Source organism: Eptatretus burgeri, chromosome 1, assembly GCF_056783735.1.
Source record: "Eptatretus burgeri isolate ZD-2024b chromosome 1, Ebu_testis_v1, whole genome shotgun sequence".
In the NCBI taxonomy this organism is placed as follows: domain Eukaryota; kingdom Metazoa; phylum Chordata; class Myxini; order Myxiniformes; family Myxinidae; genus Eptatretus; species Eptatretus burgeri.
This window is the reverse complement of record NC_140961.1, coordinates 153,679,619-153,751,707: the sequence shown is the minus strand read 5'-3', so window position 1 is coordinate 153,751,707 and position 72,089 is coordinate 153,679,619. Positions and strand designations below refer to the sequence as shown.

The following is a 72,089-nucleotide window of genomic DNA, read 5'->3' as shown; positions in this document are numbered from 1 at the left end:
ACAATATCACACGATAACAAATTGAATCACGCGATATCACATGATAACAAATTAACTCACATGATATTACACGATAAACTGAATTTTGTGCTATAACACAATAACAAACTAAATCACATGATATCACATGATAAACTAAATCATACAATATCACACGATAACAAACTAAATCACGTGACATCACATGATATACTAAATCAGATGATGTCACACGATAACAAACTAAATCACATGATATCACACGATAAACTGAATCAAATGATGTCGCACGATAACAAACTAAATCACATGATATTACATGATAACAAACTGAATCACGCGATAGAACATGATAACAAACTAAATCACATGATATCTCATGATAACAAACTGAATCACACAATATCAAATGATAACAAACTAAATCACCTGATATCACACGATAACAAACTAAATCACATGATATCACATGATAAACTGAATCACATGATATCACTCGATAACAAACTAAATCACATGATATCACACAATAACAAAATAAATCACATGATATCACACGATAAACTGAATCACGTGATATCACTCGATAACAAACTAAATCACATGATATCACACGATAAACTGAATCACTCGATATCACACGATAACAAACTAAATCACATGATATCACACGAAAAACTGAATCACGTGATATAACACAATAACCAACTAAATCACGTGATATCACACGACAACAAACTGAATCACTCGATATCACACGATAACAAACTAAATCACATGATATCACACGATAAACTTAATCAAATGATGTCACACGATAACAAACTAAATCACATGATATTACACGCTAACAAACTGAATCACGCGATAGAACATGATAACAAACTAAATCACATTATATCTCATGATAAACTGAATCACATGATATCACACGATAACAACCTGAATCACGCGATATCACACGATAACAAACTAAATCATATTATATCACACGATAAAATGAATCAAATGATGTCGCACGATAACAAACTAAATCACATGATATTACACGATAACAAACTAAATCACATGATATTACACGCTAACAAACTGAATCACGCGATAGAACATGATAACAAACTAAATCACATGATATCTCACGATAAACTGAATCACATGATATCACACGACAACAAACTGAATCACGCGATATCACATAATAACAAACTAAATCACATGATATCACACGATAACAAACTGAATCACACGATATCACACGATAACAAAACGAAATCACATGATATCACATGATAAACTGAATCACGTGATATCACACGGTAACAAACTAAATCACATGATATCATGCGATAAACTGAATCACTCGATATCACACGATAACAAACTGAATCACATGATATCACACGATAACAAACTGAATCACGTGATATAACACAATAACAAACTAAATCACGTGATATCACACGACAACTAACTGAATCACTCGATATCACACGACAACAAAGTAAATCACATGATATCACACGATAAACTGAATCAAATGATGTCGCACGATAACAAACTAAAGCACACGATATCACACGATAACAAACTAAATCACATTATATCAAATGATAAACTGAATCACGTGATATAACACAATAACAAACTAAATCGCATGATATTACACGATAACAAACTGAATCACGTGATGTAACACAATAACAATCTAAATCACATGATATCACACGATAACAAACTGAATCACACGATATCACACGATAACAAACTAAATCACATGATATCACACGATAAACTGAATCACGTGATATAACACAATAACAAACTAAATCACATGATATCACACGATAACAAACTGAATCACGTGATATAACACAATAACAAACCAAATCACATGATATCACACGATAACAAACTGAATCATGTGATATAACACAATAACAAACTAAATCACACCGTATACACGATAACAAAACTGAATCACGTGATAGAACACGACAATAAACCAAATCACACGATATCACACGATAACAAACTGAATCACGTGATAGAACACAATAACAAACTAAATCACACCATATCACACGATAACAAACTGAATCACGTGATATCCCATGATAACAAACTAAATCAAATGATATCACACGATAAACTGAATCACGTGATATAACAAAATAACAAGCTAAATCACACAATATCACACGATAACAAATTGAATCACGCGATATCACATGATAACAAATTAACTCACATGATATTACACGATAAACTGAATTTTGTGCTATAAGACAATAACAAACTAAATCACATGATATCACATGATAAACTAAATCATACAATATCACACGATAACAAACTAAATCACATGACATCACATGATATACTAAATCAGATGATGTCACACGATAACAAACTAAATCACACGATATCGCATGACAACAACCTGAATCACGCGATATAACATGATAACAAACTAAATCACGTGACATCACATGAAAAACAAAATCACGCAATATCACACAAAAACAAACTAAATCACATGATATCACACGATAACAAACTGAATCACGTGATATAACACAATAACAAACTAAATCACACCATATACACGATAACAAAACTGAATCACGTGATATAACACAATAACAAACTAAATCACACGATATCACATGATAACAAACTGAATCATGCAATAGAACACGACAACAAACTAAATCACATGGTATTACATGATAAAGTGAATCATGTGATATAACACAATAACAAACTAAATCACACGATATCACATGATAAACAAAATCATACAATATCACACGATAACAAACTGAATCACGTGACATCACATGATGAACGAAATCAAATGATGTCACACGATAACAAAACTAAATCACGCGATATCACAGAACAACAACCTGAATCACACGATATAACATCATAACAAACTAAATCACGTGACATCACAAGATAAACAAAGTCACGCAATATCACACAATAACGAACTAAATCACACCATATCACACGATAACAAACTAAATCACATGATATCACACGATAAACTGAATCACGTGAAAAAACACAATAACAAGCTAAATCACACAATATCACATGATAACAAACTGAATCACGCGATATCACACGATAACAAACTAAATCACATGATATCACACGATAAACTTAATTATGTGATATAACACAATAACAATCTAAATCACACAATATCACAGAATAAACTAAATCATACAATATCACACGATAACAACCTTAATCATGTGTCATCACATGATAAACTAAATCAGATGATGTCACACGATAACAAACTAAAAAACGCGATATCGCACAACAACCTGAATCACTCGATATAACATGATAACAAACTGAATCACGTGACATCACATGATAAACATAATCACGCAATATCACACAAAAACAAACTAAATCACATGATATCACATGATAACAAACTGAATCACGTGATATAACACAATAACAAACTAAATCACACCATATACACGATAACAAAACTGAATCACGTGATATAACACAATAACTAACTAAATCACACCATATACACGATAACAAAACTGAATCACGTGATATAACACAATAACTAACTAAATCACACGATATCACATGATAACAAACTGAATCACGCAATATAACACGACAACAAACTAAATCACATGGTATTACACGATAAACTGAATCATGTGATATAACACAATAACAAACTAAATCACACGATATCACATGATAAACTAAATCATACAATATCACACGATAACAAACTAAATCACGTGACATCACATGATAAACTAAATCAAATAATGTCACATGATAACAAAACTAAATCACATGATATCACAGAACAACAACCTGAATCGCGCGATATATCATGATAACAAACTAAATCACGTGACATCACATGATAAACAAAGTCACGCAATATCACACAACAACAAAATGAATCACACGATATGACATGATAACAAACTAAACACGTGACATCACAAGATAAAGTAAATAATATGATATCACACGATAACAGACTAAATCACACGATATCACCCAACAACGAACGGAATCACGTGATATATCATAACAAATAACAAAATCACATGATATCACATGATAATCTAAATCACACTGTATCACACGATAACAAACTAAATCATGCGATATCACACAACAACAAACTGAATCACACGATATAACATGAAAACAAATGAAATCACATGACATCACAAGATAAAGTAAATCACACAATATCACACGATACCAAACTAAATCATGCGATATCACGCGACAACAAATGAAATCACATGATATGACATAATAACAAATGAAATCATGTGATATCACATGATAATCTAAATCACACCATTTCATATGATATGACAAACTAAATCACGTGATATCACACCATAAAAAACTAAATCACATTATATCTCACCATAAAAACTGAATCGCACTATATCAAACAATAACAAACTATATCACACAATATCACATGATAAACTAAATCAGACGATATGACACAATAAAAAAGTGAATCATGCAATATCAAATAAAAAGCTAAATCATGCAAAATCACATGATAACAAACAAAATGACACAATATCAAACGTTAACAAACTACATCACATGATATCACACTGCAAACTAAATCACCCGATTTTGCATGATAACAAACTAAATCACATGATAGCAAGCTAAATCACAAAATATCACAGGATAACAGTCCAAAAGAGTAACTGAGCGTGCTAGTGGGCAATGTGGGGCTGTGAGGTGAGACAGAGATGCAGGGATGTGTATTCCTTGATGCAAGACTACGATGAAAAATACCTTGATGAAAAATACATTGAGGGACACATGCTGCCATTGACACATTTCACGACAATAATTCAACCATGATAGAATGAAACCACAATGCAGAAACCCGCATTTTGGGCTGGCTTGCTGTACTTCAATTTTGTCCAATCAATTATATTGTAATGAGCAATTCGATATTTGAGCATAAAAAAGGTATAAGATATACATGGACCTTCCAGGGTGGAATGACAAGAAATCAAATTGATTATATAATCGTTCCAAAGAGGTGGATTAAATACCTCAAAAACAGTCACACATATAATTTGGCCAAATCGGGTTGGATTTCTTGGCCAATATGTTAATTAAATTGTTAAATCACTTGTGTTGGCGAAGATGTTAATTAAATTGAATGGTAATTAAATTGACCTCGTTAAATTGTGTAAATCATGCCAATTACATGACCGGAAGTATGTCAAAATGGCGGACTTAGTAAATGTTTGGGAAGACCGCATTCATTCCTTGAAAAATCGTCTTCTCCAGACATAAACTTCTCCAGTATTCTCCAGACTCCAGATTCGAATGCTCCCAAATTTTGGATACAACATTAGGACAGGGTCATGATGTTAAATCGTGGAGGTCATACCGATCACATGAATTGAATTGTGTCAAAATGGTGGCCTCGGTAAATGTTTGGTAAAATTGCGTAATCTTCGTCAGGTCACCCTTATATCTTCCCTGCAGATTTGAAGAGAACAAAATATAACAAAATAAAACCTCCCAGGCATTATGACGAGACAAATTTACTACAAATATTGATTATGTTAGGGTGTTCCAAAGTATTATAGGAGGCAGATTTGCCACATTGCAATAATAATAAAAAAAAATACAAGGCCGTGGTAAACTCCACAGATGAAGCTTTTATAGGTTTCTAAAGGCACAAAAAAATGGAAGGACTGTCTGCAGATGTGGAGAATGCTGGCTTGCAGAGAGGACAGGAGAAGAAAAATATGCTAAAATTCCCGCAGAACACGGAATATAGAGATAATTTTAGAATATTAAACATAAACGTGAAGAAGGCAGTAAAGATGCAGGAAAAAAAAATAATCTCATCGATAAAGAGGAAAACAATGGAGAAAGACTTCCGGATAAAAAAACACCCATAACTTGTTCAAACAGGTCAGGGAGTTGGAAGGGAAGAGCCATAAAACGTTCATAGCAATCAACGATTCACAAGGATGAATACAGACCAGCAAGCAACGTGTTTCAAACAGTTGGGAGACACTTTGAGAATCATCTCAACACCGAGTTACAACCTGATAAAAAAGCATTAGGAGACCTGGAACGACTGACTGAAGAAGGGATGATATCTGATTTGCCTGCCCTCACAAATAGGGAAGCCAAAAATGCAATCAAGGGCTTGAAACCTTGAAAAACACCTGGAATGGATTGTATGTATACGTTGGAAGTACTTAAGGCTGGTGGACATGAGATGACAAAAGTGCATACATAGTTATTCAGTATCAATATTCAAGCAGAGAAGTCACAATGAGACTGATCAAAAATGTTAGTGAACCCTATTTACAAGAAGTGAGATACAGTAACTTAACTCCTGCAAACTACAGGGCGATATCGCTTCTCTCAATACCAAGAAAAGTATTCTGCAAGATCCTCCTCAACAGAGTTGAGAAAGTAGTTGACAACACCCTGAGTGAATCGTAGTATAAATTTATCCCAGGAAGAGGAACTATAGACACCATATTCATTGCAAGACAAATTATAAAAAAGGCAAAAGAGCATAAGGTCCCATTGTGCATTCACTTTGTCGACTTTCAAATAGCTTTTGACTTAGTGTGGAGGGAGGCCCTTTGGAAAACGATGAAGAAATATGGTGTTCATCCGAAAATTGTTTCAACAATAAAACATGTGCTCAATTTCACACAATGTGCACTCTTCATTGGACAACAACTGACAATGGTTTCAAGTACATGTTGAAGTTAGACAGGATTGTATCATGTCTCTAACCCTGTTCAACATATTTATTGAATTTTCCATGAAAAAACTGAAAGTCTGGATTGAGGACTATGCCTGACAAAATGGTGACGAATCTCAAATATGCAGATGATACTCTGCTTGTGTCTGCTGTGTTCCACAAATTATAGTTGGCAATGGAAGAGCTCGAGAAAGAATGAAAGAAGTGGGGATGGAGAATTAAGTTTTCAAAATTCAAAGTGCTGACCCTAGACAACAACAGAAATATCATAATGTGAAACACGGAAGAGATTTCAAGTTTATTGTGAGTAAAGTGCCAAACTGTTCAGTGGATGTCAGCATAGAGCGTCTCTGGAAGCACAGACATTTCGTTTACTTAGAGATAAAATTTGGAATTTGTCATGTGTCAAGACAGCTGAAAGTGGGATTATGCAAGGCCATCATTTTGCCGATTGCCATCTATGGATCCGAACCCTTGATTCTTAGAAAATAATAAAAGAGGACACTCCTCGTTTTCTGGAAGAAGTGTTTAAGGTCCATTCTGGGAGTCACGAGACAGCAGATGATGAGAAATGTAGATCTGCACAACACATTCAATTGAGCGAAAACAACTGAAGACGTCATTGTGACAAGGTGCGTGAGGAGGTTTTGTCACGTGGCTAAAAGTCAGGATGTCTCAAGCTATGACGGTTATACAAGACTGACTTCAGCAACCTGAGACCCAGCGGGAGCCCACCGAAAATACGAACAGACAATATTTGTCCATTCCCCCCATTCACCCTTGCCAGATGTTGAGCTCTCCCATGTCTTTTGCTGTCCGGAATAGTATAAAGACTATTCCCCAATGCATTTTGAGCAGAAAGAGGATCGTGTTTGTCATTGCTTGTCTTGTTATCCTTTTTCACATGCGCATGTTTGTTGATATTTGTAATTTTCTGTGTGCTGTTAATAAATGGTTTCAGTCTCTGAAAGAGAAGAAATGAATTTCTTCCACAATACACACCGGTGCCAAGGGCGTTGTGAAAATACAGTTTATTTCCACAAACACACGTGCAAATGTACACACACATAAAATACATAAAAAGTACAAAGACGAATATTTACCCCTTTAAACAGAGTTATTTGAAAGATGAATTAAGGTGTGAAATTAGCGAAATTCAAATCAAAAAATATATCAAGCCACAGACCACAAAATGTTGTAATATGCCTTCATCACAGCGAGAACAATTATGGTGAACACGAGGTCGGATGAACCTTATTGTTTTTTTTTAAAGTATCAATGTCGAAGCGAGGGGTAGATTATAAAAGGACATGACACAAAAAGGTTAAACGAAGTGGTCCTTTATAAATAAAATTGCACATTTTCAGCCGATACAACACCTCCCAAGGCACCCACCACACAGCGCCGCTGACCCAACAAAGGCAGAAACATACATCTAATTAATGTAAGATTGAAACATGGGTACTTTCATGGAAGCAAACAACCAAGCAGCATGGATAGCACTCACCAAGTATCTGAAGCACTCAAGCAAGCAGTCTGATGAAACGGGTGAGAAGGAATTGCTGGCTTTGCAAACGATGAGCATCACCTATCTGTCATATTAAACATACACCTCCTGGAGACAACAGAATTGTAAAATATGTCCGAATTGGACAAACAAAAACTTTTTTTAGCAGTCTATTTCTGCTAAGTTCAATTCCGGAACTTAAATTTTGTAATTTGGTTTAGTTTAAGAGATTCATGAGGTTATGGCATGAGAAGCAATGAAATAAATCCATGAATGCTGGTGTGTCTGGGCATTTATAAGCATTATAATGTACCCTGCAGTTTGTTGAGATGCCGAACAGCCATTCGGTAATATGAGTGAGAAAATTGAAAAAAAAACTTAATCATTAAGAAATTGTTGTGGCCTGTTCCATGTCATAGCATGGTTGAGCAGGCCAAAAAAACATGATGGCTTCAGACCCCAGCGAGGTAACCCAGTATACACCTTAAGACCCCATAGAGACTGAGGTGGCTGAAGATATGCCTGATAAACGATATAATTAAGTAAGGCCATTAATTATCTTCAAAATGGGTATTTTAATTAAACCAAGCACCAAATTTTCACTCATGTTCTTCCATGGAGTTCCCTTCGTATGCATCCAAAGTTTCAGGCTGCTAGGTTTCATGGCTTTGGCGTTATGGAGGAGACACACACATACGCACACACACAGATACGCACTACACAGATACACACATACACACACACAGATATACACACACAGAGACAAACACACACATACACACACATTTATTATCATTGACTTGCAGGGTACCTACACTCTGGGAGGGTCGAGGATGCGCATTTCTGGCTGAAACAAGTGTATTATGTGTTTTACAAGAAAATGAGAGATGTTTGCATGGTGTGCGCCTAAAAGCTCCTCAATGGTCAAAAGGTCTAAAAGGTACATTTCATTAGTAATTAGGGTCTTCAGATCTAATCTCTCAAGCATGTAAAAAGAGTCTAAAAAGGTTTAAATTGAATGAAGCTCTAAATGTTGAAGGGTCAAGCTGTCTCGCGGAAGCTTAAAAGGTCATAACACCTTTTAAGACCCATTTGAACCCATGTCCTGCAGACACCATTACACCGTTGAGAACCGCTTGACCCTTAGACTCCTTTCTACCCTTTAGACCTTCACTCCTTTCAAACCTTTTAATAACCCATATACCTCTTTGACCTTTAGACCCCTTTTAGATATTTTAAGACCCTTTAGACCCCATCAAACAATTCCAACCATTTAGACCATAAATTACACTCTTTTGATCCCTTTAACCTTTTAAGAACCTTTAGACCATTTTGACCCTTTAGACCCATTTAGATCTTTTCAAACTTTCAACCATCAGAACTTTCCAGATATTTGAACATGACACATTTCCGAGTGGACAATTCAGACACTTCATTAGCAATCGACGACCTTTCATTTAGGACAACAAACCCTCAAATTTTAAGGGGGTTAGTTTCCTGGGAAATCCCACGATAGTTAAACCGCAATCATGAAAACAAAGGGCCAATGGGAAAGGAGGCTTCAGTTTCTGGGCTTCGAGGAAATATAGAAGAAGTTGGATGGCATCCAGAAATAAACACAATACAATTGAAATAAACATATAAAACATAAATATAGCATGTTAACATTGAAATACACATGTAAATAAAATAAATATGATATAAAATATATAGAAACACAAGACTTTTACCTTTTAAATCTATTCCAAAACAGCTAGGTGGATAGGGTTAAGAACATTATGTACTCGCACTGTACTCTGCCATAAATAGAAAACACAAGACTTAGCTCGGGATGATGCTGTTTGAGGCGGGAGGGAAGAGTAGTGCCAAGCAAGGGTGAACCCGGTTATGGTGAACAGGTGAAGGGTGAGTGGGAAGGGTGAGTGGGGAAAGCTTAGTGTTAAAAACATGCTCAGTCATAAATCCATTTGTCTCAATTTGTTTCGTGAGCTGTGGTTGAGAATGTGTGTTTGAGAACAGGGGTTCAAATACGGGTATCAGAAATTAAGGGTTTGGCAAAAAGTTTTGAACACGGATTTGGAAGGTGAAGGTTTGTTCATGAGGTTTCAAGGATAATCAAGGTGTGGGAATGAGGTTTGAAGGAAAATGAAGGTTTATGAATGAGGAAGAGTACAATGGGGAGGGTTCCACCTGCAATCATTGACCACATAATGGCTGCCCAGAGATGCTGCATTTTCTCCTCATGCCAACCTCTCTCACAACTCGCTATTTTAATCCAATGTCATAACCTTTGTCTGCCTTTTGGCACAACTACCTTTGTCCATTGCTTTACATTTGGGCTCATTAATAGCAATGCCGGAGAAACAACATAGGCTCGAAATGGGAGATAATCACACAAGCACAGGACTCAAACGATGACTCATCTCAGCTCAAAAACTAAGATTGGTCAAAATAAAAGCCCGCAATAACGAAATTTGGACACGATTAGTTGCTCACTATTGTTTGAAACCGGTGATATTAGAACCCACGATATTTGAGGGTTTACTGAATATGTTTTCTGTGTATATATATATATATATGGATATATATATATATATATATATATATATATATATATATATATATATATATATATATATATATATATATATATATATATATATATACATATGTACTAGCAAATACAACCTGTCACTTCGCTGGGGGGGATATTAAGAGGTGGGTGATAGCAAGGAGGAGGGGAGGGCAAAGAAAGGAAGGAAGGAGGGGAGTGAGAAGGGGTGGGTGACTGAGTAGGGCCATTTAAGGAAGGAGCTTGGAAGAGATTCATACAATACATGATGAGGTTTCTGAGAGGAGGAGGCCAGATTGTCCTTCCATTCGTAACCACAGGAATCACAGGTGATTTGCTAAAGGGAGGAAGAACAACTCACAGTGGATGCAGGCTTCCCATACCCATCGTAGATACCTCAACATCATCGATGAGAGATGTGTCAGCGCATTCACAGCGTATAAGAGGAGCCACTCTACTGATCCTTGATGAACCATCAACACTCTCTACTAATGCACAATGCAACATTGATATGCTTCTCAGGGATATCATGCAAAATGCTAAACTGTTTGTTGTAAAACTTCTGCTTCTGAGAGGAGTTTTCTATCAAACAGCAAACGTCGTCCTCAGAGGTTCCACAACTGACATCATAGAATGCATCAAGAGCTTGCCATTGTGGAGGTAGGTGCAAATACCACCCTTAACTCTCAATGTCAAATGGCAGGTCAGGAATGGTCCAATACCTGGCTACTAATATCTGGCAAGTTATAGACTTCCCTTCCCTTTCCTGACCCTCACACTGCCTTCCATCCCCTCAGGCTGCCTTCCCTTCATCAAGCTGTGTTCCTGTCTTCAGGCTGCATTCCCCTCCTCCACCTGTCCTCACTCCCCCTCCCTCCTCTTACATTCCTATCCCCTCTCATTGCTCTCCATCTCACTCTCCCCTCTCCCCCTCCTCATTTTCCCCAAGAGTTGTATCTGCACATTATTTGATACTCCGGACATGTCTGGACAGTGGTTAATTTTGGATGTTTCTGGACAGTGGTGATTTCCCGATGTGTCTGGGTGGTGTTTGTCTCCGGATGTGTTCAGGCGGTGTTTGGCTTTGGCTGTGTCCGGGAAGTGTTTATAGTATGACCGGTAGAAAATGTATTTCAGACATTTTTTATTCCATCTTCACCATTATTCTGCTGATATTCAGCAGGAATGCTGCTTTCCCCACCATTTATGCTGCCTTCCCTTCCCCTCCCCTCCCACTGCCTGACCCTTCCCCTCCCCTCATGCTGCCTTTCCTTTCATTCCCTGACCCTCATGCTGCCTCTCATCCCCTCAAGTTGCCTTCCCTTTCCCTCAGGCTGCATTCCCCTCATCCACCTGTCCTCGCTTTCCCTCCCTCCTCTTTCTTTCCTATCCCCTCTCCTCCCCCTATCCTTGCTCCCCATCTCACTCTTCCCTCTCCCCCTCCCCCTCCTCTATAACCCCTCGCCAATTCTCTCTCTCTCTCTCTCTCTCTCTCTCTCTCTCTCTCTCTCTCTCTCTCTCTCTCTCTCTCTCTCTCTCTCTCTCTCTCTCTCTCTCTCTCTCTCTCTCTCTCTCTCTCTCTCTCTCTCTCTCTCTCTCTCTCTCTCTCTCTCTCTCTCTCTCTCTCTCTCTCTCTCTCTCTCTCTCTCTCTCTCTCTCTCTCTCTCTCTCTCTCTCTCTCTCTCTCTCTCTCTCTCTCTCTCTCTCTCTCTCTCTCTCTCTCTCTCTCTCTCTCTCTCTCTCTCTCTCTCTCTCTCTCTCTCTCTCTCTCTCTCTCTCTCTCTCTCTCTCTCTCTCTCTCTCTCTCTCTCTCTCTCTCTCTCTCTCTCTCTCTCTCTCTCTCTCTCTCTCTCTCTCTCTCTCTCTCTCTCTCTCTCTCTCTCTCTCTCTCTCTCCTCTTTTCCCCCCTCCCTCCACCACTCTCTCTCCCCCACTCCTCATATTCCAGTACAAAATAAATAGATGACTGCAAAAGTGAATGACAACAGGGTATCACAATATCTGAGTGGAGACAGAAGGGAAGGGAATATTGGAAGGGACATGAAGGGAACTAGGGAAGAGACTTTTAAGAGAAATGTTGCTGAGGGGGTGGGGGTTGTGGAGTTCCCCTTGCAGCGGCCTCTCAAACTAATTTACGACATGATGACGTCATTGACATCCACATCGGGAAAAATAGTTAATCATGTCAGAAAAACATTTTATAAAAATGAAAAAACATGTAAAGATGGAATGCCCCAAAAAACAAATAAAGAAGGGAAGAAGGAATGATAAGGAATATCAAAGAAGGAATAGCACCAGAATGCAACACCAAAATCCTTTTAATGATTGCATTCACAAAATCTTTTGACATTTTTACTGTGACAGGTAAACAAGAGCTCCATGTGGTTGATTTTGGAGGTCAAATTTTCAAATGTGCATCCATTGATTGCACAGCTGCTGCACCCCACCCAAATTGGCTCCCATACAAAATAATATGGTCACCATGTTGGTTTTCTGCTGGGTCGAAAACATTAGGCTTGGAGGCCACTACTAATTATACACTACCAAGGTTTGTTGCATCAGATTTCCATTGGATTTGCTTGGGTCGAGTGTTACTTACGATGATTGCTCCCAAAATAATTTAATCATATATCGAATAAAAATTATGAGTAAGGTTTAATCAAGCCTGTCAGCATGCAAAGTATGTGTCTCCCTAATAAAATAGCGTTACATAATGTTTGAATGGCAACATAATGTGGTTAAACAATTTGAGACCGTGTGATGAATCAGTTTGTTCTGATATATCCGTGGTGGAGGGCGACATTGATGAGAGGTGTTGAGTTAATCTTTTAAGATCACAGCCAATGTGTGTTTCCCAATCGTGCTGTTCATCTTTTAGAGTGCTTTTTAAATGTTCATTTGACAGTCGACCTGTCTCCAGAAATTTTCCTGGAAATGTTCGACTTCAGGAATACACTTGAACTGCCACACACTAATAAAAAATTGTATTCAAGAAAAAAATGCAAATCACCAACAATTGTTTTTATTGCATACACAGGGTGTAAGATTCATTCACAAGTTATTTGTTTTCTTAAATTTAAAAATGACATAACATTCAGGCAGAATAACACATCCCAACAATCCATAAACGATTGCTATAATAGCAAATATCTCCACGGCAACAGAAAACTTTCCTTGTGTGCTGGAATAGGCAGGAACAAAAGCTACGCTGACCATGCAGAAGAACAACATGCTGAAGATGATAAACATTGGTTCACTGGAACCTGGGATTCTTTTATTCCCTTTCATAGCCATCACTAAGCATGAGATCACCAGGATACCAAGGTAACACAAAGCACACGAAACCCAGAGTGGAGATGCCCCAACACACTCTAAAACCACGGTTCCCAAACGGTATTCTAGATTTTTGTGTGTTTGTGGTTTCTCTACAACTGCCCAGGCTACACTAAAGCCTGTTTGTGGTAGTGAACTGAGTAATAGGAGGACCATTGATTGAGAACATCTTCTATTTAGATTGTTGCAGGACTCTGACACGAGAAGAAAACAAATAAAAAGGAACTTCAAATATTAAGCCAACGGACGACAATAATTGAAAACTGTCAACAGAGAGAATAAGATACAAGAAACAAAAGACCAAACAATAAATGAAAACAGGAAATGGAAAACTCAACCAGAGTACAATGGTTTCAAGTTATGAAAACAGAAAAAATTGGAACACTTTGAAGGGGTCCTTGATCCTTCTATGGATTAGAATATCCTCATCAAGTCAAGTCGATATCTGCAAAATAAGATCTTCACGTCATATTTACTTCCACCATCGAAGGTGAAAGAGGTTATGTTTTCACCCCTTTTCTGTCTGTTTGTCTGTGTAAAGGGTATTTCAAAAAGTTATGGACGGATCCGGATAAAATTTTGTTGAAAGTTTTGGAGAGGACAAGGACGAACTGATTAGATTTTGGGGAAGATCTGGATCCGGATCCGGCTACTATAATTTTTTAAATGATTCTTCACCATTGAGAGATTGGGCCAAAAACGATATAGTACTGTTTAGCATGATGTTTCAAAAATGTATTCAGCCTGATATGTTCTCGTGGATCAGGCATTACATGGCGGAGGTATGCGCTCTACTGAGTGACCTTACAGGTTATTTACTTGCAAAATCGAATATTTTTTTCATCATGTTGGTCAGTCGATTTTGTGATTCTGTCTGTCTGTCTGTTTGTCTGTTTTTCGCTGACAGGTCTCAATTTTAAACCAATCTTCATGAAACATCACCACCTGGTAGAGTTTGTCATAAGGAAGAAGCCTATTGTTTTTGAGGTCAAAAGGTCAACAACTTAGGTGAGATTTGTGAAATCATCAATTTTCATCCGATTGACTTGAATTTTGAAGAGGATTTTTAATGAGATCACTGAATTCAACCACCTATTATTTTTGAGGTACACACCAGCCAAAAGGTCAACATAAGCCGAAATTCTAAAATTGACAATTTTCACCTGATTAACTTGAAATTTGAAGACGATTTATATTTCAGGTCACTGAATTCAATGAGACAATTATTTTTGAGGTCATCATGAACCAAAAGGTCAACATAGGCTCAAGGTCAACAACTAAGGTTGTATTTATAAAATCCTTAATTTTCATGAGAGTGACTAGAAATTTGAAGAGGATTTTTATTTCATGTAGCTGAATTCAACCAGCCAATTATTTATGTGGTCAACACAGGCCCAAAGTCAACAAATAAGGAGGTATTTCTAAAACCCTAATTTTCATCTCTTGACTTGCAATTTGAAAAGGATTTGCACATCAGGTCACTGAATTCAACAACCAATTATTTGTGAGCTCAACATTAGCCAAAAGGACAACATAGACCAAATTTATAAAAATGTCAATTTTCATCCTGTTGACTTGAAATTTGAAGGAGTTGCATTTGGTCATTGAATTCCACAAAATTATTTGGTCAATGAATTCAACCACCAATTATTTTTGAGGTAAAATTTGTTTTATGGATTCTGCAAGTATTGCGCTTGCACGACGTCTTCTTGTTATTTGCGAAATAGAAGATTTTTCTCGTATATTGGTTCGTCGATTTTATTATTCTGTCTGTTTGTCAATATTTTTGTCTGTTTATCTATATGTTTGTATGTTTGTCTCTTTATCAACTACAGGACACAATTTTAAACCGATCTTCACGAAACTTCACCAAATGGTAGAGTTTGGCACAAGGAAGAAGCCTATTGTTTTTTGAGCTCAAAAAGTCAAAAGGTCAACATAGGCCGAAGGTCAACAACTAACGTGGAATTTATAAAATCCTCAATTTTCAACCAATTGAATTGAAATTTGAAGAGCATTTCTTCCCACTGAATTGAACCAATGAATTATTTTTGAGGTCAATATGGACCAAAATGTCAACATAGGCCCAAGGTCAACAACTGAGTCTGCATGTCTAAAATCCTCAATTTTAATCAAATTGACTTGGAATTTTAAGAGCATTTGTATTTCAGGTCACTGCATTAAAGCAGCCAATTATTTTGAAGGTCAATGAAGACTAAAAGGTCAACATAGTCCCAAGGTAATCAACTAAGGTGTGATTTATAAAATCCTCTAATTTCATCCGATTGACTTGAAATTTGAAGAGGATATTTATTTTGGGGCACTGAATTCAACTACCCAATTATTTTTGAGGTCTACATCAACCAAAAGGTCACCATAGGCCAAAGTACAACAATTAAGGTGGTTTTTCTAAAATTCTCAATTTTCATCCGATTGATTTGAAATTTGAAGAGGTGTTGCACATTTGATCATTTAATTCAAACACCCATTATTTTTGAGGTTAAAATTTTGTGGGGATTTTGCTAGTATCGTGCTCTGCACGATGTCTTCTTCTTGATTGTTTGTTTGTCTGTTTTTTTGTTTAACTTTGTGCAGGATATCTCAAAATGTTGTGAATGGATCCGGATGAAATTTTGTGGACCGGTTGGGCGTGTGACAAGGAAAAATTGTTTAGATTTTGGTCAAGATCAGGATCCGGCTAATACAAGTTTTTAAAGTCATTCTTCACCATTGAGAGATTGAGCTAAACCGAAATATAGCACGATATCTCAAAAAGTTGCAGATGAATTTCGATGAAACTTGGTGGACAGGTTGGGTTTATGTCCCAGATGAATTGTTTCGATTTTGGTGAAGATCCGAATCCGGATTGGTCTCCTGGAATTTTTAAAGTGATTCTTCACCATTGAGAGACAGGGCTCAAAATGATATATAGCAAGATATCTCAAAAAGTTTTCGGGCCCGATATGTTCTCGTGGAATAGTTATTATGGGGCGGAGGTATGCTCTCTCCTTAGTGCCCTTCCAGTAACTGAATGTTTTCACCTGCGACGTGTCATAGGTTTACAAGAGCACGGTGTGGTGGTTGTGTTTGTTGTTTTGGTTCTTGCTGGGGGGTCGATTTTTGAAATGTGCACCCATTGGTTGGACAGCTGTTGGACCCCACCCACCTTTATTGCTGAACTCCACCCACCATGGTACTGAGACAAAATAATATGGCCCCCATCTTGGTTTTCTGCTGGGCCTAAGAAATCAGGCCTGTAGGCCTATGCTGATTATTCACTGCTTGGGTTTGTTGCATCAGATTTCAATTGGCTTTGTTAATGTGAGTATTCATCATGATGATGGATCCTGAAAAATCTAATCAATGTCAAATAAAAATTATGAGTAAGTTTTAATCAAAACTGTCAGTGAACACACGACGTGCATTCCTGAATCCGTTCCTATGGTAATTTTGTTAAACATTCCAGTTTCACAAAAAAAAATTGTTCCTGTGGTAATTTTTGGAGTGACGGCTGGGTATCTCAGGGCTCTCTCCTGACTTTCTAAAAGTTAATTTTCCGGTTGTTATATGTCCCGTTTTAACTGTTTGTTTTCTCACCTACATGGTACTGTGTGTTCCGAGTTCGGTTTTGTTTCAAAAATCGTGCTATTTTGTGAGTTTTTGTCGACCTTGTTTTTCTGGGTTCCTTGAGGCCGACCCATCCTGCCCGTCGAGGGGGTACGATTGTATTTATTTGTTATCTCTCCCTATTACCTTCAATTCCTATTTTATCCACTTTCCAAACATCCCCCATCTCTCCCAGCTCAACACTCTGTTGTCTTAAATCCCCAAAAAACCTACCTTTCTCCTTTCGTACCCATCAGGTCTGATCCTTCCTGGTCTTCTTCTTCTTCTTCTTCTTCTTCTTCTTCTTCTTCTTCTTCTTCTTCTTCATGCCAGAACAACATCTTTATTCTACTTCAGCTGACTCACTCTCGCCTTTACCTTCAGCATTTCTTCCTACAATCTTCCATACCCGAATCTTACCGGTTCTTCAAAAATTAATAATCTTCCTTGTATTCTTTTGATCTGTACACCTCCTGTAACCATGTGTCTCTCTCCACCCTGTTCTGAATATGTTTCATCGACCCAGCAGCTTCACTCTGCGTTTACAGTTCCAAATTCACCACACACCTCCACAATTTTACTTCAACCTTCCCTTTTCCGAATGTTACGCAATCCTTATTTTATATAAATAAATAAATTCACTTTTGACTATTCACCTCCCATAACCACGTGCTTCTCCCATAACCACGTGATTTGTTTCCACCCTCTGCGTTCACCGATCCAAATTCACCATTCACCGCACAATTTTTTTGACAAGCTCCCATTACCTAATCTGATGCAAACTCTCTCTAACAATCATAATAATGATGACAAAAATAAAAACGAGCTCTTATAATGTTTCATCTTCCTCTTTCACACGTGTGGTACTCATTACTCTGTCATAATTCACGACTCTTCTTCTATTTCAACAGACTGCTCTCAATACAACCATTCATTCATCCCTTGCCGAAAAAATCCAACTGTAACAGCGTTTCTTCTCTCCATTCTCTTAAGTCACATTTATTGCATCCATCAACAAATGTCTTTAATCACATTTCCGACCTATAAATTTTAAAAGGCCCAGTTTGCTTTGAATGTTCACTTTCCATCAACCATTCTTTTTTTCCAACTTCAGTGCCAACACACCCCTCTCACTTCTCCCTCTCACAGCAACCATCACACTTTTCTCCCTCAAAGCCTCCCTCTCACCATCCTCAAAAACTCCACCCTCACCTTTCTCCATCAACTCTCCCAATTCACGCTTCTCCCACCATTCACCCCCATCGCTCAACCTCCTCAAAGTTCCCCCTCTCATCCACAAAGCTGCCTCCTTCCCCTGTCCTCTCTCCTCAATCCTCATCACTACACCTCCTCAAATCATCAACTGTTTCCTGCCCCCTCTCTTTCCCCCTCTCCTCCAGCACCACAAAGCCTTTTCTTCTCTTCATCTGGCCCCCTCCCCTTGCTAGCCTGCAATCCCCCACACTCTTTCAACAACTCTCGTTACCTCCCAACCCTCCTTCATTGTCCTACCCCCTACCCCCCCACCACTCCCATCCCCTGCACCAAACGCCTCCTCCCCTCCCTCTTCATTAACATTGTGGACCACAAATATTTGGGGCCTTCGCTCAAACCTTACAGATCTTTCCATACAAGTACACTGCAAACCAGACATAATCTGCTTCACAGAAAATTTCCTCCTTCAAGACATAAACTTGGTTTCAGACCAGGTCACTTTACCCTGGATATGCTACTTCTGCTCTCCCAAAAATATATGGAGGTACTCAATGCCAGACATGACATCAGAGCCATATCCCGAAACATATCCCGTATTTTTGACATGGTCTGGCTCCCTACGCTGTTCAACAAACTCTCTTCCTCTGGTATCCTCGGCCAACTCCACTCATGGCTCACAGACTTCCTTAACTGTCGCAGTCAAAGTGTGGCCCAAATTGGAGTAATTTCATCCCCTCTTCCTGTCAAGGCTGGAGTTCATCAAGGCAGCGTTCTGGGCCCTGTTCTTTTTCTGGTTTACATCAATGATCTCTCCGACTCTCTAAAAAATACACTTTATCTCTTTGCTGATGGCGCCATCCTCTGCCGTTCCATCTGTCATTCCTCAGACCGGCAATCAGCAGCTTCTTCGCTCACTGCAGATCTGGGTAAAATCACAAACTGGTCCAACACGTGGAACATGTCTTTCAATCTGGACAAATCTCACACTCTCCTTATGTCTCTCCGAAACGAACATTTGTAAAAAAAAAACCCCAACAGGGTTTCTCAGGTTCTCAACAATCCTCTGGAAGAAGTTCTATCTTTCAAGCTTTTGGGTCTCCCTCTCTGCCATTATCTTTCCACGGAAAGCCACATATCCAACCTGGCCTCCAAAGCCAGTCTCTGACTGGGAATCCTCCATCGTGCAATTCTTGCTTAGCCCACCTGAGCTCCTGACCACATACAAAGCTTTAGTCCACAGCCTGATGGACTACTGCTCTCCCCTGTGGTCTGTTGATCCTGCCTCCCACCTTTCTCGGCTTCACGCTTTAGAAAAGAAGGCATTTCGGTTCATTGGCATCTCCCACGATGAGGCTGAGTGCTTGGGCCTCTCACTCGCTCACCACAGGTAGGTCAGGTCAGGTATGGGAGCCCGCGCCAGAGCAGCGTGTCGCTGCGTCCACTTTCCGCCAGTACTCCAAGGGCCCAGTATGTCTGGCCATCCCCCAGGCAGATGTCAGTTCAGGTTCGATCTGTGACCTGCTACAGGTACCATGTAAACCTGTACTAACCTGTTCCATGGTCGGGTTGTCGGCGACTAAACCGTCTCCCCCACCAGGTTTTCTGGTGAGGGGGGTGTTTGGATATGGACTCCCAGCAGGATTAAAAAACAAAACCTATGAAAGGGTGGAGGAACTCCTTGTGAGCCAACGGCCATCCATATCTAGTGCCCAACTGTGTCTGCAGACGTCGTCCTGCAGTTGGGTTACTTCTTATTAGGAGGTTGGTGGCAGGATTTGCACTCCGGCCACCGTAAAACCCTTCATTCCGCAAAACGCAAAAACGCAAAAAAATCTGAAAACCCACTCCGTGGGAGTACCTCCTGTGCAGCTTCCCTTCGCAGGGCAGCTCACCGGATGACGGGATTGGGGCAAAGCCTTCGGGACCCCCAATCTTTGAAAAGAGGGAAACCACGGGGTAACATCCCTGGGTCAGATTGCGCGAGAGTATGTCGGAGTGGTGCTGAGGTGTCGTCCACCAGACGGCGGTCTCCTTGGGTTAACCTGAGGCGGTCCCTTCGGGTGGGTGCCTGGAATGTCCTATCCCTAAGAGAGGATGATCACCTGTCTCTGTTATCATCTGAGCTCAAGCGTTTGGACATCGGGAGTGCACCTCTCTCTGAGGTTCGGAGACCGGATTGCGGCGAGATAATGGTGGGTGGTTACACCTACTATTGGTCTGGTCGCTTTGATGGTTACCATACCCAAGGAGTTGCTGTAGCTGTGTCCAATAAGCTGACCCCAATGATAATTGAGGTAACACCGGTCAACGAGCGTATTATGAGATTAAGGATTCGTCACTCCTTAGGTGTCATTTCCGTGGTCTCTGTTTATGCTCCGACTGAGGTGAGTGATCTCACCATGAAGGACGCATTCTACGCCACACTCGAGTCTGTGGTTGATCAGTGCCCCAGACGATATACACTTCTAGTCTTGGGGGATTTCAATGCATCGACTGGAACTGATAGGGATGGTTATGAGGTGTGTGTTGGTCCCCATGGGTCAGGAACTATGAACCAGAATAGCACTAAGTTCCATTAATTTGCAAGAAGTCATGGACTTAGGGTGGCTGGTTCATGGTTTCAGCGCCCACAAGCTCATCGCTGGACTTGGTATTCCAACCCTGGCGGTGTGGCAAAGGAGATTGACCATGTCCTCATTGACGGTCGTTGGAGGATGATCCAGAACTGCAGGGTCTACCAGAGTGCTCAGTTCCTCAATACTGACCACAGGCTTGTTGTAGCAACTCTAAAGCTGCACCGTAAATCCTGGAGAATGGTACCATCCCAGCCTAGGCTGGATGTTGCCAAGCTCAGGGATGAGAGAGTAGCTGAGGAGTTTGCGAACAGGCTGAGTGGACACTTGGGGGGTCTGGGTGCTTTGGAGGGTCCTGAAGAGTTGTGGAGTGCCTTTAAGATCACCGTCCTTGATGTTGCCGGTGGATGTCTTGGAACTCACCGCAGGGCAAAGAAGAATTTTGTCTCTCAAGGGACAATGGATACCATTGACCAGAGTCACAGGGTCAGGCTGAATGGCAGAGCTGAGCTGTTCAGGGAGCTGAGGCGTAAAACTGTACGTGCACTGAGGGTGGACAAGGAGGCCTATGTGCGAGGAATCTGTGAGGGGGTAGAGCATCACCTGTGGACAGGTGATTCTCGTCCCACTTACAAGGGAATTCGCGCATTACGTTCTTCCAAGCCCATCCCTCGGAGCACTGCAGTTCGAGCAGAGAGTGGTAGGCTCTTGACAGAGGAGTCTGAAGTGAAGGCCCGCTGGGCTGGTTACTTTGAGCGGTTGTACCAGGCTGATCCCCCAGCTGTCGAGTTGGACGTCAAGGGTCTTACAATCCCTGTTGCAGACCCACGAATCAACTGTGGTCCACCTTCACTTGTGGAAACACGGGCTGCGGTGAACCAATTGAAACGGGGCAAAGCTCCAGGGATTTGTGGCATCCATGCCGAACTTCTCAAGGCTGGTGGAAATGCTGCACTCATGTCGTTGCATGCAGTTTTGTGCTCTGCCTGGAACACAGGCATCATCCCAACTGACTGGAAGAGTGGCCTTTTTGTCCCTCTCTGGAAAGGGAAGGGTGATCGCCAAGACTGCAACAACTACCGAGGGGTGACGCTGCTCTCAGTACCGGGCAAGGTCTTTGCTCGGATAATTCTTGATAGGGTTCGCCACCATCTGCTTGAGCACCAGCGTCCAGAGCAGTCAGGCTTTACACCAAAGAGGTCAACGATTGACCGTATCCTTGCCCTTCGTGTCCTCACCGAACGCAGATGAGAGTTTCGGCAGGGGCTGCTTGCAGCCAATGTTGATCTCTGTAAAGCGTTCGATTCAGTGAATCGGGATGTCCTCTGGAGGATTCTTGGTCTTCGTGGGGTGCCGCCAAAACTGATCGATCTGATGTCTGAACTCTACTCTGGTTCTGAGAGTGCTGTGAAGTGTGGTGGACTTCACTTCAGCTTCAGACCACCTCTGACTTATTTCCAGTTGTTACTGGAGTTCGTCCGGGATGTGTACTTGCCCCCACACTTTTCAGCACTTGTATGGACTGGATTTTAGGGAGGATGTTGGAGAGATCAAGTTGCGGTGCATCGTTTGGGAATGTCAAGTTCTCGGACCTTGATTTTGCAGACGATGCAGTCATCTTTGCGGAGACTTTAGACATCCTTTTGGGGGCCCTTGAGGTGTTGAATGAAGAGTCGGAGCCGCTGGGATTACGGGGTTCTTGGGTCAAAACTAAGATCCAGGCTTTCGGTGACATATTGGATGCTGCTGACCTGTCTGTGTCTGTTTGTGGTGAGGATGTTGAGGTCGTGGAGAGATTCACTTACCTTGGCAGTGATATTCATGTCTCTGCTGGCTGCGAGTCAGAGGTCAATAGACGTCTGGGTCGGGCCTGGGGAGTCATGGATTCACTGGATCATGGGGTGTGGCGCTGCCGGTACCTTTGCGGGACGACGAAAGTCGAAAGAAAGAAAGACGACGAAAGAGTCTTCAGGTCCTTGGTACTTCCAGTCTTGCTCTATGGGTGCGAGACTTGGACTCTGACCAAGGATCTGAGATGGAGACTTAATTCCTTTGGTACCAGGTGTCTTCGGAGAATCCTTGGCTATCGCTGGTCGGATTTTGTGTCCAACGAGCGGTTGCTGAGAGAGACTCAGATGAGATTTGTTACCTGCATAGTCCGTGAGCGTCAGTTGTGGCTGTATGGACATGTGGCTCGTTTTCCTGATGCTGATCCTGTTCACCAGATTCTCTCAGCGAGGGAGTCTCATGAGTGGAGGAGGCCAGTGGGCCGACCACATGCCTCATGGTTGCAGCAGGTTGACCACCATCTCAAGGAGATGGGGATGGGCCTGGCATCTGCCTGGGGGATGGCCAGACGGAGGCCCCTGGAGCACCGATGGAAAGTGGACGCTGCGACGCGCTGTTCTGGCACATGCTCCCATACCTGACCTGACCTGACCTTCGCTCACTGCAGATCTGGGTAAAATCACAAACTGGTCCAACACGTGGAACATGTCTTTCAATCTGGACAAATCTCACACTCTCCTTATGTCTCTCCGAAACGAACATTTGTAAAAAAAACCCCAACAGGGTTTCTCAGGTTCTCAACAATCCTCTGGAAGAAGTTCTATCTTTCAAGCTTTTGGGTCTTCCTCTCTGCCATTATCTTTCCAAGGAAAGCCACATATCCAACCTGGCCTCTAAAGCCAGTCTCTGACTGAGAATCCTCCATCGTGCAATTCTTGCTTAGCCCACCTGAGCTCCTGACCACATACAAAGCTTTAGTCCACAGCCTGATGGAGTACTGCTCTCCCCTGTGGTCTGTTGATCCTGCCTCCCACCTTTCTCAGCTTCACGCTTTAGAAAAGAAGGCATTTCGGATCATTGGCATCTCCCACGATGAGGCTGAGTGCTTGGGCCTCTCACTCGCTCACCACAGGTAGGTCAGGTCAGGTATGGGAGCCCGCGCCAGAGCAGCGTGTCGCTGCGTCCACTTTCCGCCAGTACTCCAAGGGCCCAGTATGTCTGGCCATCCCCCAGGCAGATGTCTGGCACATCCCCATCTCCTTGAGATGCCGATCAACCTGCTTCAAGCACGAGGCACGTGGTCAAGCTATTGGACTCCTCCACTCACGAGACTCCCAATCTGAGAGAACCTGGGGAGCAGCATCAGCGTCAGGAAAACGAGCCAGAAGTCCATACAGCCGCAGCTGATGCTCACGGACCATGCAGGTAACAAATCTCATTTGAGTCTCTCTCAGCAACTGCTCATTGGACACAAAGTCCAACCAGCGATAGCCAAGGATTCTCCGAAGAGACCTGGTACCAAAGGAATTAAGTCTCCATCTCAGATCCTCCCGGGAGGACTTTCATCCTCCCGCACAGGTACCGTCAGTGCCACACCCCATGATCCAATGAATCCATGACACCCCAGGCCCAACCCAGACATCTATTGACCTCTGCCTCAGAGCCAGCAGAGACATGAATATCACTGCCAAGGTAAATGAATCTCTCCATGACCTCAACATTCCCACCACAGGTCAGGCAGGCGGGTCGTTGGCCTTTCTGTCTTCTATCTACCCTCTCCTCTCCATTCTCACCCCCCCGCCCCTGCTGTGTCTGAGATTTGTCCCCTCCATATTTCCGCAGGGCGCTCAAGGTCCTCCAACAACCCCTTCTGGTAAAACTACCAAAATCAAGAATCACTGCTCACCTTCACTCATTCATTCCTCTTTTTTACGCCTTTGGAATAAACTGCCTCACTCTGTTCAATCCCATTGTTCCCTCCAGTCCTTCAAAACAGTTGTTTACCACCACCTCTTATCTTCCCCAATTCAAATCCTCGATCTTTTCTACCTCAGTTAATCCACCCAAAACCCACCTCCTTCAAATTCCCTGATTTCCTTCCTGAAACGCCCCGTAATGTATTCGCCATGTTTCCCGCCCCATCCCTCCCCCTTCCACAGATCTCCTTTGTCTCTGTTCCCCACTGTTTTGTCCTTCTCACTCCCGCCCATCTTGTCTCTTGCCCCCTTGCTGTGTGTTGTGTGTTAGCTCTCATACGAGCCTCGACAAGGAATACAAAAAAAATAAATAAAGGATTCATTCGATTTTGGTGAAGATTCGGATCCGATCCAATGACTAGAATGTTTTCAATGATTCTTCACCATTGAGAGAAAGAGCTAAAAATGACATATCGCATGATATCTCAAAAAAGTTGTGGACGGATTCGGATAAAACTTGGAGGACAGGTTGAGTGCTGCAAGGACGAATTGATTCGATTTTGGTGAAGATCCGAATCCGGACTGGAAACGATAATTATTTAGTTTTTAAGGTGATTCGTCACCATTGAGAGATAAGGCCAACAGCGATACATAGCATGATATTTCAAAAATGTAATGGGCCCAATATATTCTCGTGGATCAGGCATTATGTGGCGGTGGTATGCGTTCTATCAAGTGCCTTTCTAGTTTTAATAATAAAGCCACGCACCACGTTTTGTGGAATATGTGAAAGGGTACAGGACAAAAAGTCATAAAAAACATAGGTGGGACGAACAGATGGATTGACAGACCGAGAACAAACCTATCAATGCCTTCAGTGAAACTGGAAGGGGACTAAGAAGAGAAATGAGGTAAAACTATGGTATTGGAAAGATAATTTGTGATCAACTGTAGAAATGAAGGTAATTCAGATAAATCATGTGCGTGATGAGAAATAGATTTCGTTATTACGGAAATGTGTTCAGATCAGGTGAGTTTATCACCATCATTGTCCCTAAATATTTGTCGGAGTGACTGGTAGTGATGGGGATATAATTATCTTCAATACAGTTTGTGTTGTTCGGAGATTTATTTGAATTGGAAAAGAGCATGTACTTGAATTTATTATGGTTGAAATAAAGTTAGTTAGTTTTGAAGCAGGAGTCCTTTTTAAGTTTGGAGTTTAAAGTACTGACAAAAGAATCGTAATTTGAAATATATTACTGTATATAATTGTGGTATCATCTGCAAATAATAGAAATTGGAAAAGGAAAGAAGAAGAACAAGCATGTATGTCATAAACATAAAGTAGAAAAAGGGAGAGCACCAAGTTCGACCAGGATCCTAGAACTTGGGACCATCCCCCAACATCACAAACAAGTTCGAATTGCGAACATACCCCGTGGGAGTTCATTCGTACAACTCTCATGTGAGCGTCTGCATGGACGACAGATAGTTTTGAAATTTGGTAAGATTTTCATCGCATCAGAAAAAGAAACCAGAACACCTCACAAGAGTGAGGCTAGTTTCAGATCATCATTTGCGAATTAATTTTGTGTTGGGCATTGCCAAGAGCATTAAAAAGAAATTAATAAACAATTTTAAGAAAATGGGCCGAAAGGGTGGGAATCGCACTTTGGGCTCAGTTATTGCCTGGGGAATGGTCTCTAGAATATACCTGTCAAGTTTGGTTTGGTTCCGTCCACGAATAACCGAGAAATAACAATTTTAAGAAAATGTGCAGAAATAGCCGTTTCTCATCCCAAAGGGCCGAAATCACACTTTTAGATAAGTCAGTGCATTGGGAATGGACTCTGGAATATACCTGTCAAGTTTGGTTCGTTTCCGTTTACAAACAACCGAGAAATAGCAATTAAAAAAAAAAATGGGCCAAGTGGTGTGATCCTCCCAAGTGTCCCAAGAGTCCTCCTAAGTCTTCCCAAGTTTCAAGTCAACTTGTCATCCCAAGTGTGATCAAAGACTTCTTTACTTTGAACTAGCCGAATTATGCTCTATGTGGTTCCCTCCTTCTCCACAAACTCAAGCAGATGGACCCCACGAATCACGAGCTTCTGAAGGCTGGTGCCATGTCCATTTGGCGCACAAAGAAATCCTACATCAGGTGCCCAGTTGATTTCATCTTGGAGAAGACTGTCAATTAGGATGCTACGTCTCCAAAGAAAGGCATCTTGGCTTTCAGAAATTCACATAGTGCTTTCTGGATGTGGTCCATCACTCTAACCCAATATATAATGGCCCTGACAGAACTCTGTGAACTTAGTCTTCAACCAGGGGAGGAAATGGCTAATCCGCTGAGGAAATGGAGAATTGAATGTGAAAATGCTGACACACATGCCATCACCAACACCCTGAACAACACATGCAACCCATTCACCACCTATTCTCCTGTTGATCTCATCAATGTATCATAAGGGATAGCAGCGAAGGAAGTGATCGACATTTCTCCTTGGAACACAGGATTGGGGGGGGGTGGACTTTGACTCAAGTTTGATGATGAGTGTGCGGTTGATGGTTCACATTTTCTGAGGCCAGTGGCAAGGACCAAAATGTTTAACTTTGCTGCAGAGAATGTAAAGGAATCTAAGACTGCACTACGGAAAATGAATGTGGCAGAGGAGGTGAGGGATGCCTTTGGATGAATGTTAGCTGTTGTGGCCAAGAAAAGCAATGCACTTTTCCTGTACCACATTCTTCGCTACCCCATCACTGAAGTGCTCCGTTCATTCACCCGTAGTGATAGTATTACCCTTAAGACGGACAATTAGCTCTCATGCAAATACTTGAATTGAAAGCAGACAGGAAGTTGTTCTCATGGACACCAGTCTTTCCCCGATCACAGCTACATTGATTGATGGTGGCATCATCCTCCATGAAAACTTGCTGCAGCAAAGCAAGTAAACCAACGCAACCATGGCTATGGATATTTTGGCAAAGGTTTTTTTTGAGTCATTGAAAGCAAATCCACTTTGTACTCGACAATTACCTGTCACCATCCATCAAAGATGATAAGCAAAACCTATGACATTCAATTACTCCTCAAGTATTCATCATTACTGGACCTGACCAGGCCCAGTGACAGAGACACAGAGTTACTCAAAAACGGATCATTCAAGGAGAAGTTTGCATTGTGTTTCTTCAGAAAGAGCAAAGTGAAGCCCTTCCATCTGCTGGAGACAAAAGCAGCTCATGTGATGGCATTGAGATCTCTGACTTCTGATGAAGTAGATAGTCCAGCTGTTTCCTCCTTTATCTACTCCCTATATGGATTCAAAACCTCTGACAAATGAAGCCAGACACAAGGCATTTGTGAACATATGCGCATGAGTTGTTGTAATGAGAAGAAGCCCCTCACTAGAATAAAGAACCTCTCTTCCCCCACGCATCAAGGCGCATGGTAATCATATTAAAAGGGCCCAGTATGTGGCAAGAATCTGGAAAAGGGCTGACAAGACTGACCCAACTGGTGGGGCAAGTCCGACAGACGATGGATGGAAGTTGACTCAAAACTGTTTTTGACCAGACTGGTACCCAGAACGTTCAGTTGGAGAATCCCGCACAGGCCCACCTATGGATGACGGACAGTGTGGGAGCTACGTCCACAGATGAGGAGTGCGACAATGCTTGGAGTGAGGCCAGTGATGAGAATGAAGAAGACATGTAATGTAGAGAAGATTCTATTCAGAACAGATACTCTTATAGAATAGTGCTATTTTCCTACTGAAGGACAATGACTACACAAGTTGTCAAGATTCAGGGTAAACTACACATTTTCTAGCACAAAAATTGTTGCCATTGTAACCATTGTTTCAATTGTTGTTGAGAGTGCCACTTTTTTGGCAATTGTTGTTGTTGTTGTTGTTGTTGTTGTTGTTGCCAATTGTTGTTTTTTGGCCAAATTGTTTTTTTTTCCAATTGAGTGCCAATTGTTGCCATTCACCATGAAAACATGGGTGTGGACGACCTGTTTGTCATATTATAATTCATATTTTTGGAGATTATGATGAAAATACGTTTTTCAGTAATGGCATCACTAATTATGTGATTGGGAAGGGGGGGGGATGGTAAGCCAGACAACAGACCCGGCAGCAAAGTATTTTTGTGATGTTGGGGGATGGTACCATCAGTCCATGAGGTCAAACGTTTTGGCACTTTTCACATAATTAAAAGATCTGGGCTCCCACTCCAAGGAGAAAGCCCTGTGGAACATCAAGTGGAATGGCTTTCCAGCTGGAATCACACTTATTACCAGTCGTAAATTGTTGTCGTTATTGAGATAATAAGTGAACCATTGCAGAGCAATACCCCCCAATACCAAAAATTTCAAGCTTAGACATAAGAATACTGTAGCCAATTGTGTCGAAAGCTTTCAATATGTCAATCACCATCCTTTACCTTGAGAATTCATGAGTATGTCATATGCCTTGGTGAGCACACAGATAATTGAAAAGGTGATCAAGCCAAGTGCCACAGATTCTCTCCATTGACAAGACAAGTCTGTAGGTTCACCCACAAACCCAACACTGCTTATAAAATTGCTTGCAAGTGCAAAGAGTAGCACAAAGTGAAACACAGACTTCGATTTAACCATAATTAACTTGCGGTACTTCACCATCATTATGCAAACGATAAGCACCGTTTTCAATCCCAGAGCAGCAAAGGCCAGCAGAGTGAGAGCCAAAGGATCAGAGAAAGCCAGAAACTCCCTTGGCATAGGTAAACAGGTGCTGCGCAGTGTGTCGGACCACAGGTCTTCTGGACAATGCTGGCAATCCTGTGAATCTGCATTCAAATCAGTGTCATGTCAACTTTTGGATTATAAGGATAAAAAGCGGAAATCAAAAGAATAAATATGAGATGATATTTGTAAATTTGCACATGAGAAGACGACTTGAATAAGGTCGGTCTCATTGGGTGAACAAACAAACCGGTCGTGTTGGAGTACTGCCCATCATTGCAAGTAATGCAGTCAAAACAGCAAAAGGGCTCCCCTTTGAGAGAAACTTTCCGAGTTCCCGGCTGGCACGGTTCACTGCATACGGACCGAGGGACCTGAAAAACAGTGGAAAGTTAATCAGCTTTTCACAACGATTTTAAAGATCACAGGCAAAGGACAAAGGATAGTGCAAACGTCGACCATGGTTTTGCCCATATTTTCAGCTTACTCACCCAGCTGGTGCGTAGCAAGTCAGAGACAGTGTGCCTGTGTGGCAGATGGCCATTGTTGCTCACAGTTCATTCAGCTTTGGTTGATATGGGAGGGAATGTGTGCATTGCTGCTCGACCAAGCTCGGGAGTTTAATACATAACTTAACTGACTAGGATTCAAGCTCAAAGGTGAACAATTTGTGTGGTCTGTCTTCCCAAAAAGGCCAAAATAAGGCCGAAACCATGGTTGATGGTTCCACTGTACAGTACTTGTGATCTTTATGAAACATGGTCTTTAAAATAGACCCCAGTGTGGCCTACGTAAGCCATCCAGAATTGGAGGTGAAGTGGTGCACATGAAAACTTGGCGTTTAATGTCATGGTGCGTTTATTTGTTTGGAATGGCCGTCTCTAGTTTTATTATTACACCGGGATACAACCCCACCCCTGGCTGGTAGGTAGCAAGGTGAAAGCCCTCATTTTAATGATTTGTCGAAGATTTGATGACAAAAGGTCAAATAGTGAAACGTTATGGCATGGATACATGAAAAAACACACACACACACACACATGATTTCAAAACCCCATCTCCCACTGTGCATGGGGTGTGGGGGGGAGTTGGCAGTAGGTTCCCTATTTTTTTTTCCAAAAAACTCCATTTTTTTTGTTTTTTACAAACATCGTTGAGGCTCGTGGAAGATCTAGTATTAGTACACTGAACGGATCAGGATGCAATAGGACAAAATGAACAGTACAGAGAGGGGGGACACCAACATCAAATATGAAGGCCGAGATAGAGGCAGTATTGGACAAATAATGGGTGTGGGAAGGAATTGGGGGCAGAAGAGGATGCATGTGTTGGACAAGATGGATACAGAAGGAAACTCTCAGCAGACTAAATTTTAATTCGGGAAGGAGGAAGGATTGACGTAGATTGGGAAGTGGTGGAGGTGGTGGGTGGGGGGGGTATAAATATATTCAAGTTTGTTGCAAATACATGAACGATAAGTATGTTGGTTACATTACAATAATGAAGTTTTTAGAATGTAATGATCTGCCGGAATGCCAGGTGTTCGATAATCACGCAGACTATACCTCTGGTTGACTGAGACTAAACCATGGCAATTTGAAGGTCTTCATTCTGTTTTAAGCTTGAAGCATTGCAGAGAATGGTGTGACAGTGAGGATGTAATAGTATATTGAAGGAACTTTAATTTTCCTCAGTGCTTCTAATAGCAAAGGAAATGGTGTGTGTGTGTGTGTGTGTGTGTGTGTGTGTGTGTGTGTGTGTGTGTGTGTGTGTGTGTGTGTGTGTGTGTGTGTGTGTGTGTGTATGTGTGTGTGTGGGGGGGGGGGTGGGTGGGATATCCGAAATATGCAATGAAAAACTAACCATTAGAGCTTTCAATGGAATATCTAAATTGTGAAGTAGAAAATTGCTATCACTTGGGAGTATATTGATTATTATGTCAACAGGTTGACAAAATAAGGGATTCTTTTTCCCACCTGTGGAACCAACTTCTGTACTCTGTTCAGTCTCATTCTTCCCTTCAAAGCTTCAAGGCTGCTGTTCATCACCATCACAAGTCATCCCTAATCCAAAAGCATGATGTTTCCTCACCCCTTTAACCCATCCCAAACCCACGTCTTTCCAAGTTTCCTGTCTTTCCTTACTGATAGCTCGCTCCTACATCCATCTTGTCCACCACATTCAACTTTGTATACAAAATGGGATTGTGAAGAAATAACGTTTTAAATTTCAAGCACAAAAATTTGAAACAAACGATTTTACCAAACCTTGTTTTCTCCCCCATTCCACTGGGTGGCACTCTCATTTACAAACAGTTCCTGACCCGGTGGAGCCAAAGAATAAAATGAACCAACAGTTTTCAGATGCATTTCTCCATCTTCGTCCATCTGCCAGTTCAGAAGTTCATAGTTTGCTGGTGGATCGCCATTGCTATCGAAGTGAAAAATCTCTCTTCTATTGCCGACAACAAAACTCACATTCCGAATGTAGAAGAGCAACTGCATGCACATAACAAAAGTATTTGAAATTTACTCTCTTGCATGAAAATATTGGTTTTTCATGACACTCACAAACCAACACTGCAGGAAATATGGTGAAAGTATTCAAAATTCGGAAGAGGATAACACATCATAAAGGTACAATCAGATTTGTAGAGTGAGAATTTGATACAAAACAAGTAGGAAAGTAAATAATTACCCTCAACACAGGAGAGGGTATTGAATTTGGCTCTGTTTGTATGTTTGTTTGTTTGTCTGGACAGAACTTCAGTGTTTTTCTCTGCAACTTCTTGTCGGATTGAGACTAAATTTTCACAATAGTAGCAGCTACTCACGTCGAATGTTTTAATTATAATTATGACGTCAGAGGTCACGTGGTGTGGCATCCATTTTTGAAAAACACCAAAACTTTGGACCTGTAGTTCTGAAACCATACTAAGGAAAAAAATGAAACTTGGTAAATGGTAAGAACTCCACATGGGTAATAAGTTTTATTTTTATGACATCATAGGTGTCTTCATTATGAAGTCATAATTGCACATGTAGGACGTGATATCCAATCAGTATGAACACTTTTGAGGATCATCTAGGGATAAATTATTCCACAGAAAAAATGAAATGATGATGTCATTGGTCACGTGAGTTTGCAGGCATATTGCTTTAAAAAAATCAATATCCCCCTTCCGCCACGCAGCGGTGGATAAAAGACCAAAAAAAAAAAAACCTCTCCTCTGAAATAGCTGAACAGGTCAAAGCAAAACTTTACAAGTATGATCAACTATACATGGGGAACAAAACGTTCACACATATGACATCATAGGTCACATAGTTTAGCAGCCATCCTGGATTTACCCTGAAACCCCCAAAAAACTTCTCCTGAATGGTTGGACAGATTGAGGCAAAACTTCACACAAAAGTTCCCCATGCCTTATGGATACAAAGTTATTCACAAATAATTGATGTCACATGGTCTGGTAGCCATATTGGATGAAGCAAACATCTTCAAAAAAAAATATTTCTCTTGAACTGCTTCATTGATTGACGTGAACCTTCAAAGTTATGATCGAGTAGGGATAGGGAATATATGTTTCAAATTTCATCTTGCTCAGATGCATGGTCTGGCAGCCAGAATTATTGATTTTTTGATATGGGTTTTTTTAATTTTTTTTTTTTAATAAGCTTCACTTGGCTGCACCTGGTTGGGTTTGATGGGAGAGGAGAAGCAGCTGAAACCCGAATCCGATCCAGGTTCCTCCTGATGATTTCATCTTTGCTTTTTGCTTGTTTGTGTTCCTTCTGATGACTCCAATGTAGGACTATACCGATTTGGTCTTCCATTTGATTTGAATTGCATTTATTTTAATCCCATTCTGAATTAAAATGAATAATAACAAACATCATGGGTCAGGGTCAAATGTCCGTTCAAAGCGGGATTGCATCAAGGTGGGATGTAATGATACATACCTGGTCATTACTGCCAGCAGGTATAAAGTGATAGTTCTGGTTATCTCTCTAATTACGTAACACACTAGTACACAAACACCACACAAAAGTCCTGGCGAGGGTCTGCAATATCTGATTGCTCTTTTTCTTGTTTTATTTTTGATGCAGTTTCCTATCATCAGCAATCAAGGTAAATGTGCAGCATCACTCGTTTGTTTAACCAAAACAAATTGGGAAATCTTAGCAAAATGAAAAAAATGGAACCCCTCCCACGAGATAAGCTGTCAAACCATCAAATGTGGCATTATGTGGCATCAAAGTCTTTCACAGACTGCAACTGAGGCAGAGGATACATTTTCATTGCAATATCTTCATATGTTCATTCCTGGCTGCAATTGAATATCCTCGTTAACTGGGTAGAGGATGCTGAAAGAAGTGGATACATAGCAGGTGCAATGTTTCTCAGGACCTTCGCAGGAAATGTGACATTGCATATGGGTTTATGGTTCACCATCACCATTCCAGTGAAGAGGAGGAACATAAAACCATTTCTCTGTGCAATGACACAAAGACTCTAATTATATATTCCTCTCAATATATGAAACAAGTGAAAGAGCAATCAGAGATTGCAGACCCTCGCTAGGACGTTTTTGTGTGTTGGGTTTGTGTAGTTTTGTGTTTCGTATTTTGTGCGGTGTTTGTGTGCTGCTGTGTTACATTATCAATATTAGTCATAACTAGAACTGCCACTTTATAACTGCTGGCAGTGATGACCGGTATCAAGATGTCCCACTTTGATGCATCCCAGCTTTGAACGGACACTTCACACTGACCTATGACATTTATTATTATTATTATGATTATTATTCAATTTAATTCAGAATAGGATTAAAATAAATTCAATTGAAAACAAATGCAAGGCCAAACGCTATATGTACAGTGCTGCATTGCAGTCATGAGAAGGATCTCAAACAAACAAAAAGCAGAGATGAAGTCATCAGGAGGAACCGGGATAGGATTTGGGTTTCAGCTGCTACTGCTCTCCCCTCAAATCCATTGAGGTCCAGTCAAGTGAGCCTCATTGAAAAAAAACAACAAAAACAAAAACCCAGATTCAAAAAATAAAATAACTCTGGCTGCCATAGCATGCATCCGATCAGGTTTAAATTTTTAAAAAATAATTTCACGTCATGATTCGATTACAATTGTGAAGTTTCACATCAAAATTTCAAGTGAAATAATTTTTAAAATTATCATTCAATTCAACATGGCTGCGAGACCATGTGACCTATCAATTATTTGTGAACAAAGGTTTTTGTGAACTGTCCAGCTTTTCTGATCAGTACAGCCATTCTGGAGGATAGGATTTTAGAAGGTTTTGGGGAAATCCATTATGACTGCCAAACCATGAGACCCATGACATCATAGGTGGGAATGTTTTGTTCCTCATGGATAGGCGCTGATATCTGTAAAGTTTCACCTCGATCTGTTTAGCCATTTCAGGGAAGAACTTTGAAGGTTTAAAAAAACAAATGTCTACCTGAACCATGTAACTGATGACTTCATCAAAAAAATTTCTGTTGACCAATTTAACCCAAGATGACTCTCAAAAATTGTCATACTGATCAGATATAGCATTCTACGTGTGCAGTTATGACATCATAATGAAGACACCTATGATGTCATACAAAAATCATACTTATTTCCCATGAGGAGTATTTGTCATGTGCCAAGATTCAATTTTTTCCTTGGTGCTGTTTTGGGGAGACACAGAGGTCCAAAGTTTTTCCTTTTTTCAAACATAGCTGCCACGCCACGTGACATATGATGTCATAGTTGTCATTGAAACATTATTTCTGAGCCGTTGCTCCTATTGTGAAAATGTGTCAATCCAGCAAGCGGTTGCAGAGAAAACCCGTACTCACGTTTTGTGTTGACAAACAAACAAACAAACAAAGAGACAGACAAACAGACAAATGGACCCAAATGCAATACCTGGTGAAGGTAATTAATAATAATAATAATAATAAATCTCTATTAAACATTGATCGTTACAGATAATATGGTCCTCAAAGCAGGAATGGGATTGAAAGAATCAGATGAAGGAAGAATGCAATGCTGTGAAAGCAATTGAAGAAACATTGTTCAAAGTTTTTTTTCTCAGAACGTTCCAGAATTCCTGCTTACTTCCCATGATGACAAGTTATTTAAATGAGTACAAGAACCGTTTCCAAAAGGACCGTTTCCTTGAATGCATTTTGAGATATCATGAAGCGCGTGTGCAATCGCATAAACAGCAACATGTGTACTATAAGAATACCGAAGGTGTGAAACATCTGAGAAGGATGTTTTAACATTTTCCATTCTTTCATTCCCTGTACAGAGTGGAATGTTATTTGCTTTGAAATTAAATGTACATTTGAAGATGAATTCCCAAAGTTCATTAATGAATTCCAGCTCTCTTTTCTTTCCATCACGATGCAGTTTAATAATTGTATTTGACGTTTTCAACTGAGAATTTGAGGCCTTGGAGAAAAAAGGGGTAAATAATAAGAAAATAAAACGCATCGAAGACGATTGCCATTAAACGGAAAAACAAAAAGCGTTTCACAAATTGGGAATAATAACATTTATAATGGACTAAAACTTCAATACACATTGTTATGTGTAAATATTCACAGTTTAATCATAAATGCAACTTGACTGGTTCAAGCCAGACCCAAACAATTAATTTAATCCACAATTTAGACTCGGGGAAGACTGAGGCTCTTATATTAATGGAAAATCTTGTCGGTCATCCGTGATATATAAGGAGCTCGGTCTCGGCATGTCTGCCTGCGTGCGTGCATCCGTCCATCAACAATAGTCCCAGTGCGGATAACACTCATCAAGCGATCACGGTATCTCCAATCTGCAAACAGTGCAATATAGTTCGGCAAGGTGAACATAGATGGACCGGTTTCAATTTACAAGATAATATCAAGGGAAGCATGAAGCGCTCCTTCCTTTAGATGGAGCGGTTTCTCTGGATGCAACTTTAACACGGGGACGAAAAATTCTTTTCTCAGCTTCTACTGGACAAAATCGGCTGCAAGTTTCTGAAGTAAATTCTTTATATGTCGAGGTAATATCTTCCAAATTTCAGCAACGCCCATTTCCGCATTCTTGAGTGTTTTTTTAACGAAAACCGTTGAAATCAGCGTTGGTGTCTGTCACTCTGTCCGTCTGACCGAAATGTGTTGGCACTCATATCTCAAAGGCGAAACATTGAAACTCACTGGAACTTAGAATATACATTGGCCAATATGTCTAATAATGGCTTTCAAAACAAATTCCACCTGAGAGCCATAGTTTTTGCATTTTGCTAGTTTTTGCTAATAATAATGGGTGAACCCCAAAAACTTGGACACAGAAAAATTTCAACTCTGGTTGTCTTTTGAACACACTGTCGAGGCTCGTATGAGAGCTAACACACAGAACGTACACCAAGGGGAGCAGGAGATAAGAGGGGTGAGAGAGGAAGGAAAAGAAATGTGAAACAGAGACATGAGATCTGTGGAATGGAGGGATGGGGCAGGATACACAGGGTAAACAAGATGGACACGACAGAGACGTTCAGGTCCTCACACGACAGGGACTTTCAGGAAGGAAAGCAGGGAATTTGAATGAGGTGGGTTTGGGGTGGATTAGCGGGGTATAAAAGATCGTGGTTTTGGAAGTAGGAAGATAAGAGATAGTGGTGAACAGCTGTTTTGTACACCTGGGGGGAAGAGTGGGATTGAAGAGAGTCTGAGAGTTTGTTTGAAAGGTGGGAAAAAAGAGAAATGAAAGAGTGAAGGTGAGCAGTAATTCTTGATTTTGGTAGTTTTATCAGAAGGGCGTTGCTGGCCGACCTTGAGCGCCCTGCAGATATATGGCGGAGACATATCTCAGACAGAGCGAATGGGTGGGGGGGGGGCGTAGAGGAGATGGTAGAAGACAGAAAGACCACTGACCTGCCTGTAGTGAAAGAATGAGAGACCCAAAGATGACCTGGAGGTGTCAATCACCTCTGTGTCGCAATTTTACTCTGATCTTCACAAATCTTAACCCCCTGTTATAGGTTGTCACAAATTAGAATTCTATTCTTTTTGAGAAAAATGGGTCAAAAGGTCAAAGGTCACACAAAAATCGTCACGTTTCATCCAATTCACTTGATATCTGTGTATATAAAACTGAAAAAACACAGGTTGACCATGAGCACCTGTATTAATTATGTATTATTCAAACATAACCTTTAGACCTTTAGACTATTTTTGTATACAGTTGAGGCTCGTGGAAGAACTAGAAATAGTATACATAACGGATCAGAACACAACAGGACAAAAGGAAGAGTTGAGAGAGGGGGAAATACCAACATCAGCATTGAAGGCTGAGATAGAGGTAGACTTGGACAAATAATGGTTGTGGGGTGGAGAAATGGGGCGGGGGTGGCAGGAGAGGATGCTTGGGATGGATAACATGGATGCAGAAGGAAACTCTCTGGAGGGAAACTCGGAATTTGGAAGGAGGAGGGAATGGGATGCGGTTTGGGGGGAGGGGGTTAATGAGGGTAGAAAAGATCATGCTTTTGGATTGAAGAAGATCAGAGATGGTGGTGAACAGCTGTCTTGAAAACATGGAAGGAAGAATAAGATTGAAGAGAATGTGGAAGTGGGTTGCACAGGTAGAAAAAAAAGAGAAAAGAATGAGTGGAGGTGAGCAGTAATCCTGGATTTAAGTAGTTTAACCAGAAGGAGTTTGATGGTGGACTGTGAGTGCCATGCAAAAACCTGGGTGGTGCAAAGCACGGAAAGAGCACAAGGAGCAAGACCAAAAAGGAAGGAGAGAGAGAGAGAGAGAGAGAGAGAGAGAGAGAGAGAGAGAGAGAGAGAGAGAGAGAGAGAGAGAGACAGAGAGACAGAGAGACAGAGAGACAGAGAGACAGAGAGACAGAGAGACAGAGAGACAGAGAGACAGAAAGACAGAGAGACAGAGAGACAGAGAGACAGAGAGACAGAGAGACAGAGAGACAGAGAGACAGAGAGACAGAGAGACAGAGAGACAGAGAGACAGAGAGACAGAGAGACAGAGAGACAGAGAGACAGAGAGACAGAGAGACAGAGAGACAGAGAGCCAGAGAGACAGAGAGACAGAGAGACAGAGAGACAGAGAGACAGAGAGACAGAGAGACAGAGAGACAGAGAGACAGAGAGACAGAGAGACAGAGAGACAGAGAGACAGAGAGACAGAGAGACAGAGAGACAGAGAGACAGAGAGACAGAGAGACAGAGAGACAGAGAGACAGAGAGACAGAGAGACAGAGAGACAGAGAGACAGAGAGACAGAGAGACAGAGAGACAGAGAGACAGAGAGACAGAGAGACAGAGAGACAGAGAGACAGAGAGACAGAGAGACAGAGAGACAGAGAGACAGAGAGACAGAGAGACAGAGAGACAGAGAGACAGAGAGACAGAGAGACAGAGAGACAGAGAGACAGAGAGACAGAGAGACAGAGAGACAGAGAGACAGAGAGAGAGAGAGAGAGAGAGAGAGAGAGAGAGAGAGAGAGAGAGAGAGAGAGAGAGAGAGAGAGAGAGAGAGAGAGAGAGAGAGAGAGAGAGAGAGAGAGAGAGAGAGAGAGAGAGAGAGAGAGAGAGAGAGAGAGAGAGAGAGAGAGAGAGAGAGAGAGAGAGAGAGAGAGAGAGAGAGAGAGAGAGAGAGAGAGAGAGAGAGAGAGAGAGAGAGAGAGAGAGAGAGAGAGACAGAGAGAGAGAGAGAGAGAGAGAGAGAGAGAGAAAATTTCTCTCACAGGAAATTGTATCAGTAATACAAATTTCGAAGAAACTTCTTTATAAAATGACAAGTGAGTTCATTGATTTGGTTGAAGACCTTGTGAGTGACAAAGACCTGGCAACGGAGATACAATTGGGAGACGTACAGAACGAGTTTTACCTTGAGGACCCAATCAAAGAGTTCTACCTTGGACCTACAAAATGCGGAAAAAGAGTTCCACCTTGATTGTTCTCATTGCATGACCTATATTGAAGACCCGGAGCTCTACCTTGAGCCAGAATATGTGTTTTACATTGGAGACCCACAAGTTTCTGAAAATTGGAAAAAGTGAGGTTTCCCTAATGATCCACAGTTGCACAATGTGAGATATATCATGGAAACCCACAAAATTTCAAAAGGGATCTACCTTGGAGACTTGGAAAGATGGATATATTTTTGGAAATTTGGAATGTGGGTTTTGTTTTGATAACTCACAATATGATACCTATCTTGGAGGCTGAACAGGAATGTGGTTATACATTGGAGACTTGAGAAGCGGTTTTTACCAAGAACCCCAAATTTCTGAAAACTGGAAAAAGAGAGATTTTCCCCTGATTATCCACAGTTATACTATGTGAGATCTATCAGGGAAACCAGTAGAAATTAAAAAAGGGATTTTTCCCTGATGATCCACAATTATACTATGTGAGATGTATCACAGAAATCCACAAAAAATTGGGGGATTTAGGGGTTATGTATGTGAGGGTTAGAGATGGGGTTCGGTTGGGTTAAGGATGTGTTCGGGTTCCGGATGTGAGGTTCTGGTTCACATCTGAGTCAACGTTGAGTATTTGATGCCATGTAAAGAGATTTAGATAATCCTCCCAATCCTAGCATTGCTGTTATATGTTGTGGCGAGTACAAATGTCATTGCTTCATAAGCCCAAAAATAACATTCACTCAATGCAGCATTACTTTCAATAAACGAGATGGTATTCATCGAATACATACCCCAAGCAGTCTGGAAAAAGACTTGGTGCGAGCCAACTCTTTTGCTTTTAAAGTTATTTTTTTCTTTCATCCAATATGGCTTCCAGACCACATGACACATGATGGTCATTTTTAAGAAAATGCTATTCAAATTACAAGTCAATCGGATGAAAATTGACAATTTTAGAATTCCTGCCTATGTTGATCTTTTTGGCATATGTTGACATCAAAAATAGTTGGTGATTGAAGTTATTGATCTGATAGGCAAATCTTGTACAAATTTCAAGTCAATCGGATGAAAATTGAGGATTTTAGAAACTTGGCTTATGTTGACCTTTTGGCTAATGTTGACCTCAAAAATAATTGTTGGTTGTCAGGTGATATGAAAATGATGTTCAAATTTCAAGTCAATTGGATGAAAATTGATAATTTTCGAAATTCGACCTCTGTTAACATTTTGGCTGATGTTGACCTCAAAAATAATTGGTGGTTGAATTCAGTGAGTTGATATGAAAATGATGTTCATATTTCAAGTCAATAGGATGAAAATTGACAATTTTAGAAATTTGGCTTATGTTGACCTTTTGACCGATATTGACCCCAAAAGAGTGACTATTATATCACATGGTCATGCAACATGTGGTAAAGTTTCAAGTTCGTCTACTGAACAGTTTTCAATGCACGCTCCTAAATGCAGATACGTACGACATACGACATACGACATACATACGTATGCTACCGATCGCTTCGTGAGTGCAGGGTAATTAAAAACTCATGGTGTTTATGAATGGAAAATTTACATGAAAAACATCAGTGTTCTGGCAATCTTGCGTAGACAACAGTATGACGTTAACATTTTTGAGCACATTTTATAAGATATGGATATACTCACATTTTGAAAACAATTCTGGTTTGACATCGACAGAAATTTAGATTGAATTGTTGCGTTTAAATAACACTGTTTCTGTAACTCTTTTGTTGAACTTCGAATTATTGTGTTAAGTTTGTGATTATTATATGTTTCCTTTACAATATCCATGAATGTTGGCCTGAGACTCATGAGGAATTCGTAGAAGCCTGGAATATGTCCTGCACTTTGTTCAAATCCAATCGTACCAGCAAGTATGCTTGAATACCCAGGTGTTTTGAAGATTGGAGAATCAAGAATTCCGATCCAAGTTTTACCACTCACATTATATGACTGAAGAACCTCTACAATTGGTATTACGTCTTTGTAGTGCCAGACGTTAAATACCACTTTTGCTTTTGTTTTTGACAAGATATTTCCTGCAAAAAAGATTATGCAAGCAGCACAAATAAGACATTTCCATTCAAACAGAGGGAAAGGATGTATGAAAGACAAACCTTCATGCAATCAAAATAATTCATCCAATTCATGTAATTGTGAAAGAATGGAGGAAGCTGCTAATAACTCATGACAGATTTTGGAGACCTTCGAGGTCGCAAATAAAGACCCTCGTGTCATCGTATTTATGTCATCGTATTTTGTGTATCAAACTTGGAAATGCAGCATTCAGTGTGGGAAGGAAACATAGCAACATCTCAAACAGGGAACAAATATAACAACCAAAGGAAATCTCAAATCATTCCACAAAGCCACAACAAGTGTGTGTCAACTCTCAGAAGAATCAGAAAACAACATCTGTCCAACCTCAAGATTGAATTTTCAAACTTGTCTCATTCCTATAAAACATGGTAATGCTTTGTTAAGTCTGTCTTTGGTGTATGCTCCTCTTCCATCCCTCCCCTCTCTTCAAATGGCAAAGCAGGTGACTCCACATGTGAGAAGGCTCAATGCATTAAAATCTGTGTTTGTTAAAAATATTTTGGCCCCAAACATTTGTTCTCTGGACACACCCTATGCAATCAAACCAAACTCTTCTTGGACTCTGCGTCCTTTGCACCTGAGAGGGTGTAGATGTTTCTCATGACCTTCGACGGATTCTGCTACAGGACCGGTTGGTATCACCTCAGGTCAGGCCAGGTATGTGAGCACGCACAGAAGCAGTGTGTTGCTCTATCCACTTTGCGCTTGTGCCCCAGGGCCCTCTGTCTGGCCATCCCCGTGGCAGATTGCCTGGACCATCCCCATCTCCCTGAGATTCCAATCATCTTGCTGCAACCTCAATGCATGTGGTCAGCCCATTGGCCTCCAGTCACCAGGCTCCCTCAATGAGAGAATCTGATGAGCAGGATCAGCATCAGGAAAATGAGCCACATGACCATACAGCCGCAGCTGATGCTCACAGACTGTGCAGGAAACAAATCACATTTGAGTCTCATTTGAGTCTTGAAACAAAGTATGACCAGTGATAGCCAAGGATTCTCTGAATAGACCTGGTATCAAAGGAATTAAGTCTCCATCTCAGATACCTGGTTAGATTCCAAGTCTCACATCCGTAGAGCAAGACTGGAAGCACCAAGGACCTGAAGACACAAGGTTTAATCCTCCTGCATGGGTACCAACAGCAGCACACCCCATGATCCAGTGAATCCTTGACTCCCCAGGCCCGACCCAGTTGTCTGTTGTCCTCAAGCTCACGGCCAGCAGAGACACGAATACCACTACCAAGGTAACTTAATCTCTCTGTGACCTCAATAGCCTCCCTAAAAACAGATACAGACAATATAGCAGCATCCAAGATGTCAATGAAACACTGGATCTTAGTATTGACCCAGGAAACCCATAATCCCAGCAGCTCCGACTTCTCATTCAGTATGACAAGAGCCCTCAAAAGGATGTCCTGAGTCTCTGCAAAGACGAATGCATCATTTGGGAAATCAAGGTCAGAGATCTTGACACTCCCAAACGATGCACCACAGCTTGATCTCTCCGACATCCTCCCGAGAATCCTGTCCATACAAGTGCTGAAAAGTGCAGGGACCATTACACACCCCTGAAAAACTCCAGTAACAACTGGAAATAAGTCAGAGATGGTACCACCACATCTCACAGCACTCTCAGTACCAGAATATAGTTCTGTCATCAGATTGATCAGTTTTGGTGGCATCCCTCAAAGACCAAGAATCCTCAAGAGGACATCCCAATTCACTGAATCAAATGCTTTGGAGAGATCAACATAGACTGCAAGCAGCCCCTGCCAAAACTCGCATCTGCGTTTGGTGAGTCCAGGAAGTGCAAGGATCCAGTAAATCGTTGACCTTCTTGGATCTCAAGTGCTTTACTCCATTTCAAACGGTTCACCACAGGCTGTTTTCCACAATCTAAGGTGGATCACAGTTGATTAGAGGGTCAGCAATCGGGATAATAACACTTCTGACATCCAAATCAACAGCTGGTGTATCAGTGTGGTACAGCCGCTCAACGTAACAGGCCCAGCGGGCCTTCACTTCGGACTCCTCTAACAAGAGCCCACCACACTCCACTCAAAATGCAGTTCACCGATGAACAGGCTTTGAGGAATGCAATGCGTGAATTCCCCTGTAAGCAGGATGAGAATCACTTGACCTTGACCACAGGTGATGCTCTTCCCCCTCACAGATTCCTCACACATAAGCCTCCTTGACCACCATCAGAGCACATCCAGTTTTATGCCTCAACTCCCTGAACAGCTCAGCTCTGCCATTCAGCCTGGCCCTGTGACTTGTCATTGGTGTCCAGTGTCCCTTGAGAGACAAAATTATTCATTGCCCTTCGGTGAGTTCCAAGACATCCACTGGCAACATCAAGGATCATGATCTTGAAGGCACACAACAACTCTACAGGATTGCCCAAAGCACTCAGACCGCCCAAATCCCAACTCAGCCTGTTCGCAAACTCCTCAGCTACCATCTCGTCCTTGAGCTTACCAACATCTAGCCTAGGCTGGGATGGTACCATTCTCTGCGGATTTATGCTGCAACTTCAGCATTGCTACCACAAGCCTGTGATCAGTGTTGAGGAACTGAGCACTCTGGTAGACGCTGCAGCTCTGGATCATCCTCCAGCGAACATCAATGAGCACATGGTCAATCTCCTTTGCCACAACACCAGCATTGGAATACCCAGGCCAGCAATGAGCCTGTCTGTTCTGAAAACATGAACCAGCCACCGCAAGGCCATGACTTTTTGCAGAGTCAAGGAACTTATTGCTGTTCTGGTTCACAGTTCCAGACCCATGGGGACCATCACAACGCATAACACTCCCTATAATTTCCAGTCGATGCATTGAAATCCCCAAAGACTTGAATAGTTTCTCGCCTGGGGTACCGATCAACGAAAAACTCAAGCGAGGCTTGGAATGCATCCTTCACGGTGAGATCACTCACTTCAGTCGGAGCAGAAACATAGACCAGAGAAACGACACCTAAGGAGTGACAAATACTTTGTCTCATAATATGCTCGTTGACCGGTTTTACCCCAATTATCATTGGAATAAGCTTATTGGACACAGCTACAGCATCTCCCTGCAAATGGTAACACATCCGAACGACCAGACCAATAGTAGGTATAACCACAAGCCATGATCTCATCACTTTCCGGTCTCCAAACCTCAGAGAGTGCTGCAATATCGATGTTCAAACATTTGAGCTCAGATGATAACAGAGGCAGGTGATCATCCTCTCTTCGGGATAGGAAATTCCAGGCACCCTCCCGAAGGGACCACCTCAGTTTAATCCAAGGAGACCGCCGTTTGGTCGATGACACGTCAACACCACCTCGACACACACTGCCGCAATCTGTTCCAGGAAGGTTACCCTGTGGTTTTCCTCCTCTCATCACAGAATGGGGGTCCCAAGGCTTTGCCCCAATCCTGTCATATGGTGAGCTGCCCTGCGGAGGGCAGCTGCACAGGAGGTCCTCCCACAGAGTGGCTTTTCAGTTGTCTTTGCGTTTTTGTGTGTTGCAGAAAGAAGGGTTTTATGGTGGCGGGGGCACAAATCCTGCCACTAACCTCCTAAAAAAAGTAACCAAACTGCAGGAGGATATCCTCAGACACAGTTGGGCACGAGATATGGATGGCTGTTGGCTCACAATGAGCTCCTCTCCCCTTTGACAAGTTTTGTTGTTAATCCTGCTTGGTGTCCATATCATACCATTTCCTCACCAGTAAACCTGGTGGGGGAGAACGTTTATTCGCCATCAATTCGACCATGAAACAGGTAAGCGCAGGTTTACATGATACTTGTAGCAAGTCACAGATCTGATCTGCACTGACCTGACAAGTACAAGCCCAGGAAGAATGTGTGCATTGTTAGTTCTCTCCACATGTCTGTTGATTTGGTCCCTGCCCCCCAAAAAAATAGGACTGCATAAAGCTCACCTGAATCACGAGCAACAGTCACTCAAAATTTTAATGTCAACATTTTATTTCCTCCGCCACCGAAGGTGAAGGAGGTTATATTTTCACTCCTTTCTGTCTGTTTGTTTGTAAATTGCCGGAATCCTTTGGATTTCGGCAATTATGTTGGTCGGTTGTGTGTGTGTCATTCTGTGTGTCTGTCTGTCTGTTTGTTTGTGTTTGTTTACCCTGTAGCAGCCACACCGTTTCAGCGATCATGATCAAACTGAGTAAATCGTCGGCCTTGGTCCAACTTAGACACTTGTCACTTTTGGTGAATCTGGGTCAAAGGTCAAAGTCAAGGTCACCGAAAAACCGAAATTCTTATTTTGGCAATAACGTCCGCTAAAATGGTCATATCAATTTCAAACTAAATCCAAAATATGCAGCTTCTATTACTGCATCCAACCATATGTATCATTGGGGTGTCACACCAACACCCTTCTTAGCGGTCGGGGTCGAATGTCAGGGGGGTCGGGTCAAAACTTTCAAATTGCGATAAAAACGACATTTCAAGTCCGATTGACTTCCAAGTTATGATCATGACCAAACTAAGTGCTATAACTCATTAAACAACAGCACTATCGACTTATAATAACCAAATTGATTTCCAGTTTTTTTGTTTTTTCAGAGATCATGGAGATATGACAAAGTTTTTCTGGCAATTCCTTGCTCAACAAGCAATTAAATTTGTTTGTTTGTGTGCAGGATATCTCAAACGTTGCGGACGGATCTGGATGAAATGTTGTGTACAAATTGTTTGTGTAATACGGACCAACTGGTTAGATTTCGGTGAAGATCCAGATCTGATTCCGACTACGATAATTATTTCAGTGATTCTTCATCATTGAGATATGGAGCGAAACCAATATATAGCACGATATCTCCAAAAGTTGCAAACGGATTCGAATGAAACTTGGTGAACAAGTTGGGTTTGCAACAAGGAAGAATTGATTCAATTTTGGTGAAGATCTGATTCTCGATCCGGATTCGAGAATTTTTTAAGTGATTCGTCTCCATTGAGAGATATGGCTAAACTAATATATAACACGATATCTCACAAAGTTGTGGACGGATTCGAATGAAACTTAGTGGACAGGTTACGTGTGTGGCAAGGACGAATTAATTTGATTTGGGTGAAAATCCAAATCCGGATCTAGATACGAGAATTATTTATTTTTTTGAGTGATTCTTCACCATCGATAGGCCCAAAATCGATATCGTACTGTACAGCATGATGTTTCAAAAATGTATGGGCCCGATATGTTCTCATGGATCAGGCATTGTGTGGCGGAGGAATGTGCTCGACCAAGTGCCCTTCTCGTTGCACGTTGTTTTATTGGTTTGAGGTGTGATCACAAATAAAAGTTTCAAGTTGAAATAAAAAATTTATTTAAACAAAAATGTTAATTATTAAATGTTATATCAAAATTAAAAAATTTAAGACAAAGATGTAATAGTTAAAATGACTGCTGAAATGTTTCTAGGTTGGAAAGATTTCCAGCCTTTCTGTGTTAATATACCCAAACACCCAATTTTCACTCAGGCACTTCCTTGGAGTTCCCTCAGTATGCACAAAAGTTTCAGGCTGCTCGGTTTCATAATTTTGGAGTGATGGAGGAGGCAAACACTGACACATACACACACACACACACACACACACACACACACACACACACACACACACACACACACACGCACACACCTACACACACAGGCATTTATTAGAATATATGGATTAGCATCACAAGCAATTGGCCTTTTGATGAAATTGTTTTGGGATCTAAAGAGGGTCTTGTGCTGGCAGGATGGCCAGGATGTATGTATGAACACTGGCCTCGAGCCCGACCCGGCTATAAAATGTCATCCCAGTATTTCAGAGGCAGGGCGATTCATCAATGTGTGTACCGTCCCTCGGATGGATGTAAAACGGATGTCCTATCTTCAAGCTTCAGTTGGTGGACATGAACGACCCCACAATGTCCTTCAGGAAGAGTAGGCAAGTACTATGAACAAATTCCAAATTCCTGCCCCAAAGAAATGCTGATAAGGCAATGGCAAACCACCCAGGCACTATTTTTGCTCAGCAAACCACTAACTTTTGCTCAGGAAGCTGCTTTGTTAGCAACAATATACTGCAAAGAGTATGTCACATCAGAGAGAGAGAGAGAGAGAGAGAATGAGAAAGTGAGAGAGAGGGAGAGAGAGGGAGAGAGGGGGAGAGAGAATGAGAGAGATAGAAAGAGAGAGACAGAGGAAGAGAGAGGCAGAGAGAGGAATAAAGAGGGAGAGAGGAGACGAGAGAGGACGAGAAAGAGAGAGATTGCATGCACAATAAATGTTAGAGGAATTTTCATCTGCTGAATTATAATTTTCTGCAAAGATGATGAATATTTTACAGAAAGCATCGTTAGTTCCACTTAAAACAACCCTTCATTTTCTCACCTATTTGATGGAGATGCTTCTGTTTGTAGTGTTGTGGGTAAACTTGGTGAAATGCCAAGCAGATATGTTCTGTTTCTGCCTCATCTATAAACTGAGCAGCTGAATTCCTACCATATTCATCGTCAATATTCAACACACCCATGTACATCCATCCAAAACGTTTTACCAAACGAACCACAACGGATGTCAAGTTGAGATCACTTGGATATGTGCGAAGAAACGTCGGGAATAGTTTCTTTTCACTCAGGCATTTGCAGGAAGCTCCATAACCAATCTGAAAAGGAAGAAATTGGTGTTATCAATAATGGTAGAGTATGTATATATATATATATATATATATATATATATATATATATATATATATATATATATATATATATATATATATATATATATATATATATATATATCGTGTTGTAAAAGTTGAAACTGTTTGAAAGCAGAAAATTTAATGTAATTTATCACAAGCATTATGCACCATGGTGTTTGGAGTTGGAAAAGACCATTGGAATGTGGCCTGTTTCTCTATTTCCATAAGTTTGAATTGTGTGTGTGTGTTTTTGACAAAGCAAATAATAATATTGCACATCCAGTGTATGCAAATCATTCCACATTCAAACACTTTTGGAAGAATTGGCCTTTCAGATTGGACCCCCAAAGACCTTAAAAATAAGTAATGATAATAAAATAGACGATGCAAAACCATATAAATCACTCTAAATCGAGAAGACTGTTTGTTCCAGACAAAGATCATAAATTACCATTCATTTACTGGATCCCTAAATGAACAAAATCCCTTGTCACATGATGTTCATCATCGCAAGTCGAGAATGCAGTTAGAAACCTTTGTCAGGTAGTATTACAGTGGCCGATGAATGTAACTTATAAATGCTTGAAAAACTACAATGAAAGGACGAGGTCTGATTGTGAAGGAATAAACTAACAACTGTGCAGAGGTTTGGAAACATCTTTTGATTCATTGTTATTGGTTTGTACTTGATTAGCTTCATGATGATATATTATATCCAAACTAACTCAAATCAAAAAAGGAAAACCAAACTCACACTTCAGTTTCTTTTTTGGAATTACAAATCGATATCAATAATGGAAAATAAATCACTCAAACAGTGACACTTGGTGAAATGGAACGGCACTCGGTAGAGCGCATACCTCCACGAGGATGAAGAGTTCACATTTTGTATTCCACTGAGAGGTCGGATCTGAATCTGGACCTTAACAAAAATCGAATCGGCTTGTTATCATCACCTAACGAACTCATCCACCTAGTTTTGTCATCACTCATCCACAACTTTTTGAGATATTATGCTATGGATTGTTTTTGGCACCGTCTCTCAATGGTGAAGAATCGTTTGAAAAATTATTGTATCTGGATCCGGATCTGGATTCGCATCTTCACAGAAATTGAATCAAATCGTACTTTTCACACATCCAACCTGTCTATTTTAGTCTATTGAATCATTTAGTCTTTGTTGCACACCCAACATGTCTACCAAGTTTCATCCGAACCCGTCCACGTTTTGAGAAATCATGAAATATAGTTGTTGGTCCTATCTCTCAATGGTGAAGAATCAGTCAAAAAATTTTAGCATTGCTGTCCATGGCCGGTCACCTACAAACACACAAAAAAAATTCAAAACGCTTGCTTAAAAACTGTGGCCAAAAATTGTGTGAAAAGCAGACGGACAGACAAATAGGCAGAGAGCCAAACGCTACAGACCAGCATACCTGGGCCCAAAAAATTTTCACCAAGTCATAAAGCTAGTCAGACATTTACTAATGCAGGGAACTACAGTTAGCAGATTGAAACAAGTTTTTGTGAAGGTCAAATGACACCAAATATAATTCGTGAAACGCAACATAGATAGTAGAAATACTATAAATGAAACATTTATCTAAACATATTATTTTAGATATTTTAAAAAAAACATTTTTTCATTGGTTGCTCGGAGACAGTGTAGGATTGTAGAAAAGTAGGACCACATGATTTGCAGCTTATCTGGGCCCAAGTCTAAATTTGTAACCCATATTTGGTAGCATACTGACTGGCCCTCTGGAGAGGAAGATTTTTGAAGGAATTTATGCAATTTCCCCCAAATATTAAAAAGTCCGCCATTTTTAAACACTTCCGGTCATGTGAGCGCCATGACCTCTGCAACTTAACTTCACGGCCCTGTCCTGATATTGAAACCCAAATTTGTTAGCATTCTGAATGGTGGGTCTGGAGAAAAAGATTTTTGAAGGAATTAATGCGATTTTCCCAAAAGTTGAATAAGTTGGCCATTTTGATACACTTACGATCATGCAATTGGTATGACCACCACAATTTAACATCCCTATACTGGCCTAATGTTGTAACCCAAAATTTGGTAGCATTATGACTGGAAAGTCTGGAGAAGAGGTTTTTGGAAGAAATTTACTGTCAGCAATTTTGACCTACTTAAAGCTGTGTGACCGGAACAAACTTTGCAATCCCCATTGCTGCCATATTTTAGCCGGATCAACTAAGCGGTTTGGCCAGAGAAGTCAAAATAGGAGACAGACAAATGGACGGATGTTCAAACAAATGGATGGTGCACGATGACAATATTATCTGTAATTCCAATTCTAGATAAGCCAAACCATTATAAATAACCGTTTGATGATTTGTATAATAGATTGATTCAGTGGTAAGTGGGGTGTACATGCTGGGTGGTGGACTTGTTAAATTTAAGGTAAGATATGCATGATTTAATGGATTTCCATGCAATGCAAAGTGTGATGAGAGTTTTAACTGTCTGATAATACTGTGATGGTTCTGGGTACCGAGACCCCAAAGGCAATGGCTCACAATGTTCCCGAGTCAGTTATTTCATTATTATATGTTCTTGGTAGGGTCTTCTATTGTGTATAATGGGTTACAAAAGGAATATGCGCTGAGGGATTAGATTGGTTAGGTTTTTCTCACTTATCCTCCATCTCTGATTTACAAACACTGCTAACGTCCACATTTGCATATGCATACCAAAACCACATTTGAATCTGCGCACAAGAAAAAAACTGCCACGTCAACCACAACAGCCTATTCACAGCAATTCTCTCTAAGTGACAGCAATAACCACACAGCCTCCTCAAACACATTTCGGACTTAAATCCAACTCATTCAAAACTCAACTTTCAAGCTCGTCTTTCCAGCCTTGACCCACAGCATAAATTGCCATTGCCTGACAGCACCCCTTCAAACCGACAACAATTACAACAACCTCCGCATGCCTCACCACCTCAACCACTTTCCTGCACCTCAAGACCTTCATCTCACCTTGCCCAAGGATGCCTTTGGCTCATACTCGCACCCAAACCCAGCTCCACCAAGAACGGAGCCTGTACATATGGCTGCAAGTGTGCGCTCACCATTCCATACCACTCCTCTTCTGGCAAGGACCACCTTGTTATCCAGCATGCCATCCACGGCCTAACTAGATGTTCAGGCGGCAAATGGGGATCACTACACCATGGCCCCATATTAACTCTGTAACTTATGCCTGTGGCACGTTCCAAGATGTACTGAGGACAATTCCAAACCAGCAAGATTGCGGAGAGGGTGACGTCACATTGGAGCATATCTTGGCCAATGGACACACCATGATCGGACCAAAGAAGGCAGCATGTGACCATTGCTTCTTACAACCACACCTATAACAGGCGGGGAATCAACTTTGACCCCCACCACACTCCACCCCTCCTGAGTTGCTTAAAAAGCAGAGCGTTCCACCCTCAAGAAAATCTGTTGCAGTCTGAATGTTGCAATCTGATATAAGAATGGAGAGGAACGCTGGGGAAGCGAGCGGTCAGAGCGCTCTCCAGTCTAAGCACAGTGTGGAGTGAGGGGCCCCGGCCAGCAATGGCAGACATAATATAGTTCTTTCTCTTATCCAACTCATCGATTCTGGATGCACAAAGAGCTATCAGTGAGGGCCAATCCCAACCAAATACTCTTTAAGAGTGACTACTGATTCACTCCCTGTCCATTCTTAAACTAAGCAATGACACCACACACCATTTGCACCTCTTTAACATGTATCTCAACACCCCTTTACTCCTCACCTCCCCCATCCTCACTCTGGACAAGCATGTGCCCATGTGTTAGTGTTGGGTAAGCAAGGTTACCAATGCCTCAACCTCTCTTGTCTCTCTCTCTGATCTACCCTTCTGTGGAATGAATCCAATAGTGCCTGTGATGTTAAATTAATTCAGATTATATTATCTAGATCAGTGTTTCTCAACCTTTTTTGTCCCATGCCCCACTTTGATTTTCAAAAAAAATCGTACACCCAACCATGATTGGAGACACTACAGTATAGATTTCATAAAAGGAATTCCCCTTGATGAAAAGCGAGTCAAAGTGACGTAACAGCATTGAATTGATCAAGGGCACGCCTTATCGGCGGATTAACTAACAAGGGAGCTGTGAAGCAGTTTTTACTTATGACACTATGAGGCATCAGTTGCAGCTTCAAACTTTTGAAAATTTGAAAGTGCAAAGCTATGAAAGCGATCATATATTGACTCATTAATTCTGAATCTTCATGCCCCACCAAAATATTGCTACACCCCACCGGTGGGGCAATCCCACTGAGCTAGAGAGATTGGGGTACCTCTGCTCTTTGTACCTTAACTATGTCATGTATGTCTTTTGGCACACCAAACAAATGCTGCACGTCCTTGCTGAATGGATGTCCCTGTAAATATATCCTTGTTATTTTACCTAGCCACATGCTTTTCCTCGCTTTCCACTTTGTGAATAAACCCATGTTAATTGTTCATCATAACCTATTTGTTGTGTACTTTCCTTCATTGGTGCAGCAACATCTGCATTATTGTTAGACAGGACATTTTACCCCAATTGATTTGCTCTCATTAGCCAATGTGTGCCAACGGTTTTCACTGTGTAGTACTTGAATATATCGACAGTTACGTACTGAGGGCAAGTCTCTTGATCGATTGGATCAGCTCACCAGGTAAATGGTGTCAGACAGGGATCCCCATAAGAATGGCAAGTTAATTGATGTTTGTGGTTGCTTAGCAACCTGTCGGGCCATGGAGTTATCCATGACCAGTTAGCCTACAGAGCCGGGCATTCAGGAGGAACCTGAGTGCTTCCCCTCATGGGAACCACGGAACCTCGGATTCGCAACAATTGGTGTCAGGAGTGAGATTCGGACCTGGGGAGAATTTAGTCCACCCATAAATAATAAAAAAGCAGATAGGGTGAAAATTGGATTTATTTATCTGTGCAAGCTTGGGTAGACTAAGACAGGCAGGTCCAGGTGGGTTTAGTTGAGGAGGATATCCATACTCTGTGCAGAGCGTTGTTGCTGCCGAAGCAGTCTCCTGGGCTATTGGGCACAATCCTGGATGGGTCGCCACTCTGACGTAGGATACCAGCAAGCTGATACTCATTTTTTCCAACCTCGTAAGGATGACAGGCTGAGTGAACCCCACCTAGTATTAATTCAATATCCAAGCAGGATTTGAACTCAGGACCATAGGATCCCAAGCCCACCAATTTATCCATTAAATTAACACCAGGCATGAGGAGGATGTGAGGAACCTTTTATCTTGGAGGGCAATGTTGAGGAAGAGCGAGCAGTGGGGGGTGCAGTAGATGCACTCAGTGTGGACAATGAGCCCCAACCCTCTGCCAATCCCCCAGAAAATGTGGAAAATGGAGAGACCCCATCACAGAATCATGAGTTAGCACCACCAGTGCAGCGAGCCATGGGCCACTTCATTAAGCAACTCCTGGCACAAATGTGGCTGGCAGATGAGCTGAATGGATGGAAACAAAGGCAGTTCCTGGAAGAAAAAATGTGACAGCGCGTGAGTAGCAGGGCATGGAGAAAAAGACCGTGGCATCTGTGCAGCACATGGAGTGCGTGATGGCAGCTGGTCAGGTCAGGGATAAATTAAAGGGAACACTGGGACCAGTGCCATTACAGGTTGAGGGAGAGATTTAGCCATGGGAGGGAGTGGAAACAGAAGCAGAACGCAAGAGAGATCGTAATTTATTGATGGAGCGGGTGCGCAAAAATGTATTTATTGATAACAGATAGGGAAGAGAGGAGATTGGGGCACGTATGGGGACAGTTTCATGCAGGAAGTACGTGACCCCACAGGTGAGAACATCACAGGGTTGTCACAGGGACTCTCCATGGGGGTGTGTATGTACCTGTGAGTGAGGAAGAACGTGTGCGGGGGGTGGGGGGGGTAAATCTTGCTGGCATGCTGTCCAAACTCAAGCCCAGACCAACGGCACTGGTCAGAGTGGTGGAGATGTTGCGGTCGTCTCGTAAGATGCATGCATTAGCAAGACGTGAGCAGACATACCGAGTCATCAAAAATGCCTGGTTCGTGCTGGGTTAGGGTGAGTGCATGGGTGAGGATGAGCCACTGTTCTTACTTGTGTTCATGGCACGAACGTTCGAGAGGGAAATGGAACCACCGCTCAGCGAGGTGTGCACTATGGTGCATGCCGAACCACTGGTGGGGGGATTCGTGGCTGCATGCTCCATGCGTGCCGGCAAGAATGCGCACTTCTGGGGGTGTGAGAGAATGAATGAGGGTTCAGGCATTGCACTGGAGTGCGAGGGCACGATAAGGATGGATCGAGAGGAGGTCGAAGGAATGCATATGGGGGAGCCCTCAGTGACAGTTGGTTTAGGATTTAAATTAAAACGGCTTTCCCATGGCATTAATAGTCTGTGTGAGATAGCCCCAAAATATGCCTAACCTTCCAAAAAATATACCAAAGATATATTTGATACCATTTGAAGCAGAGTTTTATGTAATTTAACATACTCGGATCCCCATGCTGAGCCTGTTGGGGGAATTATTTTATGTTGATTTAAGTGGAGTGGGTATCACGGTAAAATACGGGAAAATGGGATAATACACAAATTAGGTAATTTTGAAGATATACTTCCGTTTCAAGTACTGGGTAGCCTGTACGTGGTTATAATAAGGAAGAATTCGGTTACGTGCACTACATGTGCTGTGGTTGTGCTCTATGAGGCCATAAAGCTGCAAAAAAGGTACCAAAAATGACCAAATGTTAGGACAAAAGGATGTCCCGACCATGAGGAGTCTCTAAACTACTTTAACCACTGGGAAGAATGATGGGATCAACTGTGACAACGCAGAAGCAGTTGGAGCTATGACAGAGCAGAAGCAAGATGGGGTGTTCTTTGAAGAGGCCTCAATTAGTAGAAAAGACAAGGTGTGCACACTTGAATGGTTACAGGAAGGAATGAAAGTGGACAAAAAGGTGGTGCACATTGCCCGACTTGAACTGTTCACCCGTGCAACTCTCCTATTGGAATGGCTGGTGCTCACGCAGATGTTTGTTGTCCCTATCAATATATAATTATCCGAGCAAAGACCTTGACAGCACTGAGAGCAGTGTCACCCCTCAGTAGTTGTTGCAGTCCTGGCGATCACCCTTCCCTTTCCAGAGAGGGACAGCAAGGCCGCTCTTTCAGTCAGTTGGGATGATGCTTGCGTTCAAGGTAGATCAAAGAACTACATGCAACAACACGAGTACAGCTTTCCCACCAGCCTTGAGAAGTTCAGCGTGAATGCCACAGATCCAATAAGCTTTACCTCATTTCAACCGGTTCACCGCATCCTGCGTATCACCAGGTTCACCGCATCCTGTGTAACAACCGAAAAACAAACCACAAGACAAAAGCTTACCTTCCTCCCTTGGCATCAAACACACCCAAGCACTTCCAGATGAACCAGGGAATAATGGGAAAAGCACATGGTGAAGGGAACATAGCTCATGCAGAACAACTGGAGCATGGAGCTGCCGAACTGCCCTATCTCCCCCAGGGCAAGAGCAGGAGCCAGACAGCTGCCCAAAGAGTCAGGGCAAGCCAGCAGCTGGAGTGCAGATGTCACTTCCTTCCTGCCTAGCCCCACACAGTTCCACAGAGAATAGATGGAATGAGAATACATTACAAAAGACCCTGGATAACACAAATCTCGAAAGACAAACTACAAGACAAAACTTACCTTCCTCCCTTGGCACCAAACACACCCAAGCCCTTCCAGAAGAACCAAGGAATAATGGGAAAAGCACATGGTGAAGGGAACATAGCTCATGCATAACAACTGGAGCATGGAGCTATAGGAGAACATGCATGGTGCTGTCTCCTAACTGCCATATCTCCACCAGGACAAGTGCAGGAGCCAGACAGCTGCCCAAAGAGTCAGGGCACAAATGATACAATGATACCCTTTGTTATATATGATACAGAAAATCATAAAGTTATATATTTTTTCAGGATTGTTGGTTTAATGTGAAAAAAATGGCGAGACCACTGGAGAAAGCTCATTGCATCGAATTATGCCTGGTGTTGGCTTTGTGGTTAGTGTGTCTGGCCAGGGATCTTAGGGTCCTGAGTTTGAGCCCAAATGGCTGCTGAATTAACACCAGGTGGGGTTGACTCAGCCTGTCATCCTTCCAAGGTTGGTGAAATGAGTGCCAGTGTACTGGTAGAAGGGCACATCATCAGCGGCATAGTCATACCCCGACAAAATGATAGCTCCCTGGCAGCCAAACTGCCATAGGCAAGAATAAGATGTGCATTGAATGGCTCAGAAAAGAGATCTGACACACAAGTTCACTGTAATTTCCGTACAAGATATGGAAAGAATTCACATTTGTGGACTAGTATCAGAGAGTGCTACAAGAAATATCGTTCATATTTTTATTGAGTTTTATTGAGGAGACCGGAAATTGTCAGAAACAGAAAAGTATCGGTCGATGAAACACAAGTGCAACAGACATTGAACGAGTGTGTGAATCATTTCAACAAAGTCCCAGAAAATCAATTTGATGTTTATTCAGAGAACAGGAATGATCTTCCAGAATTATAAAATTATTTGCAGAAAAAATTACCTGTGGAACTGAAAATAATTTCAGGAGATTGTTTAATGATTTTGCAAGTTCTGAAGAATATGGACCAACAATCACGAGTGGAGAGCACAATCCTTCAAGTGCAACATCGATTTCAACATTCCGTTTCATCACTCTCAGACCGTACTCCATGACCTTTGGAGTTGAAAAGCAGGTATCATATATTCCATATCCAACCGAAATATTTGGAAGTAATGTTTTATCCTTGTTTATTTCATGAATAGCAAACATCATTGACAGTGTCCACTGCAAACATTGAGGCCGTAATCTGGAATATGAAATTGTAAATTCTTTTGGATCTGAAAATAATTAAAAGTAATGCAGAGCATAAACTCAAAATTAAATGAGTCTTTATGATTGAAGAGCTTCCGACACAAACCTCAGATGCTATTTTTGAGGTTAAAAAAAAACCTGTCGACTATCTCTCAACAAACTCTCACAAAAATAGATTTATATATCAACAAACTCTCACATATATTTGTTTTTTATATTGTTTTATTTGTTATATATATATATATATATATATATATATATATATATATATATATATATATATATATATATATATATATATATATATATATACATACACACATACACACACACACATATGAGAGTTAGTTGAGAGGGATATAAAAATGTTATACCTGTGGAATTGAAAATAGCGGGAGGGGAAGGGAATGCGTTGTGAGTGGAAGGGAAGATGGCGTGAAGGGAAGGGAAGGTATCATGAGGGAAAGGGAATGCGGCATGAGTGGAAGGGGATGCAGTGTGAGGGGAAGGGAATGCGGTGTGAGGGGAAGGGAATGCGGTGTGAGTGAAAGGGAAGTTGGCATGAGTTAACTTTGCAGGTTAATGGCACTCAATGAGTACTACAACTTTGCCTCAGGACATATTGACCGATTTCGCTTAGGTCAGGGGTCAAAGGTCAATTAGTGCAAAAATCGATAATATGCGAGAGCTGGAGGTGTCTTCGCGCCAAATGCTACTCCTCCTAGGGTAATGGTCGGATGGTCATGAAAATTCACACTAATCGTCTGGAATACATTGTGCACAAATGATCGAGCCGAATTTTCGATTTAGATCTTTGTTCACCCACAGCACCCCCTCGAACTTTGGGGATTTCTGATTTCAAACCGCATTTTCGGTACTTTTCATTCAAATGGATACCGAGTAGTTATCAGTCGATGGAACTGGATGAGATTTGATTTGCATAATCTTAAGGTGATTCCCTATCCGCTATATGACATCCATTTTGCTCTATATATTATAGTTTCCATGCTTGGCGACCCATCAACGCCTACCGGCTTGTCTGTCTGTTTGTTTGTCTGCTTGTCGCCTGCAGGTCAAAATTTTAAACCAATCTTCACGACACTTCACCACATGGTAGAGTTTGTTATAAGGAAGAAGGCATTTGCTTTTGAGGTCAAAAGGTCAACAACTTTGGTGAGGTTTCTAAAATCTACAATTTTTATCCATTTGACTTGAAATTTGAAGAGGAATTGTATTTCAAGTCAATAAATCCAACTAGCCAATTGTATTTGAGGTCATTAAAGACATAAAGGTCAACATAGGCCAAAGGTCAACAAAATAAGGTGGTACATCAAAAAAACTCAATTTTCATCCGATTAACTTGAAATTTGAAGAGAAGTTATATTCCAGGTCAATTAATTCAACCAGCCAATTATTTTTGAGGTCAACATGGACCAACAGGTCAACATAGGCCCAAGGTCAACAACTAAGGTGATATTTCTAAAATCCTAAATTTTTATGGAATTGACTTGAAATTTGATGAGGATATACATGTCAGGTCACTGAATTCAACCACCAATTATTTTTGAGGTCAAATTTGTTTTACATATTTTGTAAGTATAGTGCTCTGCACAATGTCTTCTTCTTGTTACTTGCAAAATCGAAGAATTTTCAAGTATATTGGTCAGTCGATTTTGTTATTCTGTCTGTCTGACTGTTTGTCATCTCCAGGTAACAATTTTAAACCGATCTTCACAAAGCTTAACCACCCAGTAGAGTTTGTCATGAGGAAGAAGCCTGTCGTTTTTGAGGTCAAAAGGTCAAAAGGTCAATATAGGCTAAAGGTCAACATCTTAGGTGAGATTTCTAAACTTATGAAGATTAAAGAGCAGGTTTTGGGTCGCTGATGACTTCGCGTGATTCGAAGGTTGTAAGCACATTCATAAACGTGGGGTATTTATTTTCTTACATTTGAAACTCAAAATATGCTAAAATTAACTTTTAAGTCAAAACTTTTCTTGGTGATCGAAAAACAGACCGGAAGTTACCGAAGATGCTATGACGTCACGTTCTCTGAAAACTTCGTGAACATTCTGAAACAGCATGTAAACAATGGCGAGATGCGATTCAGAGAGTGATTTCAGTGGCGATGAAATTGAGTGTGTTCATTCCGATATTGCCGAGGACGAGTCGGCGGATGATGCGAATTTATACTATGAAGTTTCTGGCCCTGAGCCATATAAATTTGAGCCACTTGCAAGTGCCAGAAAACGGCCTATTTCATGTACAAGTGGCAGGACTGACTGTCCGGCAGTTCAGACTGACAGACTCCACCAGATAGATTGGTTTGTACATTTTCATTTTCTTGTTCGATGCATAAAATAATGTAAAGTTTGATTCGTCTGTGACTTGATATAATTTTTTTTAACCCTCCAGTAGCCTGGTGTTGGCTCAGTGGTTACGGTGGTGGCTTGGGATTCTCTGGTCCTGAGTTCAAGCCCCGTCGGCCGCTGAATTAATACAACAAGTGGTTGACTCAGCCTGTCATCCTTCCGAGGTCGGCGAAATGAAGACCAGTTCCAGTGTGTGTACTGGTAGAGGGTTACTGCATCAGCGACACAGTCGCGCTTCAAGAAATGATAGCTACCCCGTCAGCTAAGCTGCCATACGACCACCATCAACCCCCTAGTCACTCAAGAGTCAGAAATAGAATGAATCAATAATGGACCCAAATATAATGGACCCTTGGGGTTGAAGTTTTTCTGACAGCTGAGCTTGACCCCAGCGAAAGTGATGATGGCATGGCCGATGGGGAAGAGTTTCTCAGCCACATTCCCCATTATGGGTTACAACATATGGCCTTCCAGATAGTGAGGACTAACTGTATTCTAATAATTTCTCGATTTAATATGCGCATTTATAGATAAACACAATGCCCCAATCCTTAAGAGGTGACACAGTGTGATAAAATGAAGCAGGAACCAGCTGAGGAGGAGAAGGCTGAATGGTGGGCACAGCGTCATGCTTGTTTTGAAAGCAAGCTCACTCATTGCATTGCCTTCGTAATCCTCGGCTGTGAAATGGTCACCACAAATGACAAGTCTATCCAAAGGGTCCTCTTTACCCGTTTTCTTTGGGGGAAAATTCGCCCGTTTTGTTTGTACAAATCTTATCCCACTACCAGCGAATGTTTGATTCCTTCGGGAATCGCTGGGAGCGATTACCCATTTTCCAGCCATTTTCGCAAAACATGACGACACACGTTCGAGGCATGATGTACAAATATCCAAATAACTTAGTTCTACATTAATTCAAAATAAAAAAGGATAATATAGACAGTTGCAAGCTCAAAATAAGCGAAAGAACGGCCCGCTGAACTGGACACTTCTTCAATGAGCGAGTGAGCGCCGCTTTCTTTTGGAGAACGTGATGTCAGCATCCCTATATGGGCACATGGCTGTTTTTTTTAACAGCCTCGAGAAATAACAACTTCGGAGTTAAATTTCATTAATTTTCCCAATTGTTAAGCAACCACAATAGTTTGCATCGAACTATTTAATGCACATATAATCATATTGATAAATTTTCAGAACATGTTTGGTGACCTGCAACCTGCTCTTTAAAGTTATGGAGGAGAGGGACTAACAAACAGAAGGAAGGACAAAATGACATACAATAGTTTCCCATTGGACATAGTCCTACAACAAAGCGTCACTTCCAAAACAGAGGTGTCGGCCCAGAGACTCTGTCAAACAGACAAAGATGACATGGTCAACATCAGTTAAGTATCAAACAGAGCCACCAATCTGGATTTTGGGCTTATTTTCCATCATCACGATGGCATACCGATTAATATCTTATCAATGATGACCCCATTCATCATTTATATATCAGACACATCTCCTGAATGTTATGGTGAACATCGCCGTAGGATCACATGGAAAATAGCATAATCCGCACAGAACAACCCTCTGCCTGCCAGTCAGATGATATGTTCCTGTGAAGGCAAGCCATTTAATCAGAAGGTAAGACATGTAATCGGCGGGAGAAGCGAAACATGTGGAGTGTGATGAGCACATATGTTATATATATATATATATATATATATATATATATATATATATATATATATATATATATATATATATATATATATATATATATATATATATATATATATATATATATATATAGTTATTGGAATTGGAGGGGAAGGGAATTCAGTCAAACTATCCACCAAATTCCATCTGAGTCCATCACAACTTTTTCAGATATCGAGCTAATAACAGACAAACAGGCAAGAGTGGTGAAAACATGACCTGCATCCACGTTCGGTTGTGGAGGTAAAAAGGAAAATATTGAAACAGATAAAACTTGGTCAGAGGATCAATTTTAACTGATACTGGCAGAAAAACTTAATTTTCGTAGCAAAGACTAATTTGAGGATAAAGGGAGCAAGAACAGTGAAGTCAAATATTGAAACACACCCTCCCCATGCCACCTGACCCCCCCCCCCCCGCCAAAAAAAATGCAGTTCCTGTTCCTTGGTGCTGCATATTTATCTTGTTGATACCTTTGAATAACATGTACTCCCATCACCACAAATGCTACAGAAGCATCAAAAATGAAAATAATAATCAAATATCAAATGAAATACTTTCAAATTGCAATTCCAATCCAAAGCAACAAATTGACATGTCAGATGATAAATACAAACTGTATATATCTTACGTGATGCAAACAGGTACTTGAGGGTGTCCTTTCAAAACTGGATGATCTTTCATTGTTGTATCGTGAATGGGAAAAACTCCACCCAGAATGATGTCTCCATCTGAAAACATCCCTTTCAGATCACTCCCGATGAACGGTTTGCAATTTTTTGCACAAACGAGAGGCATGTGTAAGAACAGAATAACAAACATCATCATTTGTATTTGCATTAAAAGCAATATTAATACACAAAACAGAACTTTAATGAAAGAAGAGTTTCAATCAACCACTCCAATTCACCCAAGTTTCTCATAAACCGCAGTAGAAACCTCCTCTTGCACACACACACACACACACGCAGACACAAACACACACTACAACTCCATGTTAAATCTGAAGTAAAATTTCCTTGACTTGTCTTTTATTCTGGCAAATGAATGTACAATGAGACTCATCATTAAAACAAATTTTCATATAAGGCAATTGAAGGATAATCACACTACATTCGATCGATTATCTCAATAAATCAATTGAGGTGATTGTCGAAGATTTGAAGTGATTGCTCATTTTTTTTCAAAACCTTTATTTCCAAGAAAATATATTTTAAAGTGACCTAGTTGCGCTCAAGAGAAATCGAAAAAGCATAAAGTTATGAAAATATTCAGCAATTACGTGAAAGAGCAAACCTTGCAGTGAGGGTTCACCTTGAGGTTATAAGACGAGAGGTGGGTGCTATGGATTGGGAGATATTACAAGAGAGCAATCAACATCAGAGAAATGGGAACTTTCAATGAGCAAATGTGTGGGATGTGGAGTTGAGGTACGTATGTTACAATCATGTGTAACACGAGAGGCATAAAGAGGATATGGTGGTTGTCCATTAAGATCAGGAGTGGTATAAAGAAGCAGAAGGCATTTATTAGCCCCCATTGGACTTCGTCCGAAATGGCGGCTGATGGATTTGTTCTCGATTTTCGTGTCCATGTTTGCGTCCGTGCATCTGCACCCATATATCGGACATGTATGAACCAATTGTATTCATACTTTGCAGAAAGACAACACATGATGGAATGCATATGCTCGTCATTTGTTTTTTCGACAGTAGATCCAAGATGACTGAATGGCGGCCATTCATTTACTGAAGTTGTTCAAACTTTGCACAGATATATATATATATATATATATATATATATATATATATATATATATATATATATATATATATATATATATATATATATATATATATATATATATATATATATATATATATATATATATATATATAGTGTTGTGGTTACCAAATTCGCAAACCACCATTCAGGTCCCTTAGGTGAGGTATCTCGGTAAGTACATGTGTAGTTAGGTCCAAACCCGTTGTCTAGTGGGAATACATGTCATTTATGCGAGCTGCGACTCTTCAGGATAGCCGTTTTTCTTTTACTATCTTTATTTTGGACCAACCGCCATGATTACCACCACAACCACAACATCAACCAACAACCACAACCACCGCTTCACCACAACCGCCACGACCTTCACGTCACACCTCGCAACCGTAGCATCGCCACCGTTCTTGCCCCGCTGTGGGTACCGGTGTTGGACTCGTGCAGGGCGCACGTTGAACAGCGTGTACAAAATCACGGATTTTGTGCTTCAAAAAACGGATCAAAAACGACACACGCCCACTTTTTGCCGTCCAATCGGTGAGCGAGGGGCGATTTGGCCCCGCCTCCAGGACGATCGATATATGCAAATTTGTGGATCAAAAAGCCTTCACGCCCACTTTTTCTCGGGCCAATGGGGAGCGAGGTGAAAGGTCAAAGGGAGGGGGTCAAAGGCGAAGCTACGGGGGGATAAAAGGACGGTGTTCGTCAGTCAGAGCCGTGTGGAAGTCTGGAGCCCGAAGCCTGCAGTAGCTGGAGAAGCTGAAGAGAGTCGAACGAGGAGAGCCCAAAGAAGAGTCCAGGGTGGAGAGTCCAGAGGCGGAGAGGCGGCAGCGGCGAAGGCAGACGAGGGGGTGCTCGCGTCGGTGCCGGGAGCTGCACGCCCGAGGGAGGCCGGCAGCGCGTCCTGGCCGAGGTGGAGACGCACACCAGGGATAATAAAGATCCTCTATACCCCGAGCATCAGCAACCCCCTCCTGTTTCCCCCCGCGCTGAGATAGTGCGACCAAGGGGGCCCCTTTCCCACCCCCTGCCAGACACTGTCCGCGAGGCCCGCGGATTTGAGGCGCCATCGCCGCTCCGCGTCTCATCACCAGATGGGTAGGCGCGACCCGGTCTCGGCCTCAGGCCCGCCTCATTCTTGGGGGTATTTCTTTTCCTTGGTTTTGGGTATGTGTTGTCGGCGCCGTCTGTGAAGTAGAATTGTATAAGTGTTGCCGTGTGCTCGGTAGTCGGTATTAGCTCTGCATTGTGTCTTCGCTTTTATATTTGCTTTTTGTGTAAATAGAATTGTGTTTTCTTTTTTTTTGTGTGCTTTTGGTGGAATTGAATTTGTGTGCTTCCCGTGTGCCGCGAATAAATGTGCTTTATTGTTGAACTGTTTCCCGCTTCGCTTCGTCTTTTCCTCCATTGAATCCCCATCTCGCTTCACGTAAAGGGTTGGTAGTGGGCTGAATACGCCCGATAATTAATCGAACCGTCGAGGTCGACGATAACACCGCTCGGTTATTCTGATAGTACGGAACGGGTCGCTTAAGTGGCCCGTGTCCAAAGTCGACCTGCGGCGAGGTGCGATCGCCCGGTCTACCCTCCGCGTGGGTACTTAGGTAGGTCGGGTCGGCGAGCAACCCTATCCCACGCGGGGGCTGATTGGCTCGATCGCGGTGAGACCGAAAGGTCCACCCGTGACTGGTTCCCGGCGTTAGTCCGAGAGGGTCAGGACTGGATTGTCCGACCGGTGGGCGACGTGCCGCGATTCGAGTTACGTGGCCGTCAGCACGCCGGCGGGCGCGAATCCGCAACAATATATATATATATATATATATATATATATATATATATATATATATATATATATATATATATATATATATATATATATATATATATATATATATATATATATATTGTAGCAAGTGTGTGTGATTATGTATGTATGTATATATGTATGTATGTATGTAAGTATGTATGTATATTCATTCTTCACACATTGGATGGAGAGCTGACATGACAAAACCCACAATTGTAACCTGAAATGCTCAACCAAAAGTTCCCAGAGGACCCAAAGGACTCCCCACCCCCCTGAAGACCCAAAAGACCCAAACAACCCTGAGGACCCAAATGACCCTGAGGACCTAAATGACTTCAAGGACCCAAAATATCCAAAATACCTTAAATGACCTAAAAGCACCTGATGACCCAAAAAACTGAAAAGACCCCAAAGAACCAAATGACTGAAAAGACCCCAAAAACCCAATGGACCCAGAAGACCCAATGGACCCCAAAGACACTTAAAGACCTTGAAAACCTAAAAGACCCAGAAGATACAAAAGACCCCAAAGACCCAAAAGACTATGAAGACCCAAAATACCATGAAGACCCCAATGATCCTTAAAGACCCAAAGACCTAAAAAAAAAAACAATAAGATCCCAAATACCCCAAAAACCCAAAAGAGCCAAAAAGACCCTGAATACCCAAAAGACCCTTAAAGACACCACAAACATCCTTAAAGACACAAAACACCCAAAAGACCAGAAAAATCCAAAATACCTTGAACACCCTGAAGAGCCAAACAACCCAAAAGACTCTGAAGACCCAAAATATCTCAAAGACCTAAAACACCCCAAATACCGGTTCCGGTATTTTGACCGGAACTCCCTGCTGACGTTCTCAAAGCTAAGTTTCCGGTTGTTATTTGTCCCGTTTTAACTGTTTAATTTTCTCACCTACATGTTACTGTGTGTTGCTAGTTCAGTTTTGTTTCAAAAATCGTGCTATTTTGTGAGTATTTTTGTCGACGTTCTTACCTGTGCTTGAGGCCTAGGCCTAGGCTTGAGGCCTACCGGTTCCACTCGGTGTTCGATCGTTTTTTTTTTTTTGTTTGTTTTTTCTCCCCATTACCTTCAATTTCTATCCTCCCCATTACCTTCAATTTTGATCCTCCCCACTTTCCAAACATCCCCCATTCTCCCAACTAATCTCTTTCTTATCTCAAAAAAAATAAAAATAAAAAAAAAATAAAAAAAATAAAATAAAATAAAATAAAATAAAATAAAATAAAATAAAATAAAATAAAATAAAATACCCTACAACAACAACACGCTCACCTTCTCCCGATTCTGCTTCTTCTTCTTCCTCTTAACTTCCTCCTCGTCTTCTTCCTCGATTTTTTTTTTTTTTTTTACACTTCCATGACCTAATCTGTTGAACTCTCTCATATATTAATAGTAACAACAACAAAAAAAATATATATATATATATATCTTCTTCTTCATCCTCTTTCGGCTTGCTCCCGCTAGGGGTCGCCACAGCGGACCAACTGTCTCCATTTTGCTCTATCCTCCACATCTTCCATTGACACTCCAACCACCCGCATGTCCGCCCTCACCGCATCCATGAACCTCTTCTTTGGCCTTCCTCTTCTCCTCCTGCCTGGCGGCTCCATCTTCAACATCCTTCTCCCGATATACTCCGTTTCCCTCCTGTGCACATGTCCAAACCATCTCAATCTCGCCTCTCTCACTTTGTCTCCAAACCGTCCTACCTGCGCTGTCCCTCTAATACACTCATTTCTTATCCTGTCCATCCTCGTCACTCCCAACGAGAATCGCAGCATCTTTAACTCTGCCACCTCCAGCTCCGCTTCCTGTCTTTTGTTAGTGCCACCGCCTCCAAACCATACAACATAGCTGGTCTCACTACCGTCTTGTATACTTTCCCCTTCACTCTTGCAGCTACCCTTCTGTCACAAATCACTCCTGCAACTCTTCTCCACCCACTCCATCCTGCCTGCACTCTCTTTTTCACTTCTCTCCCACACTCTCCGTTACTTTGGACAGTTGATCCCAAGTATTTAAACCAATCCACCTTCCCCACCTCAACTCCTTGCAACTGCACCATACCACCACCCTCCCTCTCATTTACGCACATGTACTCCGTCTTACTCCTACTGACTAACATTCCCCTTCTCTCCAGTGCGTACCTCCACCTCTCAAGGCTCGATTCAGCCTGCTCCCTACTCTCCCTACAGATCATGATGTCATCCGCGAACATCATGGTCCATGGAGACTCCAGTCTGATCTCGTCCGTCAACCTGTCCATCACCATTGCAAACAGGAAAGGGCTCAGAGTCGATCCTTGGTGCAATCTCACTTTAACCTTAAACCGGTCCGTCATTCCTACCGCACACCTCACCGCTGTCACACTGTCCTCATACATATCCTGCACGATCCTCACATACTTCTCCACCACTCCCGACTTCCTCATACAATGCCACAACTCCTCTCTTGGCACCCTATCATAAGCTTTCTCTAAATCCACAAACACACAATGTAACTCTTTCTGGCCTTCCCTATACTTCTCCATCAACATTCTCAAAGCAAACATCGCATCAGTGGTGCTCTTTCCTGGCATAAACCCATATTGCTGCTCACAGATCGTCACCTCTCCTCTCAACCGAGCTTCCACTACTCTTTCCCACAACTTCATGGTGTGGCTTAACAACTTTATCCCTCTGTAATTTCCACAGCTCTGCACATCACCCTTATTCTTGAAAATCGGAATCAGTACACTTAATCTCCACTCCTCCGGCATCCTCTCCCTTTCCAAGACTTTATTAAACAATCTGGTTAACAACCCCACTGCCATCTCTCCTAAGCACTTCCATGCCTCCACTGGTATACCATCTGGGCCAACCGCCTTTCCACTTTTCATCTTCTTCATAGCAGTCCTCACTTCATCCTTACTGATCCACCCCACTTCCAGATTCACTATCTCCACCTCTTCCAACCTTCTCTCTCTCTCATTTTCTTCATTCATCAGCTCCTCAAAGTACTCCATCCACCTTCTCAACACACTCTCCTCGCTCGTCAGCACATTCCCATTTGCGTCCTTTATCACCCGAACCTGCAGCACATCCTTCCCAGCTCGGTCCCTCTGTCTTGCCAATCGGTATAAATCCTTTTCCCCTTCTTTTGTATCCAGCTTCTCATACAGCTCGTCATATGCCTTTTCCTTGGCCTTTGCCACCTCTCTTTTTGCTTTTCGACGCCACTCCTTATACTCCTGCCGACTTTCTTCATCTCTCTGACTATCCCACTTCTTTTTAGCCAACCCCTTCTTCCTTATACTTTCCTGTACTTCCTCATTCCACCACCAAGTCTCCTTATCTTCCTTCCTCTGTCCAGATGTCACACCAAGTACCTTCCGAGCTATCTCCCTCACAACTTCTGCTGTCGTTGCCCAATCATCCCACCCATCTTTACCACCATCCAGCGCCTGTCTCACCTCCTCCCTAAATTTCACGCAACAGTCTTCCTCCTTCAGCTTCCACCATCTGGTCCTTGGTTCAGCCCTCACTCTCTTCCTCAACCTCACCTCGAAAGTCATCCTTCAGACCACCAATCGATGCTGTCGAGCTACACTCTCCCCTGCCACAACCTTACAGTCACTAATCTCTTTCAGGTTGCATCTCCTACTTAAGATGTAATCCACCTGTGTGCACTTACCTCCACTCTTGTATGTCACCCTGTGTTCCTCCTTCTTCTTGAAATACGTGTTTACCACTGCCATTTCCATTCTTTTTGCAAACTCTACCACCATTTGCCCTTCCACATTTCTCTTGTTGAGACCGTACCTCCCCATCACCTCCTCATCCTCTTTATTCCCTTCCCCAACGTGTCCATTGAAATCTGCTCCAATCACCACTCTTTCATCCTTGGATACACTCTCCACCACTTCATCTAACTCACTCCAGAAATCTTCTTTATATTCCATCTCACACCCCATATGTGGGGCATATGCACTGATGACATTCATCATCACCCCTTCAATTTCCAACTTCACACTCATCACTCGGTCAGACACCCTCCTCACCTCCAATACCCTCTTGACATGATCTTCCTTCAGGATTATCCCGACACCATTTCTCCTCCCATCCACACCATGGTAGAACAGTTTGAAACCACCTCCAATGCTCCTCGCCTTACTCCCCATCCACTTGGTCTCTTGTACACACAGTATGTCCACCTTTCTTCTCTCCATCATATCAGCCAACTCTCGCCCTTTGCCAGTCATCGTCCCAACATTCAGAGTTCCAACTCTCACCTCCACACTTCTACCCTTCCCCCTTTCCCACTGCCTCCGGACTCGCCTTCCCCGTCTCCTTCTCCTCCTTCGCCCAGCAGTAGCACAATTTCCACTGGTACCCTGCTGACCACCGGTACCGGTGGCGGTCGTTGGTAACCCGGGCCTCGACCGATCCGGTATGGAAATTCGTTTTGTTGTCCGCATAATGATTTGGCATAGGTTTTTACGCCGGATGCCCTTCCTGACGCAACCCTGGTCGCCTCTTACGACACACAGGGATATGGTACACCTATTCTAACCGGGGAATACACCGGGCCCAGTACAACAGTACAATATATATATATATATATATATATATATATATATATATATATATATATATATATATATATATATATATATATATATATATATATATACATACATATATATATACATATATATATACATATATATATATATACATATATATACATATATATATATATACATATATATATATATACATACATATATACATTTACCCAACAACAACAACAACACGCTCACCTTCTACCGATTCTGCTTCTTCTTCTTCTTCTTAACCTCCTCCTCGTCTTCTTCCTCGATTTTTTTTTTACACTTCCATGACCTAATCTGTTGAACTCTCTCATACATTAATATTAACAACAAAAACGATCTTATAATGCTTCATCTTCCTCTCTCACACATCTGGTACTCTTTACTGTTTCACAATGCACTACTCCTCTGCTATTTTAACAGACTGCCCTCATTTCGACCTCTCCATTCCTTGCCTAAAAAATCCAACTATTACAGTGCTTCTTCTCTCCATGCTCTGAATTCGCCTTCATTGCATCCATCAAGAATTGTGTTAAATCGCATCTCTGATCTAAAACTTTTAAAAACCACAGTTTGCCATGGATGCTCACTTTCCATCAAACATTCTTTTTTTCCAACTTCAGTGCCAACTCACCCCCTCACCCCTCACTCTCACTCTCAAAGCAACCATCCCACTCTTCTCCCTCCAAGCCTCCCTCTCACCTCTCTCAAAAATCCCCCCCTCACCTTTCTCCCACCTTTCATCCCCCTCACTCTTCCTTCTCAAAGTTTCCCCCCTCTCATCCACCAACCTGCCTCCCTCCACTGCGCTCTCACCTCCATCTCTTCACTCCACCTCCTCAAAGCCTCAACTGCCTTCTTCCTTGTCTCTTGTCCCCCCTCTCCCCCAGCACCACAGAGCCTTATCTCCTCCTCATTCGGCCCCCTCCCCTCGCTATTCTGCAATACCCCACACTCCTTCAGCAACCCTCCTTACCTGCCCCCCTCGTCCCTTGTCCTACCCTCCCCTGCCCCCTCCACCTCCTGCACCCAAAGCCTCCTCCCCTTCCTCTTCATTAAAAGTGTGGACCTCAAATATCCGGGGCCTTCGCTCAAACCTTTCAGATCTTTCCATACAGGTTGCCACTGACAAACCAGACATTATCTGCCTAACAGAAACTTTCCTCTCCCAAGACGTGTCTGACTCCCAAGTATCTCTCCCTGGCTACTCCCTCTTACGGTATGACAGACCTGAGCCTCGTCCTGGTGGAGGTGTTGCTCTCTTCATCAAAGACTCTATTCCTCACTCTCCATGCACTGCTCTCACTCCCCCACTCCCCCAGGAATACCTTTGGCTTCGGCTTCCCCTCCACTCCCACCTCATGTTTATATGTGTACTGTACCGTTCACCGAACAGTGATGACTCCATCTACACCTCACTATCCGAAAACATGGACCATCTTCTATCTTCTCATCCAAACTCTCTCTTCCTCTTATGTGGTGAGTTCAATTGTCATCACGCCAGTTGGCTCAGTGTGGGTACCTCTCTCACCTGCCATGGCACCTCAGCAAAAGCTTTCTGCGACTCATTGGGACTGACTCAATCGGTCAACTTCCCGACCCGGATCTCAACCAATGGTACTCCATCTCTTCTGGATCTGATTTTGACAAATTTCCCTGACAATATCTGCTGCTCTTCCTTCGCTCCAATTGGTTCTTCTGACCACGTCCTTGTCAAAGTGGACATCTCTCTGGCTGTTATCAGAGAACCACCTCACCGCCGTCGAGTCTGGCATTTCACTCAAGCCGACTGGCAGGGTCTCCGAGCAGCCATCAAACTGACAGACTGGTCTCCTATCACTACTTTCTCAAACATCAACTCATCCTGGGAATTCTTTCAAAGAAACTTGCTCTCCCTCATGCACAGATTTATCCCCTCTCGTGTTCAGTTGTCTTACCCTTCCTCCCGCCCTTGGTTTACTGAAGCTTGTGGCGAGGCAGTTGTCCTGAAACAACTTGCCTTTGCCTCATGGAAAGCAAACCCAACTGAGGGCAATCTCAGTTCTTTCCACAAAGCTCGGAACAA

General features: G+C 41.8%; 2 protein-coding genes across 2 annotated transcripts; both read right to left on the bottom strand.

Annotated features, from left to right (window-relative positions):
- Positions 1 to 14,001: 14,001 nt before the first annotated feature.
- LOC147035785 (extracellular calcium-sensing receptor-like) lies at positions 14,002 to 36,476 on the bottom strand. Its single transcript, XM_085847473.1, has 5 exons — positions 36,149 to 36,476; positions 32,288 to 32,518; positions 30,271 to 30,394; positions 29,979 to 30,124; positions 14,002 to 14,632 (listed from the first exon to the last, which is right to left on the bottom strand). Exons 1-5 carry the CDS (start codon positions 36,323 to 36,325, stop codon positions 14,621 to 14,623), a joined length of 690 nt encoding a protein of 229 aa, XP_085703599.1. The 5' UTR covers positions 36,326 to 36,476; the 3' UTR covers positions 14,002 to 14,620.
- Positions 36,477 to 36,735: 259 nt separating this feature from the next.
- On the bottom strand, positions 36,736 to 57,729 carry LOC147035784 (extracellular calcium-sensing receptor-like). Its single transcript, XM_085869462.1, has 3 exons — positions 57,452 to 57,729; positions 48,493 to 48,766; positions 36,736 to 36,872 (listed from the first exon to the last, which is right to left on the bottom strand). Exons 1-3 carry the CDS (start codon positions 57,701 to 57,703, stop codon positions 36,736 to 36,738), a joined length of 663 nt encoding a protein of 220 aa, XP_085725588.1. The 5' UTR covers positions 57,704 to 57,729.
- Between the last annotated feature and the right edge of the window lie 14,360 nt (positions 57,730 to 72,089).

Bases quoted from the DNA above. Each gene is read 5' to 3' on its own strand.
- LOC147035785 (XM_085847473.1), bottom strand. From the start codon at position 36,325: ATGGAAAATGTTAAAACATCCTTCTCAGATGTTTCACACCTTCGGTAT. The intron at 32,519-36,148 runs GTAAGCAGGAAT...ATGTGCATGCAG, and splicing joins ATAACTTGTCATCATGGGAA to TTGCTCTTCTACATTCGGAA. The intron at 30,125-30,270 runs GTTTGTTTGTTC...ATTTGAATGCAG, and splicing joins GCAGTACTCCAACACGACCG to ATTCACAGGATTGCCAGCAT.
- LOC147035784 (XM_085869462.1), bottom strand. From the start codon at position 57,703: ATGATGTTTGCTATTCATGAAATAAACAAGGATAAAACATTACTTCCA. The intron at 48,767-57,451 runs GTAATTTTTTCT...CTTCCTTTTCAG, and splicing joins AATTATTTTCAGTTCCACAG to ATTGGTTATGGAGCTTCCTG. The intron at 36,873-48,492 runs GTGAGAAAATGA...CACTGTTTGCAG, and splicing joins GAAGCATCTCCATCAAATAG to ATTGGAGATACCGTGATCGC.